The sequence below is a fragment of the Oncorhynchus masou genome, chromosome 32, assembly GCF_036934945.1.
Source record: "Oncorhynchus masou masou isolate Uvic2021 chromosome 32, UVic_Omas_1.1, whole genome shotgun sequence".
Classification (NCBI taxonomy): domain Eukaryota; kingdom Metazoa; phylum Chordata; class Actinopteri; order Salmoniformes; family Salmonidae; genus Oncorhynchus; species Oncorhynchus masou.
The window spans coordinates 61950657-62011604 of NC_088243.1; the positions used below are offsets into that span (position 1 = coordinate 61950657).

The 60948-nt window shown below is 44.1% G+C and overlaps 2 protein-coding genes across 2 annotated transcripts; one reads left to right on the forward strand and one right to left on the reverse strand.

Moving 5' to 3' along the window:
* Positions 1-35578: 35578 nt before the first annotated feature.
* Positions 35579-39664, reverse strand: LOC135526392 (small integral membrane protein 19-like). The gene is made up of 3 exons (XM_064954736.1): positions 39422-39664; positions 38443-38567; positions 35579-36360 (listed from the first exon to the last, which is right to left on the reverse strand). Exons 1-3 carry the CDS (start codon positions 39550-39552, stop codon positions 36296-36298), a joined length of 321 nt encoding a protein of 106 aa, XP_064810808.1. The 5' UTR covers positions 39553-39664; the 3' UTR covers positions 35579-36295.
* A 76-nt stretch (positions 39665-39740) lies between these two features.
* Positions 39741-41794, forward strand: si:ch211-175m2.5 (uncharacterized protein LOC568697 homolog). Its single transcript, XM_064954735.1, has 5 exons — positions 39741-39903; positions 40029-40214; positions 40339-40438; positions 40762-40892; positions 41123-41794. Exons 1-5 carry the CDS (start codon positions 39859-39861, stop codon positions 41405-41407), a joined length of 747 nt encoding a protein of 248 aa, XP_064810807.1. The 5' UTR covers positions 39741-39858; the 3' UTR covers positions 41408-41794.
* Positions 41795-60948: the final 19154 nt, after the last annotated feature.

Here is a 60948-nt window from a genome sequence, read left to right on the forward strand (position 1 = left end):
GCTCTGCATGGGTAACACTGCTTCGAGGGTGGCTGTTGTCAATGTGTTCCTGGTTCGAGCCCAGGTAGGGACGAGGAGAGGAACAGAAGCTATACTGTTACACTGGCAATACTAAAGTGCCTATAAGAACATCCAATAGTACATTTACATTTACATTTAAGTCATTTAGCAGACGCTCTTATCCAGAGCGACTTACAAATTGGTGAATTCACCTTATGACATCCAGTGGAACAGCCACTTTACAATAGTGCATCTAAATCATTTAAGGGGGGGTGAGAAGGATTACTTTATCCTATCCTAGGTATTCCTTGAAGAGGTGGGGTTTCAGGTGTCTCCGGAAGGTGGTGATTGACTCCGCTGTCCTGGCGTCGTGAGGGAGTTTGTTCCACCATTGGGGGGCCAGAGCAGCGAACAGTTTTGACTGGGCTGAGCGGGAACTGTACTTCCTCAGTGGTAGGGAGGCGAGCAGGCCAGAGGTGGATGAACGCAGTGCCCTTGTTTGGGTGTAGGGCCTGATCAGAGCCTGGAGGTACTGCGGTGCCGTTCCCCTCACAGCTCCGTAGGCAAGCACCATGGTCTTGTAGCGGATGCGAGCTTCAACTGGAAGCCAGTGGAGAGAGCGGAGGAGCGGGGTGACGTGAGAGAACTTGGGAAGGTTGAACACCAGACGGGCTGCGGCGTTCTGGATGAGTTGTAGGGGTTTAATGGCACAGGCAGGGAGCCCAGCCAACAGCGAGTTGCAGTAATCCAGACGGGAGATGACAAGTGCCTGGATTAGGACCTGCGCCGCTTCCTGTGTGAGGCAGGGTCGTACTCTGTGGATGTTGTAGAGCATGAACCTACAGGAACGGGCCACCGCCTTGATGTTAGTTGAGAACGACAGGGTGTTGTCCAGGATCACGCCAAGGTTCTTAGCGCTCTGGGAGGAGGACACAATGGAGTTGTCAACCGTGATGGCGAGATCATGGAACGGGCAGTCCTTCCCCGGGAGGAAGAGCAGCTCCGTCTTGCCGAGGTTCAGCTTGAGGTGGTGATCCGTCATCCACACTGATATGTCTGCCAGACATGCAGAGATGCGATTCGCCACCTGGTCATCAGAAGGGGGAAAGGAGAAGATTAATTGTGTGTCGTCTGCATAGCAATGATAGGAGAGACCATGTGAGGTTATGACAGAGCCAAGTGACTTGGTGTATAGCGAGAATAGGAGAGGGCCTAGAACAGAGCCCTGGGGGACACCAGTGGTGAGAGCGCGTGGCGAGGAGACAGATTCTCGCCACGCCACCTGGTAGGAGCGACCTGTCAGGTAGGACGCAATCCAAGCGTGGGCCGCGCCGGAGATGCCCAACTCGGAGAGGGTGGAGAGGAGGATCTGATGGTTCACAGTATCGAAGGCAGCCGATAGGTCTAGAAGGATGAGAGCAGAGGAGAGAGAGTTAGCTTTAGCAGTGCGGAGCGCCTCCGTGATACAGAGAAGAGCAGTCTCAGTTGAATGACTAGTCTTGAAACCTGACTGATTTGGATCAAGAAGGTCATTCTGAGAGAGATAGCGGGAGAGCTGGCCAAGGACGGCACGTTCAAGAGTTTTGGAGAGAAAAGAAAGAAGGGATACTGGTCTGTAGTTGTTGACATCGGAGGGATCGAGTGTATGTTTTTTCAGAAGGGGTGCAACTCTCGCTCTCTTGAAGACGGAAGGGACGTAGCCAGCGGTCAGGGATGAGTTGATGAGCGAGGTGAGGTAAGGGAGAAGGTCTCCGGAAATGGTCTGGAGAAGAGAGGAGGGGATAGGGTCAAGCGGGCAGGTTGTTGGGCGGCCGGCCGTCACAAGAAGCGAGATTTCATCTGGAGAGAGAGGGGAGAAAGAGGTCAGAGCACAGGGTAGGGCAGTGTGAGCAGAACCAGCGGTGTCGTTAGACTTAGCAAACGAGGATCGGATGTCGTCGACCTTCTTTTCAAAATGGTTGACGAAGTCATCTGCAGAGAGGGAGGAGGGGGGGGAGGAGGATTCAGGAGGGAGGAGAAGGTGGCAAAGAGCTTCCTAGGGTTAGAGGCAGATGCTTGGAATTTAGAGTGGAAGAAAGTGGCTTTAGCAGCAGAGACAGAGGAGGAAAATGTAGAGAGGAGGGAGTGAAAGGATGCCAGGTCTGCAGGGAGGCGAGTTTTCCTCCATTTCCGCTCGGCTGCCCGGAGCACTGTTCTGTGAGCTCGCAATGAGTCGTCGAGCCACGGAGCGGGAGGGGAGGACCGAGCCGGCCTGGAGGATAGGGGACATAGAGAGTCAAAGGATGCAGAAAGGGAAGAGAGGAGGGTTGAGGAGGCAGAATCAGGAGATAGGTTGGAGAAGGTATGAGCAGAGGGAAGAGATGATAGGATGGAAGAGGAGAGAGTAGCGGGGGAGAGAGAGCGAAGGTTGGGACGGCGCGATACCATCCGAGTAGGGGCAGTGTGGGAAGTGTTGGATGAGAGCGAGAGGGAAAAGGATACAAGGTAGTGGTCGGAGACTTGGAGGGAGTTGCAATGAGGTTAGTGGAAGAACAGCATCTAGTAAAGATGAGGTTGAGCGTATTGCCTGCCTTGTGAGTAGGGGGAAGGTGAGAGGGTGAGGTCAAAAGAGGAGAGGAGTGGAAAGAAGGAGGCAGAGAGGAATGAGTCAAAGGTAGATGTGGGGAGGTTAAAGTCGCCCAGGACTGTGAGAGGTGAGCCGTCCTCAGGAAAGGAGCTTATCAAGGCATCAAGCTCATTGATGAACTCTCCGAGGGAACCTGGAGGGCGATAAATGATAAGGATGTTAAGCTTGAAAGGGCTGGTAACTGTGACAGCATGGAATTCAAAGGAGGTGATAGACAGATGAGTAAGGGGAGAAAGAGAGAATGACCACTTGGGAGAGATGAGGATCCCGGTGCCACCACCCCGCTGACCAGAAGCTCTCGGGGTGTGCGAGAACACGTGGGCGGACGAAGAGAGAGCAGTAGGAGTAGCAGTGTTATCTGTGGTGATCCATGTTTGCGTCAGTGCCAAGAAGTCGAGGGACTGGAGGGAGGCATAGGCTGAGATGAACTCTGCCTTGTTGGCCGCAGATCGGCAGTTCCAGAGGCTACCGGAGACCTGGAACTCCACGTGGGTCGTGCGCGCTGGGACCACCAGATTAGGGTGGCCGCGGCCACGCGGTGTGGAGCGTTTGTATGGTCTGTGCAGAGAGGAGAGAACAGGGATAGATAGACACATAGTTGACAGGCTACAGAAGAGGCTACGCTAATGCAAAGGAGATTGGAATGACAAGTGGACTACACGTCTCGAATGTTCAGAAAGTTAAGCTTACGTAGCAAGAATCTTATTGACTAAAATGATTGAAATGATACAGTACTGCTGGAGTAGGCTAGCTGGCAGTGGCTGCGTTGTTGACTTTGTAGGCTAGCTGGCAGTGGCTGCAATAGTCAAAGGTTAATGAAATACAAATGGTATAGAGAGAAATAGTCCTATAATTCCTATAATAACTACAACCTAAAACGTCTTACCTGACACAAGCCGGCTCATAGCCTGTGGCAAAAATGAGGAGACACAAACAGGTATAGGCCAATCAAAAAGGTTATTTATTATAAACCTAATTATTAACTTTAAACAAAGAAAAAGGAATGAGGTGTGAAAGTATCATAATGTAAGGTGTATGTAAAGTGCAGGGGTGCGTGAATCTGTGTGTGTGAATGACTGGAGGAGCAGAGAGAGAGAGAGAGACAAGAGTGATTAGTGAAGCAGTTTAAATACTTTGAGCCCAGGTGAGTCCAATCACTAACGACCCTCCTCTGCCTGAAGGAGGAAACGCTCCTGCACTGCAGAGGAGGGGCCGTGACACCCCCCTCCTTAAAATGAGGGTCCCACCCTCAACCCAAATTTCGGCTCAACATATTCAAAACAATCCAACAACAACAAAAAAGGATACCAGTCCCGGCTCCTAGTAGTAGCCCCGTGTCCCCCAACTGACTGTCCGCCCCTCAAACTCGGCAGCCCTGTTACCTGGGGAGCAATTTAAGAGGAAAGAGGCGCAGACAGTCCGTAGGGGTCAGCAGAGAGAAGATACAAACTAGGTTAAAGGAGCTCGGGACAGAGCATCAGCAATGATATTATCCTTACCACTAATGTGTCTAATATCAAGGTTGAATGGTTGCTAGAACAAAGCCCAACGCATCAGGCGCTGGTTGGGATTTTGCAGGGAATAAGTGGGTTGTGGTCAGTAAACACAGTTAAAGGGGTCAAACCAGAACCAACATAGACCTCGAAGTGCTGTAAAGCCCAAATGAGACCTAAAGCCTCCTTTTCAATTACAGAATAGTTCTGCTGATACTCATTACATTCCCGGGAGAAGAAACAGACTGGACACTCAACATTGTTATCATTCTCCTGGAGAAGCACAGCCCCAGCAACGATTTGACTGGCGTCTACCTGCAATTTGAAAGGTTTCACAAAATGTGGTGCTGCCAACACAGGTGCCAAACACAAGAGCCTTAAGTGCATCAAATGTCTCTTGACACTGGGTGGACCAAGTAAATTCAGCCTTCAACAGATTGGTCACTGGGGACACTACTACTGAAAAGTTTTTACAGAAAGCACGGTAGTACCCCGCCATTCCCAGGAAGTGCATCAGTTCTTTCTTTGTGGAGGGCTGTGGGAACTGCTTCACAGCCTGGACCTTGGCTTCCACGGGACAGACAAAACCCTGACCAACAACCTTGCCTAGGTATGTGACTTTGGCAAACTCACATTTTGCCAAATTAATAGTCAACCTGGCCCACACCAGTCTTTCGAACAGGGCTTGCACTCTCCAAGGAAGATTAACATTGTTAACTTTTCTATAATCGGTGCAAGGTCTGAAAGTGGAATCAGACTTGTTGACCAAAAGACAGGGTGAAGCCCAATTTGAACAACATGGCTCCCCAATACCATTGTCCAACATATACTGCACCTCTGTTTCCAATTGCAGTATCTTCTCCTCAGATACACGATAAAATCTCTGTTTGATAGGCTTAGCATCTCCGATGTCTATATCATGCTCAATTAAGTGGGTTTCGATAGAGTGTCAGAAAAGAAAACAGGGTAGTTTCTAATAAGAGCTACCACTTCTTCACATTTCTCACAGTCTAAATGATCTACCAAGGGAGTATTTCAACCGACCTTGTAAGACCTCATCCGAAACCCTAACGTCCTCCTCTTCTCCCCCCTCCACCTAATGAAAGCCACAAGATACAGTGACTGGAGCAGCAGTCAACGCTGACCTCACCGCTGGAGGGCCTTCAACTTTGCTCAGATCACAGGAGTGATAACATTGTAACAGGTTCACATGGCATAATTTAGAGGACTTCCTATGACCAGGGGTTTCAATAAGATAGTTCAAATCTGACACTTTACGCAACCCAGTGAAAGGACCACAGTATTTTGCCTGAAAACTTACAAGAGGCAGAAGAGCAAGTACACGATCACCGGGACTAAACTCACGCAGCTCAGCATGTCCGTCATATTTCAGTTTCATTTTCCGTTGAGAAGATTTGAGTTTTTCTTTCGCCAGTTCACCAGCCCTATACAACTTCAACCTAAAACCATTTACATAGTCAATGTGGTTCCGAGGTGGTTCCTCAGGCAAACAACCATCCTGCAACACTGCTAAAGGCCCACGCACCTTATGACCAAACACTAAGTCATTAGGGCTAAACCCTGTGCTTTCCTGCACTACTTCACGAGCAGCTAGTAACAGCCAAGGTAACCCCTCCTCCCAATCTGCAGACAGTTCTGTACAGTATGCACGAAGACTCATGTTAAAAGGAACCACCAGCATTCATATGTTCTCCTGTTCTGAGCAAGGAACTTAAACATTAGCTTTCTTACATGGCACATACTGCACTTTTACTTTCTTCTCCAACACTTTGTTTTTTCATTATTTAAACCAAATAGAAAATGTTTCATTATTTATTTGAGGCTAAATTGATTTTATTGATGTATTGTATTAAGTTAAAATAAGTGTTCATTCAGTATTGTTGTAATTGTCATTATTACAAATACATTTAAAAAAATTGTCCGATTAATAGGTATCGGCTTTTCTTTGGTCCTCCAATAATCGGTATCAGTGTTGAAAAATCATAATCGGTAAACCTCTAATCTCAACATCAACTGTTCAGAGGAGTGTGTGATTCAGGTCTTCATGATCAAATTTCTGCAAAGAAACCACTACTAAAGGACACCAAAAAGAAGAAGAGACTTGCTTGGGCCAAGAAACGCGAGCAATGGACATTAGACCGGTGAAAATCTGCCCTTTGGTCTGATGAGTCCAAATTTGAGATTTTTGGTTTTTGGTTCCAACCGCTGATCTCCACATGTGTGGTTCCACCGTGAAGCATGGAGGAGGAGGTGTGATGGTGTGGGGATGCTTTGCTGGTGACACTGTCTGTGATTTATTTAAAATTCAAGGCACACTTAACCAGCATGGCTACCATAGCATTCTGCAGCGATACACCATGCCATCTGCTTTGCGCTTAGTGGGTCTATCATTTGTTTTTCAACAGGACAATGACCCAAAACACACCGCCAGGCTGTGTAAGGGCTATTTGACCAAGAAGGAGAGTGATGGAGTGCTGCATCAGATGATCTGACCTCCAATCACCCGACCTCAACCCAATTGAGATGGTTTGGGATGAGTTGGACCGCAGAGTGAAGACAAAACAGCCAACAAGTTCTCAGTATATGTGGGAACTCCTTCAAGACTGTTGGAAAAGCATTCCTCATGAAACTGGTTGAGAGAATGCCAAAAGTGTGCAAAGCTGTCATCAAGGCAAAAGGTGGCTACTTTGAAGAATTTGGTTACTACATGATTCCATATGTGTTATTTCATAGTGTTGATGTCTTTACTATTATTCTACAATGTAGAAAATAGTAAAAAATAAATAAAAAATTTCATTGGAATGAGTAGGTGTGTCCAAACCTTTGACTGATACTGTACTTCCACTTCCAAATACACACACATACTCACATGCAAGCACACACACACATACACACACCATCCTTTACAGTCAGCTCACACACCACATTAACACAGAATCTGTAGGTTCAAGGTTGCACATTCAGATGTATGGTATCTATCAGAACCCATTCAAATAAGATCCCTTGTTCTACTGGAGAGATAACAGAGAGAACAGACTACAGCGGCATCTCTCTTTCGCGGCATCTCTCTGTCTCAGTCACTCTTACTCTAACTATCCTCTCTCTCTCGTTCCCTCTCTTTCATCCCCCTGTTTATTCCCCCTCACTCAGTCTCTATCTCTCTCTCGTTTTACTATCAGCAATTTCATGCATGAGACCAGATAGTGTCATTAATTGCTATCCGTCCGTGAGCTTTGCCAGAGCGTACAGTTTAAAGTTGAAATGTAATCATTTTTCCAACAGAGCCGTGGATGACAGCACGCAGGCCGCTTGCATATTCCTGCCTCTTAATTTCCTGGGGAACAAAAGGACAGACAACGGCAAGGGTCAAAGGTGAGGCTTGCTTGACAGGAAGAAAAATTAACCACCTGATTCTCCTACGTGACACGTACACACTCCAGAAACACAGCAGTATGTAACATTTAAATGTTACACAAATCTATTTTTACTACATTTAGTTGAACTATTAAAGAAGTTGTCACTCACATTGTGCTTGAAGCACATCAGCTAGTTAGCCTTTGATCTCAAGAAGATTAATTTTTCATTCTATTGCATAATTTCCGTCTCAAAATTCGAGGGCGAAGGGGGGGGCATGTTGAGAAGGAGGAAGATAATGTTGAGGGTGGAAGTGAGTTGAGAGTTAAAATGTAAAATTGTGCGGTTGCAGAGGAACATGTTGAGAAGCTGAGAGAGAGTTAAGAGCTCGGACAAAAATGTTGACCGGCCAGAAAGTGGATTTGAACTCAAGAATTTAAGTGTCGACACGCATCTCCCTGCTCACGATATACTTGCCTGAGCTCTCTCAAAATGCACCCGTGCTTGCGCGATATGATCTCTGTGTACTGGAACATCTACAATGACATTTTATTCAAATATAATTGACAGCCTTATTGACCCATCATAGCACTGTTTTTTTGTTACAGTGCCAGTGATTGGCTAGTTAAATGGAAGGCGGGACCCATACAATGTGACGTTGACATCCTCTGGCAGATAGCCAGTCCCCACATTGCAACATGGTGAACTCCCCACAAGGCGCTTCTTCTTTTAGGTAAGAAAGCTAGCTAGCTAATTCAGCATAATGCTATTTCAATGTTTTTTGATGATCACGTTTATGTAAAGATTTGCCAATGGATATCTGTAATTGTAGACTCAGTAATTCAGTAATTCCAGTTTAGCTATAAACCTTTTTCTGACGTGATGCCATTCCATCAGATGTCAATGATCTAATGTCGCCCATATAGCTACTAATGTCACATATGGCATTCATGCTACTGTACTGTCAACATGCTTGCTATCTTAGGCAGCTCTAGACACCAGAGGAAAATGTATATACTGTATTTACACTATGTCATCTATAAAGATTATAAAAAGGCCGTTAGGTAGATAGCTAGCTAGACTAAAACTAGATCGCTAGCCAACTTCTACCATCAGCTGAGTTCATCAATGTAGCTAATGATAGGTTTCTAGAAAAGTAACTATATATTTTCTAGTTATAGTTTAAGGACTCAAGCACATAACACCCAGGCAGATGTAGAACTTTAGGGGTTTTTGTTATTTAGGTTCATTCTGGAGTTTATTCAGTAAGTAACTGCCAAAATAATGGAAGCACTTGAGTAAATGAGGGATACAAAGCATATTGAATGTGATGTATTTAAATTCTGGGCAGGTCATTATTTTGGCTACCATGGCTACCATAGGAAGACAATGCATACACAGGGCACGAGTGCCTGAAAGGTTTGATGAGCATAAAAACGATGTAAACCATATCCCATGGCCGTCCCAGTCACCAGATCTCAACCCAATTGAACACTTAGAGATTCTGGAGTGGCGCCAGAGGCAGCATTGTCCACCACCATCAACAACACACCAGATTATGGAATTTATTGTTGAAGAATAGTGTCACATGCCTCCAATAGAGTTCCAGAAACTTGTAGAATCAATGCCAAGGTGCATTGAAGCTGTTCTGGCTCGTGGTGGCCCAACGTCCTATTAAGACACCTTATGTTGGTGTTTCCTTTATTTTGGCAGTTCTCTGTAGATCCACACGTTAGTCTCTATTTCATGTAGAATTGTCATCTCATTGTAATTTAGGGAGCTCGTTCTATAACGGGTGATTTCTGTCCCAGGTTGAGTTGCAAAAATGTGGTAACGTTACCCATATTCCCTGGTTTTCCAGAGAACCCGGATGGAAGATTCCCGGAATCAGGAGGGAATAAGCAGGAAATCTGGATCCTCCAACCAGGATTTCTGGAAAATCCGGGGATTTTGGTAAAATTACTGGGTTTTTTCAACCCTAGTCCCATGGGACTGAACTGTGTGCACATTTTTATTCCTGCCCAGCACAAACATGAAGAAACCATTAAGACGTGAACAGGGTCAAGCTGCAGTGCAGTGCTCCTGGATGGAGAGCATGTTGTGGTGTTTCACCTCACCTCAAGACCAAAAACACACATTGCTCTAAATGTCTTAATGTACACCAATTATGCACCTTTCATCTACAAATATTCATACCGCCCAGACGGCTTACCTAAAACCCTTCAATGGATTCTTCCAGGTGAATTCTGAAATTCATGTACATACCACGGGACAGTGCGATAACCTTCACTCTCCTCACTGCCATACTGCACATAGTCAAATCCCTAACAGACACAGAGGTACCGTCCTCTGGAATCTTCACCAGACTGGGGGTCAGCCCGATGAACCAAACTACTCATTCATCTCCTCCATATAGCCCATCTCTCCCACATTGAAACAAATGTATGTTTTTGTGATGACTGATCAAAACATTTATACATTTATAATGGTTTTGCTATCTGTTTGAACAAAGCTTGTTTTATTTATGTACTCATGTATTGTATATAGGTATTTTGTGGTGTGGTTTTCATATAAGCCCTCGGGCTTCCAACCACACCTGCACACTGTATTTATTAATAATTATTCATTTTTGTCTGTATTGTTGTCCATCACTTGTTTTCTTTGGTGCAAATAAATTAAACAAATTTAACTAAATGGCCTTGCTCAAGGGCCCAACAGTAGGGGAATGTCTTTAGGATGTGAATCCAACAGCCCTCCAGTTGCCAGATCAATTCTCTCCTTTTTCCTAGCGCCTGGACCAGGACACGAAGCAGACACCTTTCATTTATAGGTCCAACTCCTTATGTGCTAGGTTCCCTACCAATACTATTTGAAAAACTAATACTCCATTGTTATGAAAAGGAGAAGCCCTATGCACCTTAAACCTGTCTACTGGAGTAACTTCCTGTCAGAGGCTGATTGTATTGGAACTCCTGCAGTTTGATGTTTTATGCTCACAGAGGCTGTGAAATCAATGGCACCCTTGGGCAGACCCACACACTCATACTGGTACACACACACCCCTGTGTAGTTAGGTGTGTGTAGATCATGGGATTAATTACATATCTGAACTCCTGGATTTAGCTAGAGGATGATCAGAGGGGGGGGGGGGGGGGGGGGGTGTGTGTGTGTGTGTGTGTGTGTGTGTGTGTGTGTGTGTGTGTGTGATGAATAAACAAATTAACAAACATTTGACCAACTGGGGATATTATGTTAGTCCCCACAAAGTCAAATGCTATTTCTAGGGGTTTAGGGTTAAGGTTAGAATTAGTGTTAGGGTTAGAATTACATTATTGGTTAGGGTTAGGGGCTAGGGTTGGTTTTAGGGTTAGGAGCTAGGTTTAGGGCTAAGGTTAAGGTAAGAGTATGGATTACTTTTAGAGTTAGGTTTTGGGGTTACGGGAAATAGGATTTGGAATGGGACTGAATTGTGTGTCCCCACAAGGTTATCTGTACAAGACTGTGTGTGTGTGGGTGTGTGTGAGCGATTCTGTGTAAGTGTTTGTATGTTGGTTTGCATTTATCCAAGAGAAAGTGCGCATGTGTGTGTGTTGGCTCTCCTCAATCCAGCTCTACATGAGTCAGGTCTTAGGCGATCCTATCAGTGTCTGCCCACGCCCCAAACACACAGCCATCAAATGATCCAGTGTGTGTGTTAGCTAATGGCCTGGGTTAGAGATGGCTGCTGGGGGAGGGAGGGGTTGAGGGTGTGCTGCTGAGATAATCACTTCTAGGGGGTGAATCACTTTGTACACCTTACCTTTTGGCACCCTCCCAGTACTCACCCTCCTCAACTCAGCCATCCATTTTATTTTACCTGAGAGTTCTGAGGTGTTCTGTCATAAAACGTTACGATCCATGTGTGTGTGTGTGTGTGTCCGCGTGTGTGCTTGTGTGTGTGAAGGGTCATTTCAGGTCAATCTCCTAGGGCGAGAGTATACGTTTGGCGTTGAACCAGAGAAGAAAACTCAGCCAATGTGCAATAACTGAGATGTTAGGCCCTGTGTTCCTCCTCGTGTTCTTCACAGGAGACAAGGAAAGGTTTTTGGTTTTTAGAAAAGATCACTTTCCACATCCTTATGTGATCAACATCTGACTGTGAGATAGAAACTGTCCTGAAGATGTTTAGGATCCATGACACATTGTGAGTCAGGTGCACATGTAAACACACACAAAAATACACACACACAAACTACACATAGTTCTATAAACAGACACACACATGCGCACTCACACACGCACACTCACATAGTTCACAGGGGAGCTTCCCCCTCCCCCCTCCCCACTCCCATGGCCCTGAATAGCTATGTGTAGCTGTCTGTCTGCCCCCCCCTCCATGTCTGTGTTCACCCGCTGTCTGTGTTCACTTCCTGTGGGTCCCAGTGTGTCGCCTGCGGCGTTCCGGGAGCCATAGCGACAGCGTCTGAATCATTAGTGCGACTGATTCATCTCTGTGTCGTCTACTTGGGCTGTTTCTGTTGATGTTTTGATTTGTTTATGTGGCTGATTTCAAACTTTGTATGTTGTATAAAATAGCTTGGTTCAGATGGGAGTGACTTCCTATACTCACCAGTGATGTGCATGCAGAGTTGCTGTGTTGTTCATCGATGTTTCACTAGCAGTGTCTTTGGCTATGGAAACCTGGATGGGGTCCTGGACACAAAGCTTTAAAACTACTAGACTACACCATCTTGGGTGAACATATTCTCTGCCTGTATTACACTCCATTACGTGCAACACTATCTGACTGAGAATACCATTATTAGCACGCACAGCCAATTCAGATTTCCTGTCGAATCAAATGTATTTATAAAGCCCTTTTTAGATCAGCAGATGTCACGAAGTGCTCATACAGGAACATCATGACGCTTTGAAGGGTGGTAATAAGTCTGATTAGGGACGTCACATAATATGGCTGCCTTAGCTTAATAACGACTAGGAGGACTTCTACTTCCTCCCTGTTCACACAGCACCTCAGCCTCAGCCCTAAACCCCATCCCCGTCTCTAGTCCCAGCCCGATCCTTCAGCCTCAGCCCCGATCCCCCAGCCTCAGCCCCGATCCCCCAGCCTCAGCCCCAATCCCCCAGCCTCAACCCTGATCCCCCAGCCTCAACCCCGATCCCTCAGCCTCAACCCTGATCCCTCAGCCCCAGCCCCGATCCCTCAGCCCCAGCCCCGATCCCTCAGCCCCAGCCCCAATCCCTCAGCCCCAGCCCCGATCCCTCAGCCCCAGCCCCAATCCCTCAGCCCCAGCCCCGATCCCTCAGCCCCAGCCCCGATCCCTCAGCCTCAACCCCGATCCCTCAGGCCCAGCTCCGATCCCTCTGCACCCGGGCCTACACACACCATCCTCATCTCCACTCACAGCCTCAGCCTCCCAGCTCCATCAGAGATAATTCAACTCTTGACAAAATGTACTCCCATTCACCTCCAGCACTATTACACCAAGCTACACATAGCACAGCAGGATGCGTTCAGCTAATTGGTATTACTAGCTAACAGTCTTTAAAATGCTTCAGCTGATGTCCGATGAAATTGGCAAGGCCAATTTGGAAGAGATTCTCTCTCCCTCCCTCTCTCCTGTACTTAAAGCAGGAAGGCAGACCAACTCCCCTGGGTTTTCACTTCAGGTGGAAGCACTTCGCTACACTCGCATTAACATCTGCTAACCATGTGCATGTGACCAATAAAATTTGATTTGGTAAAGAAAAACACAATCCAGAAAATATCACACAGTTATTTTTTTATCTTAAATAGCCAACCCGGATTGTTCTTTAAATAGGATATTGAACATATTTGTCAGTCCCATTCAAGGTTTTTTTAATGCTCAAAATACTAGAGAGTTTTCTTTTCATAAGATCATTCTGCTTTGCCAGTGATTTCTTTGGTTCTGATTTTATAATTGCCTTCTAAAAGCAGGTAGTGTATTGTGAAAATGAACATATTGCCTCAGTCAAACACATATCTCATAAAAGCTACATGCTCAAACTAAACAATATATGATGGCTCTATACCAAATACTGTATATATCTTACTTTTTAATAAAAGAAAAGTACGCGATTTTATTGGAACAAAAAAACAAAGTGTAGGTATAGCCATAAATAACTGATAGAATGCTTATATATACATATCATATTATAAGACTCTGAGGGTTAAAGGATACATGAGAATGGTGAGTGTTACCAGAATGAAGCTTCCAGGCTGGCTGGATTTGTGCGTACGTGCTTGTAAGAGTGTTTTTATGTGTAGATGTGTGAAGAGTCTCTGGGTGCTTGTATACATCTCTGTCTTGACTTCATGATCTCTGTCTCTCGGCTTATGGGTATACGTCAAAAGTGCCCCCCCCCCCCCCTGCTTGATACTCCTGTCTGTACGTCAGTAAACTCTGTCTCTCTCTTTATCTCTCCGTCTATTGGCATGGGAAGCATGTGTTTACATTGCCGAAGCAATTAACAAAGGTGAAATAAACAAATCAGAAGTTAACAGTAAACATTCTACTCACAAACGTTTCAAAAGGATAAACACATGTCAAATGTTATAATATAAACGTTAGTAACTTGCAAATAGTCTCCCACTCGCTGTCTCTCTCTCTCTTTCTTTCTCTCTCTCTCCTCAGACACGTTGATCTATGGCTAATCTTGGCTTTAATTTATTTTTCATTATTTTCATTCACCCAGTGGTGAATAGCTGGAGACGGAGTCATCAAAGGCAATTGCTATATATTGTCTTTAATGAGATCGAAGACGCTTTAAGCTAGTGTCAAGCAAACACTGTCGCCCAGGGCACAGTCGCCCAGAGCACAGTCTCCCAGAGCACAGGCCTGGACATCAATGGTGACAAAACCAAGCTGATGAAAGTCAACACATCACAAATAACCCCAATCCTCCTGAAGGAGCAAGCCATAGAAGATCAAAGGACATACCTAGCCACTTTTATTTATTTATTAACCTTTATTTAACTAGGCAAGTCAGTTAACAACAAATTCTTATTTACAATGACGGCCTACCGCGGCCAAACCCGGACTGCGCTGGGCCAATTGTGCGCCGCCCTATGGGACTCCCAATCAGAACCAGGGTCTATAGTGACGCCTCTAGCACTGAGATACAGTGCCTTAGACCGCTGCGCCACTCGAGGACATGAGAACAAGAATAGGGGAGGCCTTCACCAGGATGAGAAAGGCAATCGCTGGTTGGGCACAAAATGTCTGGACACTTTTAACGCATTCCATTTACATCTAAAATACAGATCTGGTTGTAAAAAAGTTAACTTCTCCTTTAAGAAGATCCTCCTGTTATGGCCTGAGGCAAAGAAAAAGCAGCGTCACGACTGACAACGTTAGGAAATGTTAGTGCAGGTCCCTATGTTCCTCCAGGAATTAAAAAGATGAATTAAGTAAGCAAGCAAGCAAACGAACACACACGCACCCATACACACCCATACACACCCACACACACACACACACACACCCACACACCCATACACACCCACACACACACACACACCCATACACACCCACACACCCACACACCCACACATACACACATACACACACACACACACACACACACACACACACACACACACACACACACACACACACACACACACAGATCATGGCATGTTGATCACTGAAGTAATTACGCCTGGCTCTCCATGCTAGAAGGGAAACTATTTGACAGCAGCAATTCCAAGGTTAGCACTAAGTAAATAAGGATTTTTTTTCTCCGAAGGGCAATGACACATTTCTTTGACCAGAAGATAGGTCTAAAAATTAGAATGAAAGAGTGGAGATGAGACACAAACTGTGCATTAGTATCACACTCGTGGGAAATGGCCTATTACGATAGGGCTACATTGAAATGTTTCTTACAGAAGAAATATGAAAAGCATATGCATAACCATGGTAGCAATTGAAAGGGAACCGTTTGGAGATTATGGGGGAATTATTAGACCAAAGTTGAGGACAGTTCACCTGACAAGACGGAATGCAAACACACTGTTACACTGCTGATTTGATGTGTATTTTACATTTACTGTACTTTTCGCCGCATTTGTGGAAAACGAAACATGAAAATACTCTGGATACACTCACTAACATAAGAATATTCATGGAAAATGTGGGGTAGGTGCAACACAAGACAAGAAAATGACAGTTGGAGTGAGAGGACTAACTTGTGTCTCCAAGTGGCCACACACCTCTCCAAAGTGTGCACAGTTCCTAAGTAATATCAATGCACTTTTTATGACTCAAAGAAGAGTCTTCAACTATAAGGTGATTTTTTTTTAGCTTACTGTGCCGGTAAGGAACTAGAGGAAGCACACTTGTGCTTGTTTTGAACACAACCCTGCAATCACACAACTATTGTTGTTGTTTAAGCAATCCGAAAACGTCCCATCATAAATCGCAATCTTGGTCAGGTGGGAATCATTTGATAGCTTGTTCTAAAGCCAACATGACTAGCTATGTTATAACATATGATATTACGATGTTAGACTTTCACACTGCCGTTCAGAGAAACAGATTGTAATTCTGGGGATCATAGAAAGGACTCGTGTGCATTCAGGTGCTTGTGCTGCTGCGAATCTTCTTCACAACAGACAAACATGTGCTCAGTCTGTCCAGGACAACCCAGGGTATGACGCCATGTCATCTTGTAACTGCACATCAGACATAGTGATAGACATGAGTTTTATGATATGGAAATGTGAAGTGCACGTTTGGACTCACGGGCATTTGGCTTTGCCTGGGCCACATCAAAGCTGTAATTATTATCATCGTCAACATCTCGTGCCTCAAAAATACATTGAGTCCTCTTAATCTACAGCGTGTCCCTCACCCAGACAACACAAAATGTGTTGAGGGATGTGGGCAACTTCTTATCACGCGCGGTGCTCAAGTTCAGAACGGCTGTCAGTCAAAACCCGTACAGCGCTGTGAGGCGCAGAGCTGTGACGTCACGTATAGCATGTTACAGTACAGCCACTGTGTTCCAGTTTAGGGTTTTATCTGTGCTCAAATCTCCAATTGTAAACCTGTACACAGGTCCGAATGTAAAAAGCTACCAAACTCCTTGCAGATAATGAAGCATGACCTTAGTTACAGTTTGAATAACTGAGACCCTCAAGGGCTTGTGTTTACTCTTTACCTCGGCAGTGAAATGACATTGGCAAACCACTAATGTTTTGAGTGGCTCACCCGCTATTCAAACTCGTGTTTACAGTATCATATTCCTTCATATCAGAAGCAACATGAGTGTGTTTCTTAGGGCTGAAGGTTATGATGGAATATCACCATGGTGTTATGTGATGGAATATCACCACGGTGTTATGTGATGGAATATCACCACGGTGTTATGTGATGGAATATCACCACGGTGTTATGTGATGGAATATCATTATGAACGTGAAGGTTGTAGGAAAGGAGAGAGCAAATTGCAGCACATTCGCTCTCATCACCTCTCTACCCCCCCATCACTCCACCTCTCTCTCAACACCCATCATTATGTCACTTCTGATTGGCTTGATTGCTTTTAAGAGGAGAGGTAAGGATGAACAGAGAAAGGGGGTAGAAGAGAGGAACTGAGAGAAGAGAGGGAATGGAGAGAAAATAAGGATAATCAATCCTTGAAGAGATAATATAAAAGGGACTTCAATGATGGTGTTCGGTTTTCATTTTCTCATCATTTCCTTCAATCTCGCAATCCACCAATCCACTTGAGTCCCCTCTCTTTATCTCTCCCTCTCTCTTCATCCACCCCTTCTCTATCTCCTTCCTTCCCTCTCTCTATCGCTCTCTCTCTCATCCTCTCTCCATCTGCTCCTTTGTCTCTCTCATCAGTATTTTCATAATCTAATGCCTGTTTCTTTGCGTTCAAAGCGCCGCTGGTATAGACATTTCCAGGCCGTTTGAAGATTCGCCCTTGTCATTACCGTAGGATCTGCATCTTTTTAAAGCAGTGGTTCTCTCATTCTCTCCTTCTTTCTCTCTCTCATGCTCTCTCCCTCTCTGTATGTAAAGCTGTGTTTGAAGCTTCCCTTCAGACATCCTTCTCTGATGTGATAGGAAGGCTCCTCTCTCGTTTAAAGGTGACTCCTTCGCCACACACCAAAGACTGTATCTGCCTCCCAAATGGCACCCTATTCCCTTTGTGGTGCACTACTTTTGACCAGAGCCCAATGGGCCCTAATCAAAAGCAGTGCACTATAAAAACAGAATACGTTTCCATTTGGGACGCAACCTGACCCTCATAACCTCTCAACCACTGTGCACCAATCCCAGCTGGATTGTTTTCAACACTGTTTCCTAAGAGAATGTATTTATGTGTAATGTGTGTTTTGAGAAGGTGAATAGGGAGAGGTGCACATACTATAAAACACATTTTAATTAGACAAACAAAAATGTAAGCTGAAAGAAGTGGGTGAGATTGTCACCTCCCTTGTTGCGTTTTGAAAGCTGTCGTTTGTGTTGGACTAAGAACCAGCGCAGTAAATGTAACGCCATCATAAAGAGGCTTCCTCTCTGTCTGCTGGAGACGTTTAAAGTGCAAATGATTTCACACTGCTCCTCTCTCTCTCTCTCTGTCTCTCTGCATTCTACAAACATATTATTTCTCTGTCCCTCTTTCGCTCTCTCTGTCCTCCCTCTGTACTCAACTCTTCCTCTCTCTATGTTTCCCTCTCTCGCTCTTTCCCCTACTTCTCTGCATTTTATTATTATCATTATTACTCCCCCCCCCCAGCTCCCAAGAGAGCTGGCAGTTTAATAGTAAGCACCAATTATACTCTCTCCAAGGTTACAGGGCCAACATGGTACTCTTATAAACACCACTAACAAACACACACATTCCAATACACACCACACAGACACACAAATGGTTGAACTGCCCATTGAAGGCCAAAGCTTTCTCTAGAGAAACTGGATCTTGTTTTACTGAGCTCTTAAAGGACTTTTTTAGCAAATTCCCCAAAAACTGTTACTCCGGATTGGATCTCTTACTCTCTCTCTCACACACACACACACACACACACACACACACACACACACACACACACACACACACACACACACACACACACACACACACACACGGTGTGTTAGAGAGCAAGGCCAGCACCATGCAGAGTCAGGTCATGGGCTCTAGATGACTGGTCTGTTGGAGTGAAGCCGAATCCCAATGTTCACTCTGTTTTCTCTTAAGACTCCTATAAACAAAAGTGTTCAATACCTCCAGTTCAGCCCCAGGTTTGGAGCTTGTGGGGGACAGAGAGGTTCTCTGGAGTGTGAGAGGAGATAATTGGTCTAGTTGTTGTGAATCACAGGGCAGGTGGTCTGTTGGCAACCCCTGGTTAAGAAACACACTTGTTGTTGCCCTCAGCTCACAGTCGGGCCAATAGATACAGCCAGTGAACAAAGCCTTGTTTTGGGGAACTAGTTATTCTCAAGCATGAAAATGGGCAATACTGTCCCCTTCACAGTGGTATGTTTACACGCTGTATGGTTGGCCAAATGATCACTGTAGCAGAGTTCATTTCCAGCCTGAACTGTGTTAAAACATCACAACCCACTGCCAGAGGGGGAAGGAGATAAAGAAGCAATGTACCACCCATTCTTCTCTTCCTCAGTCCATCTATCTACCCATCCATCCCTCTCTTCCTCAGTCCATCCATCTACCCATCCATCCCTCTCTTCCTCAGTCCATCCATCTACCCATCCATCCCTCTCTTCCTCAGTCCATCCATCTACCCATCCATCCCTCTCTTCCTCAGTCCATCCATCTACCCATCCATCCCTCTCTTCCTCAGTCCATCCATCTACCCATCCATCCCTCTCTTCCTCAGTCCATCCATCTACCCATCCATCCCTCTCTTCCTCAGTCCATCCATCTACCCATCCATCCCTCTCTTCCTCAGTCCATCCATCTACCCATCCATCCCTCTCTTCCTCAGTCCATCCATCTACCCATCCATCCCTCTCTTCCTCAGTCCATCCATCTACCCATCCATCCCTCTCTTCCTCAGTCCATCCATCTACCCATCCATCCCTCTCTTCCTCAGTCCATCCATCTACCCATCCATCCCTCTCTTCCTCAGTCCATCCATCTACCCATCCATCCCTCTCTTCCTCAGTCCATCCATCTACCCATCCATCCCTCTCTTCCTCAGTCCATCCATCTACCCATCCATCCCTCTCTTCCTCAGTCCATCCATCTACCCATCCATCCCTCTCTTCCTCAGTCCATCCATCTACCCATCCATCCCTCTCTTCCTCAGTCCATCCATCTACCCATCCATCCCTCTCTTCCTCAGTCCATCCATCTACCCATCCATCCCTCTCTTCCTCAGTCCATCCATCTACCCATCCATCCCTCTCTTCCTCAGTCCATCCATCTACCCATCCATCCCTCTCTTCCTCAGTCCATCCATCTACCCATCCATCCCTCTCTTCCTCAGTCCATCCATCTACCCATCCATCCCTCTCTTCCTCAGTCCATCCATCTACCCATCCATCCCTCTCTTCCTCAGTCCATCCATCTACCCATCCATCCCTCTCTTCCTCAGTCCATCCATCTACCCATCCATCCCTCTCTTCCTCAGCCTATCCACCCAGTCATCCATTCTTTACCTCCTACATCCATCAATCCATTCCTTGACCATCCATCCATTGATTCATAGGAATCCTAGCTCTCTCAACTCTCTCTAGGCCCAATATTATGCTGCTCATGACATTAGCAAGACATCATTAACCCTTTAGCCATATTCTCAACTGGCTGGTAGAGGGTTTTGACAATACATTTAGAAGTGGATATGAAAAAAATCTTTACTTGAACTTGATTGGTCAACTCCCCCAGCCCTCCTGCATAAAATAAGATAAGTTGTATCCTTCTGGGTTGCTGCAGTTCAGTGTTGTGACACTCTTAACTTTGCCCACTCAGAGGGCTGTAAGAAACTCAAAATCAGTCACCATAGATATGGGATAAAAGGAAAGAATTTAGTTGGTGAGGGATTAATATTGCACCATTCATGTTAGTAGACACCTTGAAGAGTAGTAATATGTAAATAAATAGTTCAAATGTAAAAAGGCTTAAAAGCAAACATTTTGAAAATATATATGTTCAATCAGGTGGGTGATACGTCAGTAAGTAGTACGGTACACACTTCTCATGACTCATGGGGTCAATTAATCCATATTCAGACTTAAAGTCACCTATAAAATCATGTCTATATTAGTAATAAAAAAAACTGCACTTTGTCTCAAAATGTAGTCTGAACATGTGGGAAACATGGTGGGTGAACCTGGATCATTTAAAATGTAAGATCCTGAAAATGCATACATTTCAATTGAATTGAATATTAATGATTGGACATACAAAATTATAATCATTTGTAAAAAATAAAAAAATAAAAAATAATAATCCGTTCATTTTACATTTTACCTACTGGGATGTAACAACTGACCAATTAGCACCAGTCCCCGATTCCAATTTTTTAAATACAAGTGCATCAATCTGCGGACCCCAAACCCACCCTAATGTAGCATGCGTCAGTCAAAAAAAATTGCATCAAATGTTACAAATCACCGGTTCACTAAAATGTTTTGCTCATATTACATTTCTACCTTTCGAAAATACCTCTCATCTTTTGTCACAACTGATGTGTCCTCTCCTTCACTGTGGAACTGCATGTAACTGTGTTGACAGTCATTGATCTACAAGTCATTTTGCATGCAGAACAACCCCAGGCAATATCAGTAGCCTCGTCAAACTGTGCACTTTGCCTGCTGACCAACGCAAGGGAGGAGGCCTGTTCCTGATCCTGCACATCTGCGAGGCAACTTCCTCATTCAAATTCTAAAATTGCTTGTGCGATATTAGGCTTTATTAGTTGAGTGAGAACCTATGTAATTTGCGAGGTTATTATTATCTATGCGCTATTGAAAATGGTGTTTTACCGGAATAAAAGTAAGGTGCTGGAGACACAACTCATCTGGCTCTACCTGCTAAACAGGGTTCAGCAATAGTTTGGTCGTTTTGCTTTAAACAATAAAGTGTATATGGTCATTTGTAGATATACAGGGTAAAGTTGATCCTTTCATAATGAGGACATAAATCACTTCTGTGAGGCGCACTGCATGTCCGAAGCGAGAGGAGATCACTCTGTAAAAAACTTCCAAACAGTCAAAACCATTTGCTTTTGAGATCAGTTCCACAGTTCTCCAATATAGTGTATATACAGTATACTTGTGTGAGCCGTGTCATAGCTATTTTGTAAATATTGATACACTTAATCTGCCATCACCCACTAATGACAAGTTCATTAGTGGGTGATGGTGACTTCAGAACCAAAGTGTGGGGACAAAAAAACACAGGCTACATTTTCCCCCTAATCTGATAGTGGTAGTGGGGAGCTAGATGCCTAGTCTCCCTCTCATCCCTACACCCCAGTTCTCCTTTAAAATGTATATCATTTTTTTAAACTTCTCTAATCTCTTTTTCTTCTCGGGTTATCATTGGATTTCATCACCACTACTGGAGAGGCTGTTTCATTGGATCAGACCCACTGAGGAGCTAGACTGCCCTCCTTTGGTCTGACTAAGAACTACACTTGTTTGTGTGTCTGTATGTGCAGGCCCATATGCGTGTGTTGATGTGTCTGTGTTCGTCTCCAAACCAAAGTTCTGCTCTTTCCCCGCCAGCACTGAAGCACTGCGAAACGGTAATGCGATACAGAATGTGTACTGCATGTACATTCTGTATATACTGTCCCTCTGTCTTTCTCTATCTCTCTCTACACCCCTCCGCCTCCTACACCTCCCTCTTCCCTAGTGGTTAGAGCCAGTAACAGCAAGGTTGCTGGATCGAATCTCCAAGCTGACAAGGTACAAATCTGCCGTTCTGCCCCTGAGCAAGGCAGTTAACCCACTGTTCCCCGGGTGCCAAAGACATCTATATCGATTAAGGCAACCTACCTTTATTTAACTATGCAAGTCAGTTAAGAACATATTCTTATTTTCAATGATGGCCTAGGAACAGTGGGTTAACTGCCTGTTCAGGGGCAGAACAACAGATTTGTACCTTGACAGCTCGGGGGTTTGAACTTGCAACCTTCCGGTTACTAGTCCAACACTCTAACCACTAGGCTAACCTGCCGCCCCAAAACGCGGAAGACACATTTCAGTTCAATGCATTCAGTTGTACAACCCCTTTCCCCATCCCCTCTCTCTCACCACCTTCCTCCCCTTCCTTCATGAACACGGTTGGCTCAGGTGACCTTGAAGATGGGAAATTGCGCTGAAACCGGAGAATGAAAAAACTATATTCCTTTTTCCCACGCAAATTTCTGCTGACAGTTCACATGTGGAGTCTAGAAGGGAAAAACAGTGTCCCAGTAAAACACACACACACAGAGACAGAGACAGAGACAGAGAGAGAGAGAGAGAGACAGAGAGAGAGAGAGAGAGAGAGAGACAGAGAGAGAGAGAGAGAGAGAGAGACAGAGAGAGAGAGAGAGAGAGAGAGAGAGAGAGAGAGAGAGAGAGACAGAGAGAGAGAGCGACAGAGAGAGAGAGCGAGAGAGAGAGAGAGAGAAAGAGAGAGAGAGAGAAAGAGAGAGAGAGAGAAAGAGAGAGAGAGAGAGAGAGAGAAAGAGAGAGAAAGGGAGAGAAAGAGAGAGAGAGAGAGGTCTTTGATGTTGCTGTGCCTCTGAAGTGGTCTACCTCCAGGTGACTTTAGCAGAGAAATCCAAGACTGACAATATTATTTTCACAAACAGAAAACCACGCTCACACACACAGAGAGAAAGAGAGAGATAGACAGGGAGAGAGAGACAGGGAGAGAGAGACATGCACATACACACGCACAAACACACACACACACATACACACACACAGATAGACGTACACACACAGAGATAGATGTACACACGCAAACACAAACAAACACACACAGACACACTACCAGATACAAACACAGACGCATGCATACACCCATAAGCATGCATGTACAAGCTTTGTGTCACTGTTATTGGTGGCAGACTCTAAAGATCAAATCCACACTTAGGAAAACAGCGTCACTGTTCGCCCCCAGGGCCTGTCTTATTAGGTGTGCTTGTTGAAAGCATGGCACAACTTTAGAAACCGTTCATACTTCTTATGTGTTCTTTTTTTGGCTGCCATCAAAACCGTAAAAGCTACCATCACCAAAACAACTTTAGAACGTGCAGGCTGACTGTTTTCGGGTTGCTTGAGAAAACCTTTTTGATACTACAAATACTTTTCACACTACAACTACATTTGCATAAATCACAATGCATTTCAATGGCCATAGACTTTGAACGGGAAAAAGTCTGGTTGTAAACTAGTCTTAAACCGTTCAAACTTTAAAACGTGCAGACTGGTCTGGAATAGGTCTCTTGTATAAAGCTTGTTGATACTATTTATACTTTAACTGTATTAAATTAGCATAAAAGCTCCATAGACTTGAATGGGAAGAATTTACATTAGCCACCGCTCATGCTACAAACAGACTGCCTCAATTGAGATTTCTTCAACAAAGCTTTATGCTACCATTTACCACAGTCATGACTAATACCCCTACTATTGCAGTAACTACCAACTCCCAAGTACTACTACAACCACCCTACTGCCACAGTCACCACTACTGCCACTACTATTACTGTAGCCCACTATAAACCCCACTATAATAACGCCACACTTACAAACCACATAGGTCACTATAACTAACACATATCCTATGAAAACCCTACTACTACCATGACTACTAGTACCATCACTACTAGTACCATCACTACTACTACCATCACTCCTACTACCATCACTACTACTACTACCATCACTACTAGTACCATCACTACTACTACCATCACTCCTACTACCATCACTACTACTACCATCACTACTACTACTACCATCACCACTACTACTGCCATCACTACTACTACCATCACTACTACTACCATCACTACTACTAACATCACTACTACTACCATCACTCCTACTAACATCCCTACTACTACCATCACTACTACTACCATTTACATTTACATTTAAGTCATTTAGCAGACGCTCTTATCCAGAGCGACTTACAAATTGGTGAATTCACCTTCTGACATCAGTGGAACAGCCACTTTACAATAGTGCATCTAAATCAATTAAGGGGGGGGTTGAGAAGGATTGCTTTATCCTATCCTAGGTATTCCTTGAAGAGGTGGGGTTTCAGGTGTCTCCGGAAGGTGGTGATTGACTCCGCTGTCCTGGCGTCGTGAGGGAGTTTGTTCCACCATTGGGGGGCCAGAGCAGCGAACAGTTTTGACTGGGCTGAGCGGGAACTGTACTTCCTCAGTGGTAGGGAGGCGAGCAGGCCAGAGGTGGATGAACGCAGTGCCCTTGTTTGGGTGTAGGGCCTGATCAGAGCCTGGAGGTACTGCGGTGCCGTTCCCCTCACAGCTCCGTAGGCAAGCATCATGGTCTTGTAGCGGATGCGAGCTTCAACTGGAAGCCAGTGGAGAGAGCGGAGGAGCGGGGTGACGTGAGAGAACTTGGGAAGGTTGAACACCAGACGGGCTGCGGCGTTCTGGATGAGTTGTAGGGGTTGAATGGCACAGGCAGGGAGCCCAGCCAACAGCGAGTTGCAGTAATCCAGACGGGAGATGACAAGTGCCTGGATTAGGACCTGCGCCGCTTCCTGTGTGAGGCAGGGGCGTACTCTGCGGATGTTGTAGAGCATGAACCTACAGGAACGGGCCACCGCCTTGATGTTAGTTGAGAACAACAGGGTGTTGTCCAGGATCACGCCAAGGTTCTTAGTGCTCTGGGAGGAGGAAACAATGGAGTTGTCAACCGTGATGGCGGTCACTACTACTAACATCCCTACTACTACCATCACCACTACTACTGCCATCACTACTACTACCATCACTACTAGTACCATCACTACTAGTACCATCACTACTACTACCATCACTACTACTACCATCACTACTAGTACAATTATTACTGCTGTCACTACCACTACTGCTACTACTACCATGTCACAACCATTAATACTTCACAACTAGCAAGCACACCACATTTTCTTCAGAAAAGTTAATTTTCAAGTTGTTTCTGTTTTGTTGATGAAACAAAGAAGAAACAGAGTAGAGGAGAGACCAGTAGCTTGGTATGACGCTTGGTATGTGCGATAATGTCACAGGGGGGAAAACGGTGTTTGTTGTTTACAGTAACCTCTTTGTTGTTGTAATTATCCCAAACGGACCTCGCTGTTCCACCAAAGATCCAAGCTTTAAAGTGTGCGTACACATGCCTCTCTGTGAGTGTGTGTGTGCGTGCATGTGTGTGTGTGAGTGTGCGTGTGTTTGTGGAGTATGTCATTAGAGTGTCTTGTATGAATGGTGGAATGGCAGCGCCATATGTTCCTGCCCCCCACAGTCTTGTTCAGACTGGGCCACCTGCGGTGTGGAACACAGATATATGAAATAGGATTATTATTAGACACATCACATTCTGTTTTCAACTCAAATCTGGGCATTATCCCCCACGCTGACAGGACTGCTCATTACACACAAATCCATACTGTTACAGACTGACAAGGGAACCAACCAGGGGCGCATTCAAAATGGCTGAACATTCTGGAAAGAGATGGAGATGTAAATAAGAGGAACATAATAGCCAGCCGTGGTGGATTTGCATACAGTGACTCTCCCACATCACCTCTTCATGGGTCAAACACCCACTCACACAAACAACCAGGCTGTGGTGTTGTGCTCCAGTGAGGACACACACGGCGGGCAGAGATCGTTTTGCGCGGCGTTGACTGGCGCATCAGGTCTTCACGGGTCAGGCTTCCAGAATGTTCTAGTGTGCAGCTGAGCTCAAAGATCAACCACACCAGCATTCGTTTCCCCCAACAACCGAGAGCCGCTGAACTGCACCGACCTAATGGACCTCTGACCGCCACTACACACACCCACCCACACAGAACATTATGCAAACAGAAACACACTAACACAAACACGCCACATACACAAACAGAAGCACTCACACTCTGAAACACACAGTTTCTCTCTCCTTAGCTTCGTTACTCCTCCACCGTTCTTGGGACCTGTACGGACGTCAAACTTCAATTTCAAACTAGAGTGATCTCCCTGCTCTTCCATTCTGTCATTTTGCATTGATGAGTAACTGCTCCCAGGCGCTCTCTCTCTCTCTCTCTCTCTCTCTCTCTCTCTCTGTCTCTCTCTCTCTCTCTCTCTCTCTCTCTCTCTCTCTCTCTCTCTCTCTCTCTCTCGTGTGTTTGCGTGTGTCTGTCTGTGTGTATCCGGGCACGTTCATGTGTGTGTGTCAGTGCTTGCGTTAAGAGTTAATTGCTCTTGGCTTTCTCTGCCATGCAAATTGAATTCAGCGACATCTCTCTATTGGCCCTGCACTCACCACCCTGTTAACCCCTGACTTCAGGTTAGTACGGTGACCCGAAGCCTTAATCCTTTCTGACCTTCGGTTAATGAGGAATCCAACACACACACACACACACACACACACATACGTCAGAGAAGTTTGACTCATTGAGCCGCAGGTTAAGCAGCAGTCTGTTGGAAATAAATGGAGAAATACAATGCAACACAGTATGATTTGGTTGTTGTATTGTTTACAGCGGAGGCCAATCATCTATTCCCTGATGACACAATCAAACACTACATATCACTACACATCACTACAGACTACACATGACATCACTACACAGTACACACATGTGCTTTTGATCAGCTGATAGGTATTCCCTTGGTGTTAATCAGACCGCAATTACAAAAATTATAATGCATGGCTTTACTGTAAATTCACAACATGTTATCCAATGGACACACACACACACACACACACACACACACACACACACACACACACACACACACACACACACACACACACACTCACCCTCTCAGTGTGTGTTGAATCAGTTGCAGCTCCAGTGTTTTTGAAAGGCCTGCTGCTCTTCTTCTGTGGTTCTGTTCTGTTGTAATGTAACTAATTGAGCAGCGAGGCACCCTGAGCTCACACACCATACTCTGAAGAGTCACAGGGACCTCTAGAGGCCAAGCAGGCAGAGAGTTCCTCCCCTCCATTCACTGCAAAACAATGGAACCTGACTGGAATGGCATTAATGACAAAGGACCAGTGACGACAACAAAACAACAACAACAAAACACTGTGCTCTCAGTTTGGTTCGATGTCCAAATCTGTACACTGTGTGTGATCCTCCTCTCCAGTCATCATTAAGATCTGAGAGAAGACAAGAGTGATGGTATCAAACCAGGGAATTGGGTTTGGTGGTTTGGGGTGGGGGGGATACTATTTTAATAGAATGTGTGGTGCAATAGCGGGTTGTGGAGTGTTGTGTGACAGGAGGTTAGGAGTGTTATCTTCACTGATCCAGGGATCTAGGAGGCGATATGGAGCTGTGGGATATTAAACGTCTATCTCTTATCGAGAGAGGCACACACAGCCCTGTGTTAACCTGACATTATGCTATAGCCCCCTACATTACCGGTATAGCTAACAGTGTCCGGCTTTATTTAATCAAAATTAGATAACCTCTTCTCATGGAGTGTTTCTAGCATTCTTTTGAATTACACCCCCAATCGGAAAGGAGGGAATTGTTTATTTTCTATGTTCGTCTCACGTCATTTCTCTCAGCTCAGAGTTTCACTGTTAATTGGTGATTGAACCTGCCACATATGGACAGACAAGGGCTTGGATTCAATCAGATCACCTGTTAACCGGCAATAGCCGACACCCGCATAGCTGATGTTTAGGTGGTGTCAGAGATGGAATTGTGTTGGAGTTGTCAAATCGGTGAGCAGCTGTTCTTGATCATTGTCATGAAGCCACACCCGTCCCACATGTTAGAAGTTCAGAACGAGAAAGTGTAGGCTATATAGAAATAATGACGATCATTTTGAAAATCATTCAATGAAATACATTTGGATTTCTATCAGTGTAGATCACACCTCACATTCCAGTGTCTGAACATGTAAACAAGGCTGCATGGGATTTCTCTTAATGTGACTCCGTGCAGCCAATGGCAATGTCCGCTTTAGGTATAATGTCGTGAGCCGTTTGTGGATCTGACAGTCCTAGCGCAGTTCCACCTCTGACACAAAACAACAGCTATGCGGATGTCAGCTATAGCAGATCTGATTTAATTGGGCCCTAGTCCTTCAGCCAGATATCCATTGCTGAACAATGCCTCGCTCTCACCTCAATTAAATTCAGTTCAATTCAACTTTATTAATCTACTCACGGGCAACCGATAGAGCAGGCATACACTGTTTCCCCACAAAATGACTGTTGTTTAATGCAGGTGAGGCAGACTCCCATAGAGTTAATGCCAACACAACGGAGTCCATAAAAGCCTGGAAGTGGTGTCTCCGTTTGGGCTGTGGAAGCCAATTGCCGTCAGCGCCATCTAGTCAACCTGTTACAGTGGACTCCACTTTGAAACAATTAAGCCTGTGATGTCTTAGTTCCTCTTGGCTCTGATAAGCCTGTGAGAACAGGGGACACTTTGGCTCGGTAAAGCATACGTGGAGTTGGTCCATGTTGGCTCTGCAGAGCCTAAAAGCAGGGCTCCACGTTGCCCCTGATCATCATGGTGGCAGCGAACCATCCTTGGAGAGAGGAGAGGTAGTTACAGCCTCATAATGGCCCCCTTTTGTCTCATATTACCTCCTCCACTCTGGGCATTGTCCCCCTTTATCACATGTAATTGAATCACGACAGAGCCAGAGAGCCTCTCCAAAAAAACATAGAGCAGAGAGCCTCTCCAAAAAAACATAGAGCAGAGAGCCACACTAGGAGGAAAGACAGCAGGGGATGTGTCTTTATATATAACAATCATTAACACTAGTGATTAATAAAAAGGGCCAAGCCGAAATGGCACACTACTCCCTTTATAGTGCGCAACTTTTGACCAGGGCCCATAGGGTAGTAGTGTACTATATAGGGCATACTAATGTTCCATTTCAGATGCAGCCTCAGTGAAGAGGAAGTGGATTGATTTGGAGGTGATGATTCTGTCCTCTCAGGTTGTAATGAGACAGTTCAAATTGTATGCCTCCGCCTCAACAGGACGATTACAGAGATTAAACAGGACCCGAGGGATTACACAACTGGGGCGGATGATTGGGACGTGTATCACGTCATTGCAGAAAAGGTCACAAGGAAACAGGCTCAACTGGTCTACCGGGAGGACACGATCTATCGCTCTGGGCGGATTTATCTTGTCTGATCTGTCACGTTTAATCCTCTATCAGGTCTAGTGAAGTGACTAAGGGACCGAGGAGAAACTGTTAAACACAAACTAGTGAGCAGCAGTGAATGGATGAATAAAGTAGATCACAATGGCCCTCAATTCCCCTCCGGGTCCTGAAACATGACGGCAAAGATGTAGTGATTAGAGGTCGACCGATTTCTTTTTTTTCTACACCATTATTTAATATTTATTTAACTAGGCAAGTCAGTTAAGAACACATTCTTGTTTTCAATGACGGCCTAGGAACGGTGGGTTAACTGCCTCGTTCAGGGGCCGAATGACAGATTTTTAACTTGTCAGCTCGGGGGATTCAATCTTGCAACCTTAGTTAACTAGTCCAACGCTCTAACCACCTGTTACATTGCACTCCACGAGGAGACTGCCTGTTACGCGAATGCAGTAAGAAGCCAAGGTAAGTTGCTAGCTAGCATTAAACTTATCTTATAAAAAACAATCAATCATAATCACTGGTTGATGATATTACTAGTTTATCTTGCCTGTCCTGCGTTGCATATAATTGATGCGGTGCGTATCGTTGCTCCAATAACCATAAACATCCATGCCTTTCTTAAATTGTACGTAATCATGACATAACATTGAAGGTTGTGCAATGTAACAGGAATATTTAGACTTATGGATGCCACCCGTTAGATAAAATACGGAACGGTTCCGTATTTCACTGAAAACGTGTTGTTTTTGAGATGATAGTTTCAGGATTCGACCATATTAATGACCTAAGGCTCATATTTCTGTGTGTTATCATGTTATAACTAAGTCTATGATGTGATAGAGCAGTCTGATTGAGCGATGGTAGGCAGCAGCAGGCTCATAAGCATTCATTCAAACAGCACTTTCGTGGTTCGAGCCCAGGTAGGGGTGAGGAGAGGAACGGAAGCTATACTGTTACACTGGCAATACTAAAGTGCCTATAAGAACATCCCATAGTCAAAGGTTAATGAAATACAAATGGTATAGAGAGAAATAGTCCTATAATTCCTATAATAACTACAACCTAAAACTTCTTACCTGGGAATATTGAAGACTCATGTTAAAAGGAACCACCAGCTTTCATATGTTCTCATGTTCTGAGCAAGGAACTTAAACGTTAGCTTTCGTACATGGCACATATTGCACTTTTACTTTCTTCTCCAACACTTTGTTTTTGCATTATTTAAACCAAATTGAACATGTTTCATTATTATTTGAGGCTAAATTGATTTTATTGATGTATTATATTAAGTTAAAATAAGTGTTCATTCAGTATTGTTGTAATTGTCATTATTACAAAAAATAAACAAAAATCGTCCCTATTAATCCATATCGGCTTTTTTTGGTCCTCCAATAATCGGTATCGGAGTTGAATAATCATAATCGGTCGACCTCTAGTAGTGATGCGCGGATCCTCTGTTTGTTCACCCGCACCTGCTAATATCCCATCCACAACCACCTGACTATATGTGATAAAGTGAACATCTGAGGATCGCACCTGACCCTAACTTGTAGCATTGATGAACCCAGAATAATTTCATAAATCGATGAATGCTTCAATCTAGTTGGCATCGGTAAAGTTATCTTTCATCTCTGCTTCTCTCCTGCAGCAGACGTTTAGGAACCGGGGAGAAAATGCAATAATTGTTTCATTTTTTTAAAGCAACATTTCCAAATCAGTTTAACCAAATTAAAAGCAGTGAAAATATGCATTCACATAAAATATGGCTGCATATTTTATGTGGTTGAAATACTATCAGATTTCATGATGCTGATAAAGATATCACCTTTACAGACAGTTCCTAACCACGTATTCATTCTCTTAAGATGCTGAAAGAAAGAAACACTATTTCTCCACTCCTGTTCCAGAGTAAAAATTTACATTTAGTTTATCCTTTTACTGCAAGAAATACTTAAATTCTGCAGGAGTTAATATTATATTAGACTATGTGGGAGGTTACAGACCTACAGTCAGTGTCCAGATTTCAGTTATTATTTAACTCATCTGAACAGTAGGCTACTGTTCCTTTGATGTGCCATATTGGAAGTCCCTGTCTTGTGACTGTGGAATTTGTACAGCGCCTCACAATAATCACACATAACACTGCTATCGTCCTCTTTTACCACTTCACTAAATCTCCCCCAAACATTACTGCTCTGAACCTCCTTTCTCTTTATTTTCAACTCTCCATTTTGCAGCTTTTATTGAATTCAACTCCAACATTGTCCTTTTTGCCTCTGTGGATCGACCTTAACTTTTTATGCCCAAGTTCCCAAAAGCATTTGCCGTTTTGCCGTGTGTTTGGCGTACAGTAAGATTACACACTAATGGCAGATAAAAAATAATGAAAGAATAATGAATGCACAAGAATGACACATTCCCAGATTTGTTTGTGTATTGTTTAATCTTCATTCAACCCACCCGCCAACCACCGCCCTTCCTCCACACAATAATTCATGACCGTAAACCCGCCCACCCAGCAGATATAACCGCGGGGACTGCAGGTTATGAGTCAGGCCACGCATCACAAGCGGGCGCAACCTTGAACACGCTCCTATAAACACATTTCATAGGATAACACCCTACTCAGCTATGGAAGAAAGACGAACACTCTCAGCAGTGTAACTCACTATTCAATAAAGCTAATTGATAGACCACCCATAGAGCATAATAACCATAACATGTACCACCCGTCATATGGTGCACACCGGCCATAAAACACCTAGCTCCTTCCTGTCGCAGCCCGCGGCTGACGAGGCAGTGTGATTGGCTTGTCTGCTTTTATCTGGCTAATGAAGAGAGGAGCGGAGAAGACGAACAAGGTCCAGTTAATCTGGGAGACATTTTAAGGGGCTGAAGTTAAGGCACTATTGCATTATAAATCACCTTAATAAAGGAGAGAAAGGAGATGATGGTCCCTCGTGTTGAAGAGTGGGGCATCGTTTCACCACGGCCGGTGTGTGTGTGTATTAGTTTCTGCATATTACTCATATTATTGCATATAAATGGCTGTAAGTAGTAGATCATCAGTAGTAGATTATTCAGTACTGCTATATTACTACTATATTACAAGTCCTGGGAAACTAGAAACATAATGTTTTAATGCAGGTCCCTGGGAGACAGATTGTCTTGAAAGTCCCTTTCAGTTTGAAAGGGACGAATAGAGAAAGACATTTTCTCTGAACTGGCTCTTGGACGTAGAGCGGGGTAGAGAGATTGCCCTGGGCTCTGGCCCACTTCCTGCTTTCAGAACAAAGCCAGAACAAACACAGCTCATTGAGAGCGAGAGCGAGAGAGAATGTTGCATACTAATACAGCCAAAACAGTTATTTGGTCATCTGCATTTGTTCCTGACTTTTTAATATAAAAACTCAAGTATGAAGGTCTTTACTTTTGTCTTATTTTTCATGGCGGCTGTTGTGGAGTTGAAATAATAATGTGAGCTTGTGTATAATATATTGATGTCCTGCAATACCATGATAGCCTGAAGCAGATGTTTTATCACCATAAAGAGTGTTGGACAATAAACTATTCTTCTATTCTCCTTTTTCTTCCTCCTCTTCTCTCTCCCTCCCCCTCTTTCTGTGTAAATAAGATGAAAATGAGATGTTTCTCAGGTGAGATTAAAATAGGACAAACCCTGGCGTCCCGTCCTCTTGGTTTGTAACATCTCCACATACACTTAGGAACACCTGCTCTTTCCATGACACAGACTGACCAGGTGAATCCATGTGAAAAAGCTATTACCCCTTATTGATGTCACTTGTTAAATCCACTTCAATCAGTGTAGATGAAGTGGAGGAGACGGGTTAAAGAAGGATTTTTAAGCCTTGAGACATTGATTGTGTGTGTGTGCTGTTCAGAGGGTGAACGGGCAACTCAACGTTAGAAAGCTATTCCTAACGTTTGGTAAACTCTGTGTATATGAAATGTTATTAATAAAAGGACATGGATTAGAGGAGAGGAAGAAGCAGGAGAAAGAACGAGAGAGACTGAGAAAAACAGAAATATCCAAGTCTAACTGTTCTCCCACTTACTGTGTAAGGCAGAGAGAGGGAGAAACATTTGAGATGTACTAGAATCCCTCTCTGTGCTCTTTGGCTAACAGAAAATGACATCTCATTAGCCTCTCCAGGTGATGTATAAGCACAGTGGCTCCTCGCTTTCTCACTGTGAGATGACATTCATTTATCAGCTGGGTTTCCTCTATTCTCTCCTCCTCTGCCTTCTCCCTCTCTTTCCCTTCTTCTCACCCCAACTCTTTCTATCCCTTAATTCCTCTCTCACCCCCTCTCCCTCTGTTTCAGACTGGTGTTTATTAATAGATTTCTGCATGGTTGGAGACGGTTCATTACTGGGAGATTGAGCCGCTGTGTTATCCCAAACCCAGTGATAAACTCTTTTTAATTACACCTTATGAAACAATATTAAAAACTACCGAGCTGTGCCTAATTTTTTCCACCCCCTAGCTAGCCACAAACAACGGCCAACGCATGCGCTCGCATATGCACACAGTCATTTTAGGTGACATGCTACCATCCCAAGTGTATTGACAAAAAGTTCTATAACTCTATCATACTCTGCCGAATTTCAGGGATACAAACCCTATCCATTTCTCTTCTCATAGAAAACAGGTAGTGAATTTCTTAAGAAGGTGAACAACAGTGTGGATGAAACACTTTGATCCTGGTATTGACCCAAAGCCACCCCTCATTCTCTGGATGAAGTGAAGATTGGTTCATTTAGACCTCTCCCACTAACGACCTCATTAGTCAATTTGGTGACTAAGCAATTAACTCCAGATATTGATTAATGTTTGACGTGAATAATGTTTCTCAATGGGATAGTACTGGTTAAATATTAAACCTATGGTAATGAGCAACTGATTGATTACATCAGCAGATTAATTAGCAAAGCACATGTACACGGCTCATTATCTGGTTAACAGGCTGGTTCACGTGACAATCTTGTTTTGGACTGGGCTAATAAGATAGGCTCGGAGGCATTTTGGGTGGTACCTTACGACTCGGCATAACACAGCAGATGACTCATGGGCATGGCTTATCTCTCTGTTGATAATGGTGAATCGGTGACATGGATTTAATAACTGCAATACTTTTATTTATTTTTTACCATGCTCCTATATTTGCTCAACTCACATATTCTCATTTCAATGGTTTTTAATCTCCATAACCATTTCCCTTCAGTCTGCTGGTTTTTAATTACAGTGGGCCTACACTGCAGTAGACTCTTCTCAGAGGTACAAAAAGGGATATGCACACGACAAAACTGAATAAGCAAAGATTCAATACACCACGCAGAGCCCTATTTAGAATGTATAAGGATCTGGCCCTGCACTCCGGCCGCTGATGTATTGATGCGTTTAATCAGTGTGCCATTTCTCCTCCGCAAGGAGTAATCATTTTTCCATTACACTACCTCCGAAGGATGTCCACTTGCATTTGTTTGGCCTCTTGGTGTTGTGTTTCTGGGCCACAGCTTTCCTCTGACTAATGTTTTGTTTATTTCTTTGATGGATTAGAGGCCTAGCTTTTCTGTTAGGCCCCTGATGCTAAATGTCACCTTCCTCAATCACTGCCTCCCAAACACCCACCCCATCGTGCTACATTCCATAAAACACACACACTAGTGCGGAGTTTCTGCTCTGAGAATTGTGACAATGGAGGGAAACGAAATGAATTATTATTACAAAAGAAACGAGACGGGACAGAGGGAGGTGAAATCAAGCAAAGCATAAATATTTTTCCTTGTTTTTTTATTTAATTATTTTTAATCAGAGTAATAATATAAATGCATTTCCTTTTCAGAAACAGCAACTGGAGTGGGGAAAAGTCAACTTTGACCCTCTCAACATGAAAGAGAGCGACTCTTTGTTTGTATCACAACGCTCCTTGCTGCAAAGGATCAGCAAAACTTTCCCAGGTCTGTTGTAATGCCATAATAAGGATTATATAGGAGGATCAAAAACTTGGCAACAGAACAATTCTTGACAACCAAACATTTACATAGATATGCTTGATTAAAAGGTTTGTTGTACCATCATCTTATGGTACAAATACATGTTATTTAGAGTTTAAGACAATAACTTGAATAGGTGCTGTAGAGAATTCACGAAATACACTGGATGCGGTCCTCCTAAACCCACTATGTGGCGACATATCCACACCAAAGCAATGTTTATATAAAGGCAAAATGAATGCAAAAAAAATAACAGAAATGAAAAGGGAACATCCAGTTTCGTTTGACTTGACGACAGTCTTAATCACAGAAACCTTCCTTGACCCTCGACTTCTTCCTCCGTAATACGCATGCCCTCTTCAGGAGTGTAGTAATGTTCAGACTTACCAAAGCCAAAGAGGCTTAAGGGTGGAGAGACAGGGTGGAGCAGGCAGGTATGATGCAGCGCCATGCTACCTTAGTGGCGTGGTCTCATTCCATAGAGAGCTGAACACTCTCACTCTGGCCTTGGTGCTGCTGCTGGTCAAATTTCCTAGCTGTTAAAAAGGAATAAAGGAGACCGAATTATACCAATTTAAACAGTGGGATAGATTTAGATATATGCAGAACAGTTGGGCAAGCTAGAGTTTGACACAGAGCTATTTGTTAAACCAGAAATATATTTGACTCGAGTGATGAACAGATTTGAGGTCAGTTCTTTGTCATATTAACAATATACATTTGACCACAGACTCTACCATATCCAACGGTGGGCATTATTTCTCCTACATCTATTTTACATATGCATTTCAATTACTTCTGAGCATTTTGTATTTTACTGGGCTGAACTACACTCTAATGTATTTTGTAACAAGATACTTTCAAGAGCTGTAATTTGTATTTCAAAATATGAAATACTTTTCTATATCATTTATATAGCAGTTCGCCATTTTGTGGCCCTCTTTCACCCTGCATGGTTATCAGAAGTCTGATGGCACTATGGTGTGATAAGAGTGTCTGCTAAATTTTTTAATTTAATTTTACCTTTATTTAACCAGGCAAGTCAGTTAAGAACAAATTCTTATTTTCAATGACGGCCTAGGAACAGTGGGTTAACTGCCTGTTCAGGGGCAGAACGACAGATTTGTACCTTGTCAGCTCGGGGATTCGAACTTGCAACCTTTCGATTACTAGTCCGACGCTCTAACCACTAGCCTACCCTGCCGAACTAAATATAAATCTGTATGTGATAAAAATATAAATCTGTATGTGTCTATAGAAGGTCCCACAGTTGACAATGCATGTCAGAGCAAAAACCAAGCCACGAGGTCGAAGGAATTGTCCGTAGAGCTCAGAGACAGGATTGTATTAAGGCACAGATCTGGGGAAGGGTACCAACACATTTCTGCAGCATTGAAGCTCCCGAAGAACACAATAGCCTCCATTATTGTTAAATGGGAGAAGTTTGGAACCCCCAATACTCTTCCTAAAGCTTTCCACCTGGCCAAAATGAGCAATCGAGGGAGAAGGGCCTTGGGAGGTGACCAAGAACCTGATGGTCACTTTGACAGAACTCCAGAGTTCCTCTATGGAGATGGGAGAACCTTCCAGAAAGACAACCATCACTGCAGCACACCACCAATCAGACATTTATGGTAAAGGCACCTAAAGACTCTCAGACCATGAGAAACAAGATTCATACAGCCAAGACAATGCAAAAAATGGCTTCGGGACAAGCCTCTGAATGTCCTTGAGTGGCCCAGCCAGAGCCCAGAAACGAACCTGATCAAACATCTCTGGAGAGACCTGAAAATAGCTGTGCAGCGATGCTCCCCATTCAACCTGACAGAGCTTGAGAGAAACTGCAGAGAAAGAAAATGGGAGAAACTTCCCAAATACAGGTGTGCCAAGCTTGTAGCGCCATACATAAGAAGACTGGAGGCTATAATCCCTGCCAAGGTGTTTCAACAAAGTACTGAGTAAAGTGTCTGAATACTTATGTAAATGTGATATTTTAGTTTATTTGTTAAACATTTGCTAAAATTTATTTTTAAAAACAATGTTTGTTGTGTCATTACAGGGTATTGTGTCTAGATTGATGAGGGGAAAAAACACGATTTAATCAATTTTAGAATAAGGCTGTAACGTAACAAAATATGGAAAAAGTCAAGGGGAATACTTCCCAAATGCATTGTATTACGAAAATGAACATACCAAAATGAACTGGCCTTGTTTAGAGGTCATGTCTAGATGGGATACATTTGAGTGTCCTCAAAATTACCCAAATGTATGTTTCAAAATCAGAGATTGACAATATTTCTGTTTCATGTATTTGAAATATGCATTTCAATTACTTCTGAGCATTCAACTAAGGTAGATAAACAACAACATATCACAGTCAAAGCAAGTAAAAGGTTTATGTTCATGCTGGCTACTTGCAAATGTATTTCTGTATTTTAAAAATCTAAATATTTTAATGAAATTAATTTCAAAGTATATTGTTGTTTATTTTGAAACATTGCTCTTTATGGTATTTTGTCATTATATTTAGTCATTTTTGCCCCTTCCTGATCATATCATAGGTGAGCACAAGGCCTAACATTGACGCATCAGAACAGAACTGAGACTGACAAACTCACCAAGGGAGTACATCTCCAGCTGCTGGCGCAGTCTCACTTTCTGCAGACTGTCGTAGAAGTTGGGTTCGGTTGTAGCTCCAGCGGTAGGCGGCAGAGCAAATATCCTCATGATCTTCCTCTTATTTCTGATGGGGAGAATAGAGAACCACAGTATGAGTCATAATACTGATAAAACCTAGCAGTCAAACAAGGAAATGGTTCCAATCGTTTTTCCACCATTCATTTTTCCCTGTAGGAGATTATAGAAGCACTTAAAATAGGGTCTGTGTTTTGTGTAGGCTTAGCCTGGCGTGATGTTTTGATAACTGTGCAAATCTCTCTATATATTTGTATGTATTTACCCCCCAAAAAATGAAACGCTAAGTAGCTGCTAATGTGGCTATCATAAAGAACTACAAATGCCATGATGATCTGGACGAGCTTGCCGAATCGAGGAAAAGGCAAGAATCTTTGGATTAATGATCTAATGTTAGCTAAATGTAGTAATTAATAAATTGGCTACAGTTCTTTAAATTGACAATTCTGTGAACTGTCTTCTGAAAGTTTTAAATTGACACAATACCTGTTAGCAAAGGATTTGCAAGGATTTGTAGTCTGCATGATGTTAATTAGCATTTTCGAATTTGAGAGTAGTTAGAGCAGGATATATTGACAAAAGGCTTCTTATCAGAGAGATTTACATGGTTTATCAAAATGTCACGTGGGTATAAGCCTACACAAAACACAGCCCTTATTTAAAGTGTTTCAAAATTTCTCTATGGGGAAAAATGAATGGTAGAAAAAAGATTGGAACCATTTGCCTGTTTGACCGCTAGGTTTTGTGGGTATTATGACACCTCCAATGTTGAAGCTTTTTAAAAACAACGCTTGTAAATATATGTTACTAGTAAGGCACACATTTAGTTGTTGATGATGATGCAAATATTTATCAACAGTCGGGCATTTTTTGGGAACTACCGAATGCAAAGGAACCTCTTACTTTCTAGCGTACATCAGCAGACCGAAGCTAACCAGGATGACGAGCAAATAGACATTGGTGGCCTCGTTCCACGCCTCGTGCACGGAGTAGTCCAAAGATTCCTCGCTCTCCATCACCCCATGACCGCCCATTGCGATCAAACAATTGTGAGGCAGCTATTTTTCTAGTTTCATCAATGTCTAAAAATACGATTCCATTCAACAAGCATTAGCTAACTGCGACTCCTACGATGTAAACAGAAATGTGACGTCGTTTCCGGAGTCGTTCACAAGCCCGCTGGCGAGGTGTGGGACTGCTTTGGGTGGATGAGTCAAAGAGGCGTGCTTAATGGGAGTGAAATAAATACTAGACGATGATTGGTTTTTCAACCTCACAAAAGACCTCCCCCGATTACCTTTTTCAAAAGAGGAAGTAAGTTCATTTTGCTGTTACTTGACATGGCGCCTGGAAGTGTTTGGAGATTAATTCGTCACTGTAACCTTGTAAGTAGTCGACTTGCTCGTTGTTACTTTTTTACTTTTGCATCGAGCCAATGCATAAACCACATGCTTTGTCTTTCTGGCTAAAATAACCTGTTTGCAATGGACTTTATTTTGTGTACATGCAGGCTTCCCTTCGGTATGTGGGGTGCGCGTTATTGCAGCAGAAAGCACCTGTGGCCGTGGGGGCCGCGGCGACCAGTAGACAGTTCTCTAGCGATGCTCCCCCGCAGACCATCAGCCGATACCCGATTCCAAACAAGAAAGACCTGCCATTCGACATGTTAGAACTAATGGAGGAGGTTGAGACCAAGGTAGGATGCAGATTATTTTCGCGTCTCTGTAACCTCTAATGTTCCTGCTATGAAACGACACTACTGTGGAGAGCTGGATAACTATATGCATGGTGTAATATCAGTGTGTTTTGCTCTTTGACAGGGAGGCTTCCTTCCCAATGTCTTCAAGGTCCTGGCACATCGTCCAGCAGAGTTCCGTGCTTTCTTTTCCTATTACAATGAACTGATGAACAAGGAGACAGGTGTGTGTGTGTGTGTGTGTGTGTGTGTGTGTGTGTGTGTGTGACTTCAGAAAGTATTCACACCTTTTCACAATGAGAACTGACATGTCAATAAGTATTCAACCCCTTTGTTGTGCCAAGCATAAATGAATTCAGCAGTAAAGATTTGCTTAACAAGTCACAAGTTGCATGGACTCACTTTGTGTAATAGGTGTTTTAACACAATTTGTTTTATTCATCTCTGTACCCCACATGTACAACTATCTGTAAGGTCGAGCAGTGAATTTCAAACGCAGTGTGTGTGTCTGTGTTGATCTGCAATGTTTGTTGCTCTGTCATGTCAGGGGGACTAACGAAGGCTGACAGGGAGCTGATTGTGGTTGCCACCAGTATCCACAACCAGTGTCTCTACTGCGTCGTGTCCCACAGTGCACTGCACCGCATCTACTCTAAGAAACCCACACTGGCTGACCAGGTACATTCTTATCTAGTTTATTTCTCTCCAGATCTGTTTACTGGTGTGCACTGAAACTGATTATGCCTCTATCCTCTTACGCATTGGAGGTGTGAGTTGTTTGTCAAGCAGTTGATATCCTCTGACTGATCAACCACTAAGTATAAAAGGTGCAAAACTCACCCACTGTCACCTCCTTTCTAAATGTGTTTAATATTTTAACTCTTTCTCCCCCTGGCCCTCAACCCCAGGTGATTGTAAACTATGAAAGAGCAGAGCTGTCCCCTCGGGAGCGGGTCATGCTGGACTTTGCTCTGGCTGTGTGTCGCAGCGACACCATCACCGACCAGCACTTTCTGTCCCTGGAGGAAGTGGGCTTTGACAGGGAGGACACCTGGGACATCGCTGCCATCGCTGCTTTCTTCGCCATGTCCAACCGGCTGGCCCACCTGACCGACATGAGACCCAACGCAGAGTTCTACAACATGGGCCGTATGCCCCGGGACAAGACCGAGGGGGAGGGCGAGGGCAAGTAGTGAGGTGACAAGGGATACAGAAACCATCACAGACTTTAAGTTTCTTCCTATTGATTTTTATGGGTGACCTAACCAGACTAAAGAGGCCAGGGGACCTATCTAAGCGTGTGATCTCAAATGTGACCGTTTAGTGCTGGTCTGCCACACAATATCTACAGTAGAACCTGTTCATGTTACTTTGTGGAGGTCTCTGGGCTCAATTGTTAACTGAGGATTTTTGAAATGTTAAATTGAGTTTGGAGTGCAAGTATATGAAAATCAGGGTATATATCTCTGTAATATTCACTCTAGGAAAGGTGTTTGGGATGTCTGATAGTCAGGCAGTAACACTTGGTAACATAATGGAACACTCAATGCTATGCAATGACAATAAAGTGTGTATATATATTCTGTCTCTCTCCCTCTGTCAATTTGGTTAAAATAGAACAAGCCCTGCTGTCCTGTCCTCTTGGTTCATAACCAAGAGGTCCCTTTCCCCCTCATAACTTAGCCTACTGTTCTGACTTGGTAGTACACATGTACTCTATAGCCTGTTTTAGAGAAATGTAATCAAATATTGTAAGAGCTTTCACTGTCTACTTTTATGTCCCCATTATTTATCCTACGGTACTGATTTGGTGTACAGGGAGAATACTAAGAACGGACCATGTTCTGAATTATTTTGCGGTACATTTCAAAAGTGCTGAACAAATATTTATATTGAGTTTGTCCGTCCTAGCTTGCTCATTAATGTCTTAATCTAAATTACGGATTGCCTCTTATCAGCTCGTCGTCCCCTTATGCCATAGTTTGTACATTTCAATTGACAGTAGAAACCACATTTGTTTAAGCAAGTCAGCAATATCAGCTATGTTTTTTTTAAAGGCAGTAAATGAGGCTGAATGGACTGTTTCACTGTCAGACAAGGCTCCACTGATAGGCGGGGGTAAGGTGTTGGGACTAACAGTTTGTGGACACCGTTTGTCACCGTTATAGTGCAATTAATGTAGTATTTAGTGTTGTGTTGTGTAGTGGCTTTGCTGGTATGCATCTAAAAAAAGTGGGGGAGTTTGCCCCACCAAGATTTACATGCTAAAATCGCCACCGTGAACAACAATTAGTCTTTTTCATGCTAAGGCATAATGTCAATAGTTCCAAATGATAAATTATACAGCAAATAAAGGCCGTTATTGTCACCATAAAAGGTAAAGAGAGGTGTTTTCCAGGCAGAGTTTTAGTGCTGTTCACGTGCGCAGTTTTACGACAGGTCTGATTTATAACAGAAACGTGTATGTATGGCGTGCGCCAAGATTATAAATCTCAATATTCTTTAACTTTTCAGAAATGGCACACGCATACGTTAAGGTGTAACATTTACGCAACAGTTAGAAATGAGGCCCCAGCTCTCTATCTATTGCCTTTCTGATGGGAAGGGGGTAGCTGCATCCCATTATGGTAACCTGAGTATGGGCGAGTGGGTGTGTCGAAAGAAAAGTAGCAGGCGTGTGGAAAGGAGTGGGTGTGTCAAGGAGTGGGTGTGTCGACAGCACTCTGCTATAGGTTAACCCGTTTTGATTGAGCGCTGCTATATAGAAAGAGACGGGTGAAGTCAAATTAGCCCGGTTCATTAGAAATGGTAGTTCGTTAATATTTTGTGGAAGCCAGGCTCAGCAAGGGAAGATTCTGCAAATGGAAAAGCTTAATGGGAAGAAGATTAAATGTCCCTGGTGTTTATACTAGATTGAGCGGAGTCATCACTGGGGTCCCAATATCTACGTCCATAGACGATATTAAAGAAAATGTGAAGGGAGGAAGAGTGATTGAGGCCAAAAGGTTGATCAGTCGGAAAGAGGGTCAAAGAAGTGAAAGCTTATCAGTGCTACTGAAGTTTGAGAAGGTTTTGCCTGGAAAAGTCCTGATAGGATTCCTTAGTTTCAATGTCAGAGAATGTGTCCCATCCCCATTGTGGTGTTTGAAATGCCATTGAATGGGACATGTAGCTAAATGTTCAGTGTAAAGGAAAGAAAAAACATGCCAGTGTGGAGGGGAACATGATTACAGAGAATGTGGGTGCAACGTGAAGGTTAAGTGTTGTAATTTTGTGGGGGAACATAGTGCAGCGTTTGGTGGAAGCCAGGTGCAGAGAGAGGCTAGAGAGGCTCAGAGATATAGAATCAGTCAAGATGGATCATATACAGAGGCTGTAAGTCAGATTGGTGGAACTACAGTGCAGAATGATGGAGCTTCTATGGCTGCTCCTGTACTAAGTGGACCTAATGTCAGGGCTGGTGCTTCTGCTGGTCCTGGCATGGTTTCGAGATCTATTCGGAAATGTTGCGAACATGAATGTGCTGTGTCAAAGGACACTTTGATAGTGAATGCAGTTAACCTTACAAATGAAAGCTATAAAGTTATCAACATGACTCGGGTTGTGGAAAGCAGAAATATCAGGTTGAAGGTTATTGTGGATACGGTAAAATAGTTATCATTTACATTTAAGTCATTTAGCAGACGCTCTTATCCAGAGCGACTTACAAATTGGTGAATTCACCTTCTGACATCCAGTGGAACAGCCACTTTACAATAGTGCATCTAAATCATTAAGGGAGGGGGTGGTGAGAAGGATTACTTATCCTATCCTAGGTATTCCTTGAAGAGGTGGGGTTTCAGGTGTCTCCGGAAGGTGGTGATTGACTCCGCTGTCCTGGCGTCGTGAGGGAGTTTGTTCGACCATTGGGGGGCCAGAGCAGCGAACAGTTTTGACTGGGCTGAGCGGGAACTGTACTTCCTCAATGGTAGGGAGGCGAGCAGGCCAGAGGTGGATGAACGCAGTGCCCTTGCTTGGGTGTAGGGCCTGATCAGAGCCTGGAGGTACTGCGGTGCCGTTCCCCTCACAGCTCCGTAGGCAAGCACCATGGTCTTGTAGCGGATGCGAGCTTCAACTGGAAGCCAGTGGAGAGAGCGGAGGAGCGGGGTGACGTGAGAGAACTTGGGAAGGTTGAACACCAGACGGGCTGCGGCGTTCTGGATGAGTTGTAGGGGTTTAATGGCACAGGCAGGGAGCCCAGCCAACAGCGAGTTGCAGTAATCCAGACGGGAGATGACAAGTGCCTGGATTAGGACCTGCGCCGCTTCTTGTGTGAGGCAGGGTCGTACTCTGCGGATGTTGTAGAGCATGAACCTACAGGAACGGGCCACCGCCATGATGTTGGTTGAGAACGACAGGGTGTTGTCCAGGATCACGCCAAGGTTCTTAGCGCTCTGGGAGGAGGACACAATGGAGTTGTCAACCGTGATGGCGAGATCATGGAACGGGCAGTCCTTCCCCGGGAGGAAGAGCAGCTCCGTCTTGCCGAGGTTCAGCTTGAGGTGGTGATCCGTCATCCACACTGATATGTCTGCCAGACATGCAGAGATGCGATTCGCCACCTGGTCATCAGAAGGGGGAAAGGAGAAGATTAATTGTGTGTCGTCTGCATAGCAATGATAGGAGAGACCATGTGAGGTTATGACAGAGCCAAGTGACTTGGTGTATAGCGAGAATAGGAGAGGGCCTAGAACAGAGCCCTGGGGGACACCAGTGGTGAGAGCGCGTGGCGAGGAGACAGATTCTCGCCACGCCACCTGGTAGGAGCGACCTGTCAGGTAGGACGCAATCCAAGCGTGGGCCGCGCCGGAGATGCCCAACTCGGAGAGGGTGGAGAGGAGGATCTGATGGTTCACAGTATCGAAGGCAGCCGATAGGTCTAGAAGGATGAGAGCAGAGGAGAGAGAGTTAGCTTTAGCAGTGCGGAGCGCCTCCGTGATACAGAGAAGAGCAGTCTCAGTTGAATGACTAGTCTTGAAACCTGACTGATTTGGATCAAGAAGGTCATTCTGAGAGAGATAGCGGGAGAGCTGGCCAAGGACGGCACGTTCAAGAGTTTTGGAGAGAAAAGAAAGAAGGGATACTGGTCTGTAGTTGTTGACATCGGAGGGATCGAGTGTATGTTTTTTCATAAGGGGTGCAACTCTTGCTCTCTTGAAGACGGAAGGGACGTAGCCAGCGGTCAGGGATGAGTTGATGAGCGAGGTGAGGTAAGGGAGAAGGTCTCCGGAAATGGTCTGGAGAAGAGAGGAGGGGATAGGGTCAAGCGGGCAGGTTGTTGGGTGGCCGGCCGTCACAAGAAGCGAGATTTCATCTGGAGAGAGAGGGGAGAAAGAGGTCAGAGCACAGGGTAGGGCAGTGTGAGCAGAACCAGCGGTGTCGTTTGACTTAGCAAACGAGGATCGGATGTCGTCGACCTTCTTTTCAAAATGGTTGACGAAGTCATCTGCAGAGAGGGAGGAGGGGGGGAGGGGAGGGGGATTCAGGAGGGAGGAGAAGGTGGCAAAGAGCTTCCTAGGGTTAGAGGCAGATGCTTGGAATTTAGAGTGGTAGAAAGTGGCTTTAGCAGCAGAGACAGAGGAGGAAAATGTAGAGAGGAGGGAGTGAAAGGATGCCAGGTCCGCAGGGAGGTGAGTTTTCCTCCATTTCCGCTCGGCTGCCCGGAGCTCTGTTCTGTGAGCTCGCAATGAGTCATCGAGCCACGGAGCGGGAGGGGAGGACCGAGCCGGCCTGTAGGATAGGGGACATAGAGAGTCAAAGGATGCAGAAAGGGAAGAGAGGAGGGTTGAGGAGGCAGTATCAGGAGAAAGGTTGGAGAAGGTATGAGCAGAGGGAAGAGATGATAGGATGGAAGAGGAGAGAGTAGCGGGGGAGAGAGAGCGAAGGTTGGGACGGCGCGATACCATCCGAGTAGGGGCAGTGTGGGAAGTGTTGGATGAGAGCGAGAGGGAAAAGGATACAAGGTAGTGGTCGGAGACTTGGAGGGGAGTTGCAATGAGGTTAGTGGAAGAGCAGCATCTAGTAAAGATGAGGTCGAGGGTATTGCCTGCCTTGTGAGTAGGGGGGGAAGGTGAGAGGGTGAGGTCAAAAGAGGAGAGGAGTGGAAAGAAGGAGGCAGAGAGGAATGAGTCAAAGGTAGACGTGGGGAGGTTAAAGTCGCCCAGGACTGTGAGAGGTGAGCCGTCCTCAGGAAAGGAGCTTATCAAGGCATCAAGCTCATTGATGAACTCTCCGAGGGAACCTGGAGGGCGATAAATGATAAGGATGTTAAGCTTGAAAGGGCTGGTAACTGTGACAGCATGGAATTCAAAGGAGGCGATAGATAGATGGGTAAGGGGAGAGAGAGAGAATGACCACTTGGGAGAGATGAGGATCCCGGTGCCACCACCCCGCTGACCAGAAGCTCTCGGGGTGTGCGAGAACACGTGGGCGGACGAAGAGAGAGCAGTAGGAGTAGCAGTGTTATCTGTGGTGATCCATGTTTTTTGTGGGAAACAGATGTTAATGTTGAAATGGTTGTAGACATGCTGAATAATCCTAAGGGTGGATTGTTCCAGTATGATGCAGATACAGTACTGGGGCTTGAGATGTTATTTCAATATTTTTTGGGGGGTGTATGGATTTATTATTAGTAGTGGTTTATTATTTGATTGTAAAAAAAAGAATACTTTGTAAAATTGTGTTTTCTTAGTAGTACAGAATTAGACAGACCATGAATGATTACACACTCCAGCACAGTAGGTGGCGGCATGCACCTTAAATGTTTGTTTGCGGACCGCCCTGAAATCATAGAAGAGTTTGTACTTCTGCTTTTTAACCAGATGATTCTGAGTGTCATTGCACTGTTAGTTTTACACAAATAATTGTACATTTTCAGTTGTAAAACTGACGATGGATTATTTTTGATTACAAGTATTTATGATGCGTTGTATGCTTGTGCTTACTGTGACTATCTCTCTGACATTGGCTGCAATGTACTGTTGCTACTTCCCGTGCCGTTGCTGGACAGTAGTGCTTGTCACGCGGGAGAGAAATGCACTGTGTCCCGGTGTTGCCGTTCATACCCTCCCTATTATGTATCAAGATGACATCTAAATGGTTATCAATATCAGTAATTTATTGTATAGGCTGCCATCCTACTTTAAATGTTTGTTTTTTTACACGTTAGCTACCGCCGGCGACACGATCTCGGAAACAAGTCGGCTGGCAGGCCGATACAACACCAGCGGACTGGTTACTGGCTTATCGACTCGTGCAACCCAATCAGCCACGCTAAACGTAGATGAGTGTCAGCAAATCTGCCCAATTAGCTGTTTCACTTTCATATTCAATTCAATTCAAGGGCTTTATTGGCATGGGAAACATGTGTTAACATTGCCAAAGCAAGTGAGGTAGATAATATATACAGTGAGTATATAAAGTGAAATAAACAATAAAAATTAACAGTAAACATTACACATAGAGAAGTTTCAAATCAATAAAGACATTACAAATGTCATATTATATATATACAGTGTTTTAACAATGTACAAATGGATAAAGGACACAAGATAAAATAAACAAGCATAAATATGGGTTGTATTTACAATGGTGTTTGTTCTTCACTGGTTGCCCTTTTCTCATGGCAACAGGTCACAAATCTTGCTGCTGTGATGGCACACTGGAATTTCACCAGTAGTTATGGGAGTTTTTCAAAATTGGATTTGTTTTCGAATTCTTTGTGGATCTGTGTAATCTGAGGGAAATATGTCTCTCTTATATGGTCATACATTGGGCAGGAGGTTAGGAAGTGCAGCTCAGTTTCCACCTCATTTTGTGGGCAGTGCACATACGGCGGCCGTATACCCACTTCTTTTCGACACACCCACTCGCCCATTATCCGTTTGCCATACCGGTTTCCGATACACAGTAGTATGTAATAAAACCACTAGAGGGAGGTCTACCTCTATAGTTGATCAACAGGACACAAAAAACACTGCATTGAAAAGAGACTTCCAGTTCTGCTTCTCTTTTAGTTGAGTGGATGTAAGATTGTCTATTAGCCATGAATAATTTCATTTTTTTAATGACAGAATATGTTATATTGACCTATCTAATTCACCTGTTAGAAGATCTGAACTATTTCACTAACGAAAGTGTAACAATTGTTGGGGTCCAACTGCTGCATTGTCCCAGGGAAATGAGAACCAGAGGTGTTGTTTGGTGAAGTCTGGCTGCATGGTCCGGTCTGATCAGGTCTATAGAAGAAGCCAGTCCCTTCCCATCAGGCCTGTCAGCCAGTGAGGCATGGCGTGGGAGCAGAGGAAACGGGACTGCACCGTAAAGCTCGCTGTTTGTGTTTAATCTCATCACACGTTCGTTAGGTAATATTCCTCCAGCCCAATGACATCAGACAGTACACGTGTGTCTGTACTAGCCCACCTCACAGTCATGAGGACACAGCCCAGCCAAGGGTGTTTACACACCTGCTATCACGGAAAGGACCGGGAGGGAGGTGAGGGGCAATAGGAGGTAGGGAGGGAGAGATTTAAAAAAAGAAAAAGAAAAAAAAGAGTTCTATATCTTGAATGGGTCATTGTGATTTTAGCTATACCTTGGTAGATGTATTCATTAATTACGGGGATGATTCAAGTCTCTGTGCTTGTCTGTGGTCCAGTACTGTGTGCTTGAGGCCTAGTTTATTTTCAGAGATTTTTGTGTCATCTGCACATGCTGCCACATCCAGTTACCTAGGGTGTGGGGTGTGGAAAGACCAGAGAGGCTCTAGTGTGTGTATGCGTGTCTGTGTGTATGTGCGTGCATGTATGCATGTGTATGAGTGTGTTTGTACTGAAAATGTTCTCCACAGGTGGTCCATACATAATACTGTTATTAACAACTCAATCCTATGTGTCCTATCACTCGAGATCAAACGACTTGACCGGAGGGAAATGTATTATACCAGTTATATAGTACCAAATTAAAAATCCCTCAGCTCCAAAACTGACCCTCATCTTTCTTTTAAGAGACAAGGCTACTACACACATCTCACCAACACAGATTTATGATTAAATAAATATATGGATCTCTTTAGTATTTCCCATTTGTCCAACTCTCCTATATTTCCTGTTCAATTTAGTTTATTACAAACAGTATCTGACTCATGGCCAGAGACATGTAGTGTGTGGATGCTGATAGAAGCGGTCAGTCATACTGTGAACAGACACTATCGTCCCTCAGGGCAGAGGTTTGGCCCAGGCCTGCAGTGAAACCCTTCATTTAATGTGTTTCTCCATCCATTGACAGCCAGTATAAAACAATGCAGTCATCATGGCGACACATGGTTGATTGATCAATAGCCTTTATCCACGGGGCCGGGGTCAGGGTGAGAGGGGGTTCAGTTTGAGAGGGGCGACAGACAGACGAACCATGGGTTCAGCTTGAGAGGGGCGACAGACAGACGAACCATGGCGTTAACTGTCCTCATTCGCTTCCTTCTCTCGAGGAAGATAAAACCACTGGGAGATTACACACATGTTGACCACTGTTTACGAGGCAGAGAGAGGACAGGGAAGAGGAGATCAGACTATCAGCATGCACCGCAGACACAGATAACTTCCTCTTTGAAAAAAATAATAATAATCTTTATTTTACTAGGCAAGTCAGTTAAGAACAAATTCTTATTTTCAATGACGGCCTAGGAACAGTGGGTTAACTGCCTGTTCAGGGGCAGAACGACAGATTTGTACCTTGTCAGCTCGGGGATTTGAACTTGCAACCTTTCGGTTACTAGTCCAACGCTCTAAACACTAGGCTACCCTGCCGCCCCAAATCCTAAAATCCTCTCTTCAGTGTGTCTGTCTGACAGCCACAGTGCGGTACAGTAAGCGACAGATCAGTACTGCCTCCATGGCAGGAGCGACTGAAAATTTTCCCTTGAGAAGGGGTGAGCTTGTGGGTCATGTCATGGTAGATTTGTCTGGATGATTGTGCTGCCTCCTTCTGACCAGGGGTCCATGTAACATCAACCCCCAGTAGACCAGAGCTATCCTCAGTTAGAACATAAGTAATAGTTTTGCGGAGTGCTTTTCTTCTGCCTACTCAGGACACTCTGGGCCTTTTTTCGTTTTAATGACATAACTTTTAGTATCTTTGGATAACTCCCACACTTTCAGTCTTTGGGGAGGTGGTGAGGAGAGGAGTGAGTGGTTGAGCGTGGCGCTGAAATTTAGAATATAAACCCTCTCCATTCTGTCGCAAGGTTTTAAACTCTGTTATCTTGGAGTTTTTGCTTGTGTTATTTTCTTTTCTGTCTGTAAGGCTGTGTCCCACCCACCCCTGAAGGCAGGCAGCCAGGCAGATAGACAGAGACAAGACTCTAAGAGATATCAGGGCTGACAACCAGAGGGGTTCCAACAAGCATTCTGTCCTGTAAACACAGACACGCACACATTCTGCAGTCTCAGATTTGTCTGTGAGCAATAACAATTCAGGTAATTTGCACCAGTAGGTAATTACATGCGGAACAGAGAACTTGACAGAAGCCTACCTGTTTTCTGTCTAAGCTAGCATCCCCATAGGGTACACAACATAGATGAGGCTACATGTACCAGGTTAGTTGTTTTAGTTGGGGGTTAACACTGTTGGGAGAGGAAGAGGACTCCACCCAGGAGTGATTTTTAAAATGTCCCAGAGGGATAATCTTACTGCACATTCAGTTACCTTATTCGCAGAGATGATCTGTGTACTGGCTGCTGTTCTTAGAGAGATGGGAACTGTAAAGCCCATGTCATTTTATGAGAGTGATGCCCCTGCTGTTGAAGCTAACTGTCTGACACAGTGAACAACACAGTAAGTATGGCCATATAACATGATGGAGACCACAGATTACTACTATGGCCGGGTGTCATTTTCATCTGAACACTAGGGATTTGGGTTTGCCTACCAAACACAACTCCATATACGTAGATATACACTACGGTGACAGTGGTGTGTTACGTGACCCTATGGATACAAAGTGCACACAAACATAATTGCACCCATATAATGTGTCATGCCTGTGTACATGGGGTATCCCTATACGTTTTAGTTGATCTCAGCGTTCATAATGTATGGTATGTAATGTCATCTCTATTAGTTTCCGCCTGTCCACTGGGAGGTGTCAGGGATTCTGGCCTGCGTGGGTACCCAGAGATGAGACACTGTGGGTGGGCATGATGGATGGCAGGAGTCCCTACCCACCCATGGTTCTCTATCATCTCCCATATCAAGTCTTCATTTACCTTCCTCTTCATAAGTTGAAATACATCTGCAGTCTCCATGGTATGACGGTAGGTCAGTAATTATGTTCCGGAATGTGAGACTTCTGTGGCAAGCCATTGCTGGTGACAATCTGTGCCTCATATGGTCACAATGACATTTGAGTTTAAGTTTAAATGACAGGAAATTCCAATGTTAAGTTGTTGTCTAGTCACATTCAAATTCACCTGTTGACCTCAGACCACACATAAATCCATGTCTCAGACAAATAAAAAAAACGATTCATAGGTAAACATTGAAATATACAAATAAACATCCATAACAGTTGACAGCTTCTTCCTTTTCTTGCTCTCTCTGTCTCTCTGTGCTCACAGTATGTGATTCACACACACACACAAACCTGATCTAGAAAAGCGGGACAGAGGGGGAGGGCTGTGAGGGGGTCCTTAGTGTGGAGGTCAGGGCGTGAGAGAGGAGTGTGATGCTCTGTCACGGTGAGAGGACTGGGGCAATGGGAGGCTGCATGGTCCACTCATCTCACACGGGGCTGAGCTTGCAGCACCTTGGGTGGTTTTTAATGTGTGTCCTTGCAGGGTGGGTGGGAGGGAGGGTGCTTGTTAGTGTCTGTTTATGGAGGAGAATCACCACTGGAAAGAGAGAGAGGGGGTGGGGGGATATGTTGAGATGAGAGCATCGGTGGGAAAGAAGAGCAAGGGCTTATCTTGAAAATAAATTCATAAAAAATCCTACAATGTGATTTTCTGGATTTATTTTCTCATTTTGTCTGTCATGGTTGAAGTGTACCTATGATGAAAATTACAGGCCTCTCTCATCTTTGGGAGAACTTGCACAATTGGTGGCTGACTAAATACTTTTTTTGCCCCAGTGTATTTCTAACTGTGTTCTGTTTGTCTGTTGACAATTTTTTTTGGTTTCGTGAAACCTACCAGCGTTTGTTCCCCTGCTCCTGTCTGTTCTTGTTCCTGTTTTCTAGTCCTTCCCGGTTTTGACCGTTCTGCCTGCCTTGACCCTGAGACTGCCTGCCCTGACCCTGAGACTGCCTGCCCTGACCCTGAGACTGCCTGCCCTGACCCTGAGACTGCCTGCCCTGACCCTGAGACTGCCTGCCCTGACCCTGAGACTGCCTGCCTTGACCCTGAGACTGCCTGCCATTCTGGACCTTTTGCACCCTCTCTGGATTACTGACCTCTGCCTGCCTGTGACTTGTTGTCTGCATGCCCCTATACCAGCAGCATACCACCCTGCATACCACTGCTGGCTTCTGAAGCTAAGCAGGGTTGGTCCTGGTCAGTCCCTGGATGGGAGACCAGGTGGTATTGGAGGGCCAGTAGAAGGTGCCCTTTCTTCTGGTATAAAAACAAAATATACCAATGCCCCAGGACAGTGATTGACACTGCCCTGTGTAGGGTGCTGTCTTTTGGGTGCGACGATAAACAGGTGTCCTGACTCTCTGAGGTCATTAAAGATCCCATGGCACTTGTTGTAGGGGTGTTAACCCCGGTGTCCTGGCTAAATTCCCAATCTGGCCCTCAAACTGTCATGGTCACCTAATAATCCCCAGTTTACAGTTGGCTCATTCGTCCTCTCCCCTGTAACTATTCCCCAGGTTGTTGCTGTAAATGAGAACGTGTTCAACTTACCTGGTAAAATAACAGATAAATAAATACTAGAAATAAACTTTTGTTTCTTCGACACTATCTGCATCTGGGTCATACCTGAAACCTGATAGCCGCCTCCAATGTCGTTATATAGAGAGGGTATTCTGAGTGGGGAGCGATTTCAATGGGTGGGTTTCCCTGTGGGTCCTGCTTTTTATTTTACATCCATGGGCTTAACAACATTGAAGATAATAATTACATTTTAGAAAAACAATGGCAATGCTAGCGATTCTCTCTTGGAATTTGAAAGGCCTTAATAGTCCGATCAAATATTCCAGCTGTCTTAAAAGTCTTGCAAGAAATCATATTGATATATAAATGCTCCAAGAAACCCACGTGCTCCATAATGACACACAAAGAATAGAGAACAATTTGTACAAACTGTCTGCTTGTTCACCAAGCAGACAGTTTGATGAAGCACATTGGGCCTCTAGTAGCGGAATGCTAACACATTTAGCACAAACTAACAGAGAGATCACCTAGATGCTGTTAGCTAAATACTAATAAGCGAAAACTAATGTAAAATAATTTCTAAGATAGGCAAATCCAGCTCTTAAAGTTATAAAAGCATTGTTAGTAACTAATGTCATTTTCGGTGAGTGTGGAAATTACAAGCAAATGTGGATTAAAAGACATTGTGCAAATGAACAAAGTTGTGATGCATGCTTTTCTGAAGGAAGAACAGCATGTGTACATGGAGCAAATGGGAGAAGAACGGAGGATAACTCATCCAGAGCTCTTTGACTTTTGGCAGAAAGCCATTATAAGATATCTGATGGAAAACATTTAGTAGTGAATTGCATACATTGTAACTTAATCACCTCTAGTGCGCCACACAACAGAAATAGAACACTATGGACTCTTCCATTGTGCTATTTACAAACAAACACATGACTGGCTCAATTGTTCTGGGGAACTACGGTAATTTAAAATAACAATGCAGGAAAAATGAAGGATGCAATCTGCTTTATCTCCTAAGCTATTGCACAAGTTGACTGCAGGTAACACCTTAAAAAGTAGCAAAAAATATTCAAATTGAATTTAAAACTTTATTAATAGTATTGACGGTATTGAAAAACCATTCCGTGGCTTTTCCAAATACCTCAGCATACGCTATATATGGTATTCTGCCCAAGCCTAGTTCTCAACAAAACAAATGTTCAGACCAGACAGCAACTACTCTCTCCAAAGTCAAGACAGAACTAAATCTATTGATAAGAGAGAGCATAATTTGCAATCCAATTGAGTTAGACTCAACCATTACTTCCATGGTAATCGACCTAGTCGTCTACTGGCTAACAAGATTGAATCTGAATCCTGTACATGTGACAATTAAACACTCTGAATCTGAATCAGGTGAATTAATATCAGAAGCCAGACTAATCAACCAAAGATTTTCCAGTTTTTAATAAAGAATTGTACACCAAGATAGATTTGATTATTGCTTTAAAGATATAAGAACTCCTCTAAACTGAGGAAGCCGGTTTGCTGGGAGCCCAAATCTCTCTTTATGAACTCAAAAGGGCATCACCTGTTTGGGACGATATTGGGATGGAGGTCTATTTAACATTTTTTAACCAATTAGGTCAACTATTACTCTAAATGATTAACGTAGCCGTTCACATAGCTTCATTTGGAAGGAATGTCAATACTGCATCCTTCCAAGCACGAAGGATGCCACACAGTGCTCCCACTTTCACCAACTATTTTTGATAAACACAGATATAAAACTATTTTCAAAAATTCTGTCATCCCACCTCGAAACTTACCCAAATTATTATTGTTAAAAAACTATTATCCTCAGATAACCCCTGTTGTCTATGACTTACTGTAGCCTACATCAGAAACTAAAAGCTCCTTGGGCAGTTCTATCTCTCAATGCAGAAAAAGCTTTTGATGGACTAGAATGGTCATATCTTTAGTCGGTTTTGGGACAGATGGGACTTGGCTCCAATTTCATTAATATAATTAAAACACCATATGCTAATCCCTCAGCCATAGTAATAGCAGACGATACCTGCTCTGCTCCGTTCAGAATAACTAGAAGTAGCAGGCAAGCCGATCCCAGCTTACGTCTACTATTTTTTATTGTATAATAAGCCCCTGGCACAGGCATTTCGACAATCGAAAGAAATTACAACAAAATCACTCAATTTTACAGACCACCACATCTAATTATACGCCGACAATATCTTACTTACTTTATCTAGAAGATGTATTTCAATCTCTCCCAAACGCTTTGAAGATCATAGACAAATTCAGCTTCATCTCAAGTTATAAAATAAATCTAACCAAATCTGCCCTCCTCCCCATCAAGAACCCGAAAGGGGACCCAATTCCTATTTATGGAATTCCAATCATTTCCCATTTTAAATATTTAGAAATATATACAGTATTTCCTTCTTTAGATAAAACAGAACGCTCAAATCAATTCAATCTCAGTAGATGGATGTCACGTTCTGACCTTTATTTCCTTTGTTTTGTCGTTATTTAGTGTGGGCAGGGCGTGAGTTGGGGTGGGCAGTCTATGTTTGTTTTTCTATGATTTTGGATTTCTATGTTTCGGCCTAATATGGTTCTCAATCAGAGGCAGGTGTCATTAGTTGTCTCTGATTGAGAATCATACTTAGGTAGCCTGGGTTTCACTGTTTGTTGTGGGTGATTGTCTATGTTAGTTGCTTGTGTCAGCACAGTTCTTATGATAGCGTCACGGTCGTTATTTGTTTATTGTTTTTGTACAGTTTACTTCGTGTTTTTTGTCATCTATTAAATGATGCATTCCCAACACGCTGCGCTTTGGTCTGCTTCTTACGACGATCGTGACAATGGACTAATTACCCAGTTGCTCTAACTGGCAGAATATCTATTGTGAAACTGGATATATTGCCTTGGTATTTTGTGAGCTCCATGGCTTCTCTTCCAGCTATTGGGATAAAATCCACAGTGCGTTTTCAAACCTTTAAATGTAAATTTTAGAGATCGCGGATTAAATGAACACATTTACAGAGAGGGAAAGACGTTGGAGGTATATCTGTTTCAAACTCTAAATTGTATATCCAAGCATGAAATGCTAGATGAAGAGGGGGGACTAAGAGGAGGGGAGGGGGGGGGGCATGGTTTCCTGGTGGGGGGGAAATGGATTGGGGAGCGGGATCCTTTTTTTGTTTATTTTCCTTGCATAGAGAATTTTACAAAACTGTTGATGGTGCTCTTTGTCTTATGACTAAACAAATGAACATACAGTATCTGAATTAATATGATTTTGAATGATATATCGCTACCTGTAAACCCCTTGTGAAAAAATGAGAACTACTCTTGCTCTTATCTGATACGAAGGAGACTTTTTCCAACGCAAGAATTAAAATTCCATCGTTAGTTCTAGAATTAGCCAAAATCATTTACATGTCATTCGGTTGCGTTTTCAGCATATTGCAGACAACCTTAATTTTGGTGCCCCCCGAGTGGCGTAGTGGTCTAAGGCAGTGCCACTAGAGATCCTGGTTCGAGTCCAGGCTCTGTCGGAGCCGGCCGTGACAGGGACACGCATGTTGCGGCGCACAATTGGCCCAGCATTGTCCGCGTTAGGGGAGGGTTTGGCTGGCAGGGATGTCCTTGTCCCATTGCGCTCTAGCGACTCCTGTGGCTGGCCAGGCGCATGCATGTTGACACGGTTGCCAGGTGTACGGTGTTTCCTCTGACACATTGGTGTGGCTAAGCGGGCATTGTGTCAAGAAGCAGTGCGGCTTGGTTGGGTCGTGTTTGGTCGGAGGACACGTGGCTCTTGTGTCTGTATGGGAGTTACAGCGATGAGACAAGACTGTAACTACCAATTGGATACCATGAAATTGGGGAGAAAGGTTAAAAGTGAAAATGTTAAAATAAATAATCGTGTTGGTATGGTCAGGGCAATCTGTAAGCTGAGGTGTGATGGGGGGGTTTGCGCCAGTTGTCTCTTTCTCCCCTGTTGTTCCCTCTCTCTTTCATATACACATCCATCTTCATTTTAACTATTTTTCTACCTGCCAACCCAGCGCTTTTGTTCTTACAAAACAAAATACAGCAGCCGTCCAAATCTCCTTCCTGTCTCTGTACACAGGAACACGGAGCTTAATTCATCTGTTTGGGGATATCTCTGTGGGATCCAGGATTTAGCCTGAATGGTAAGAGATTGACAGTGGGTTTAACTGTAAGATAATACATTGATTTTATTTTGGAATCCAAAGTAATCTCATGTTGGATATATTTACAGGAAAACGTGTTTGGTGTAGGCAAATCTGGGTGTCTGCATCAGAACTTCATACAGTAGCTCAACCTGAGTGAACCTCATTTTGACTGAAAGTTACCTCATCTACAGAGCTGTGTGTGCTGTGGTGTGTGTGTGTCTGTCTGTGTGTCTTGTAGAATTTAACATAACTTTTTTGGATTATGATAATTAGCGGTTATCGGCCTTATTCTGGTCTGCATGCATTATATGGTGTTTTACGTTGTACAAGGAGGATTTTTTTTTTGCAGAATTCTGCATGCAGTCTCAATTTGGTGTTCATCCCATTTTGTGAATTATTGCTCTCTCTCTCTCTTAGAAATTAGGTGATGAGTGAGTTATTTGTGTGTGTGTGTGTGTGTGTGGTGGGGGGGGGGGGGTACATTTTCAGTAGCTCATTACTATTACTGTGGGAAGCAGTCCTCGGCTGATAGCTGAGGTAAGCAAAAATAGGCTGAGGTACACACACACACACACTTTCTCTCCCCTCTCCCTCTTTACATCTTTCTCATGCATCATCTGTGGTGTTGGGGAGGGAGGGAGTAGATCTTTAAGATACAACACATTCTGTCATTTGGCTGGTAAACCCTCCACCACTCATAAACACAGAGCCTTTAAAACCCTTTTAAAACATCATCCATATCTGTCTTACACACACACACACCACAAACACGCAGTCATAAACACACAATCCTCTACAATGAAATGATCAGTGATGGTGATTTTGGAACACAAAGATCAACGGTATACACAGAGTATTTCCGATAAACTTAAGAGGCTTGGCGTATAATACACTCTAATGAGTGGGCCTAGAATTACTGGACAGTCACATCAACTTCTCTTAACATACTGTATACGGCCATGGCTGAAATTGTCTTGCAGTTCTCGGCTATCGATAAGCCCTCTCATCTTGCTAAGCTACTTTATTCCTTCATTTATACGGTACTACCATTAGAGGGCTGCTAAGCTTTGAACCATTTAAGTGGTTTGAATAGACAAAAACCTGAAAGGTCCATGAATATCTCCAATAGTGCAGAACCTAACTTTAACAGAACTGGGCCAACTAGAACAGATTGGAGCTGCACAGAGGTAAAACAGAACCAAGGTGATGTCAGAGGTCATAGAAATAGAGCGGACAGAAAAAGCACAGTGGCAGTTTTCCATTCTGTTTCATTTGAATGTGGCCTGTGCAATATGGCTGTGCAATTGGATCAGGATGTGGTTGCATACATAATACAGAGAAATGTTGTGCTGCTCCATCATAGGGTTACTGTGGAAGCGTTGATGAACCGCACAGCCATGGCATAGGCAACCACAGGGTTCACACATCTCAAACTGCCGTTTTCATCTCCATAGACCTCACTCAGTTTGCATTTCGAGATCTGAGCAGTGAGGCCTTGCATTTCAAGTGGAACAATTATGTCCTCCCTCCCTCCCTCCCTCCCTCCCTCATGTCCATGCTCTCGCCCTCCACTCTGATGCTGTAGTAATTCATCAGAGGGACGGTGTAGACGGTAGAAGCCAGCAACTCTAGAGGAGAGCCCCACGTGCGCAGCTGTCCCAGTGCTCGTTGTGCTATTGTGCTCTCAGAAGCACCCTGAAGGCTGACATTCACACCAACAACACAAAGACGGGCCGCAACCCCAGGGGGTAAACTTACCATGCATGTTCAACTTGTCATCACTTCTCACTCGTTCTATCTTCTCCCTCTCTTGTGAAGAAGCTGTGTCACGTTATGGACTCTGAACTCATATACTGCCTTCCACATAGTCCCTATCTCCCACCATCCTCTCTCTCTTTACCCCTTTCACCGTCTCAGCCAAAGAACATCTCACTCTTACCATGTTGCTTAAATATTCTATTTATCTTGAAGATGGATCAGCAGAACTAAGTGCAACAAAAGTATTGGATATAGGTGAACGTGTTGCAACACTCACGGATGGTCAGCTAGCAGCCAGAGGACAATGTAGAGAGAGCCCTTGGACATATCATATTTCAGTGGTCTAAGAAGTAACCTTTGGGTCCCTTCTGCTTACGGGGTTGGGGTGCAGCCAGGTCAGATGTCAGCTAAACCCCTCCCGTTACCAACCTCCACGTCCCCTCTTCATATTGGCAGTCAGCACTTTCCAATCCTCTGCAGTGACCTCATATTGAGAAATTCAGAGTGCTAAAAACAAATTCTAAAAATAGACAGGAACTCTGCCCTGAGCGTTCCTTCTAAAATTAACACAAACACCTTGTGGCTAATATTTCCCCTCACTAAGAGTTATCAAATAGGATTCGGCCTATGTTCCACTTTTATAAGTAGAACAGAACAGCAATTATTATCTCTTTATCTCTTTCCTGGCTATAAGCCTTGAATGGGGGTTGAATGATAAAATATCAATGAACAAACCTGTGAAATACCAAGATCACAGACAAAATACTAATTTCATCCCAATTCTCTGGACCCCAAAACAGTAATCTAACTCGCCCCCATATACACCCAGTCAGCCTATATACACCCAGTCAACCCATATAAAAACACCCAGTCAGCCCATATACACCCAGTCAACCCATATAAAACACCCAGTCAGCCCATATACACCCACTCAGCCCATATACACCCACTCAGCCCATATACACCCAGTCAACCCATATAAAAACACCCAGTCAACCCATATAAAAACACCCAGTCAGCCCATATAAAAACACCCAGTCAGCCCATATAAAAACACCTAGTCAGCCCATATACACCCAGACAGCCCATATCCACCCAGTCAGCCCATATCCACCCAGTCAACCCATATAAAAACACCCAGTCAACCCATATAAAAACACACAGTCAGCCCATATACACCCAGTCAGCCCATATACACCCAGTCAACCCATATACACCCAGTCAACCCATATACACCCAGTCAACCCATATAAAAACACACAGTCAGCCCATATACACCCAGTCAACCCATATACACCCAGTCAGCCCATATCCACCCACTCAGCCCATATCCACCCAGTCAACCCATATACACCCAGTTAACCCATATAAAAACACCCAGTCAGCCCATATACACCCAGTCAACCCATATAAAAACACCCAGTCAACCCATATAAAAACACACAGTCAGCCCATATACCTCCAGTCAGCCCATATACACCCAGTCAACCCATATAAAAACACCCAGTCAGCCCATATAAAAACACCCAGTCAGCCCATATAAAAACACCCAGTCAGCCCATATAAAAACACCCAGTCAGCCCATATCCACCCAGTCAGCCCATATCCACCCAGTCAGCCCATATCCACCCAGTCAGCCCATATAAAAACACCCAGTCAGCCCATATAAAAACACCCAGTCAGCCCATATAAAAACACCCAGTCAGCCAATATACACCCAATTAGCCCATATCCACCAGTCAGCCCATATACACCCAGTCACCCTATATTCACCAAGTCAGCCCATATCCACCCAGTCAGCCTATATTCACCAAGTCAGCCCATATCCACCCAGTCAGCCTATATTCACCAGTCAGC

Excerpts from the sequence above, each read along its gene's own strand:
- LOC135526392 (XM_064954736.1), bottom strand. The coding sequence starts at position 39,552 with ATGGGCGGTCATGGGGTGATGGAGAGCGAGGAATCTTTGGACTACTCC. Across the intron at positions 38,568-39,421 it reads CTGCTGATGTACGCTAGAAA|AAATAAGAGGAAGATCATGA; the intron begins GTAAGAGGTTCC and ends TCTCCCCATCAG. Across the intron at positions 36,361-38,442 it reads GCTGGAGATGTACTCCCTTG|CTAGGAAATTTGACCAGCAG; the intron begins GTGAGTTTGTCA and ends CCTTTTTAACAG.
- si:ch211-175m2.5 (XM_064954735.1), top strand. The coding sequence starts at position 39,859 with ATGGCGCCTGGAAGTGTTTGGAGATTAATTCGTCACTGTAACCTT. Across the intron at positions 40,439-40,761 it reads ACTGATGAACAAGGAGACAG|GGGGACTAACGAAGGCTGAC; the intron begins GTGTGTGTGTGT and ends CTGTCATGTCAG. Across the intron at positions 40,893-41,122 it reads AACCCACACTGGCTGACCAG|GTGATTGTAAACTATGAAAG; the intron begins GTACATTCTTAT and ends CCTCAACCCCAG.